At 41.0% G+C, this 72,089-nt stretch overlaps 2 protein-coding genes across 2 annotated transcripts; one reads left to right on the plus strand and one right to left on the minus strand.

Annotated features, from left to right (window-relative positions):
- Window positions 1-2,602: 2,602 nt before the first annotated feature.
- Window positions 2,603-57,705, minus strand: LOC136857414 (cytochrome P450 9e2). Its single transcript, XM_067136064.2, has 9 exons — window positions 57,573-57,705; window positions 40,400-40,792; window positions 37,736-37,876; window positions 37,359-37,561; window positions 27,462-27,666; window positions 25,433-25,651; window positions 6,976-7,239; window positions 5,205-5,452; window positions 2,603-3,126 (listed from the first exon to the last, which is right to left on the minus strand). The coding sequence occupies exons 2-8, from the start codon at window positions 40,782-40,784 to the stop codon at window positions 5,274-5,276; spliced, it is 1,596 nt and encodes a 531-aa protein (XP_066992165.2). The 5' UTR covers window positions 40,785-40,792; window positions 57,573-57,705; the 3' UTR covers window positions 2,603-3,126; window positions 5,205-5,273.
- Window positions 27,673-32,810, plus strand: LOC136857417 (uncharacterized). Its single transcript, XM_067136067.2, has 2 exons — window positions 27,673-32,534; window positions 32,565-32,810. Exon 1 carries the CDS (start codon window positions 30,493-30,495, stop codon window positions 31,393-31,395), a length of 903 nt encoding a protein of 300 aa, XP_066992168.2. The 5' UTR covers window positions 27,673-30,492; the 3' UTR covers window positions 31,396-32,534; window positions 32,565-32,810.
- Window positions 57,706-72,089: the final 14,384 nt, after the last annotated feature.

Raw genomic sequence — 72,089 nt, forward strand, 5'->3', positions numbered from 1 at the left:
ATAGCCTGCACGGTTGTTAGGTAACATTATCTGACCATCCATCTCTACCTTACATCATAGCCTGCACGGTTGCTAGATAACATTATCTGACCATCCATCTGTACCTTACATCATAGCCTGCACGGTTGCTAGCTAACAGTGTCTGACCATCCATCTCTACCTTACATCATAGCCTGCACGGTTGCTAGGTAACATTATCTGACCATCCATCTCTACCTTACATCATAGCCTGCACGGTTGTTAGGTAACATTATCTGACCATCCATCTCTACCTTACATCATAGCCTGCACGGTTGCTAGGTAACATTATCTGACCATCCATCTCTACCTTACATCATAGCCTGCACGGTTGTTAGGTAACATTATCTGACCATCCATCTCTACCTTACATCATAGCCTGCACGGTTGCTAGCTAACAGTGTCTGACCATCCATCTCTACCTTACATCATAGCCTGCACGGTTGCTTGGTAACATTATCTGACCATCCATCTCTACCTTACATCATAGCCTGCACGGTTGCTAGGTAACATTATCTGACCATCCATCTCTACCTTACATCATAGCCTGCACGGTTGCTAGGTAACATTATCTGACCATCCATCTTTACCTTACATCATAGCCTGCACGGTTGCTAGGTAACATTATCTGACCATCCATCTCTACCTTACATCACAGCCTGCACGGTTGCTAGGTAACGGATGGGCAGGTACGATTGAGATCTAATGAAGATAGAATCAATCACAGCATCCATTAAGAAGATAAGACTTCTACGGACATATTTTCAGAATGTCAGATGACCGACTGACAAAAGAGATATGAAATTTCATCAAACCGAAGTAAACAAGGTCGAGGTTGCTCCAGGAATGTGGAAAGAATCTGTGACAAATCAGTATCCCAGAAGGTAAAATTCATGAGAGGATCAAATGTAGACGTAAGGTGAAGAGGTACCAAGGCTTTAAGATGGAATGAAAACTTTTTTGTTACTTAAGCTGCAGTCGCTTTAGTGTGGCCAGTATCCAGTATTCGGTAGATAATGGGTTCGAGCCCCACTGTCGGCAGCCCTGAAGATGGCTTTCCGTGGTTTCCCATTTTCACACCAGGCAAATGCTGAGGCTGTACCTTAATTACTGCCACGGCCGCTGTCTTCCTACTCCTAGCCCTTTCCTGACCCATCGTCGCCGTAAGACCTATCTGTGTCGGTAGGGCGTAAAGCAAGTTGTAAAAAACATGTATTGTTACTTTCTTCATGCTTTCTTTGTAGTCCGCCTGTGGGTTGGGGGTGGATGGATAACACCCACAGCATCCGCTACCTGCCTTAAGAGGCTACTGAAAGGGGCATCAGGCGCTGTTAGTTTCGGAGTGTGGTTTGGTGACCACGGGGCCCTTACCTGAGTCCTGTCATTACTTCCGCTTACTTGTGACGGGCTTCTCACTTTCATCTCTCCAATAGACCGCCCTTGGTCAACTCTTATTCTTTTCCGACCCCGGTAGTATTAGGTTCTCGAGGCCTAGGAGTCTTTCATTTTCACGCCTCTCGTGGCCCTTGCCTTTCTTTGGCCGATACCTTCATTTTTCGGCCTGCCGGACCCCTTCCATTTTTTCCACTCTGATTCGTGTCAATATAGAATATACGCCCAGTTATACCTCCTCCCACCACCACCACCACTAGTTTAGCAAGTCGCTGTTACTCATACCATTGGTGGAATAGCACAATTAATTCATTTCCTTCCTTTTTCGTCATTTTCCTTCTTCATATTCATGTTCTGCCACTTCTCCCGCACTCTAGTGGGGTTGCAGAGAGAAACTGTGTCTCACATACAGATTTGTCCCTGTTTTACGGCCGGATGCCCTTCCTGGCATCAATTCTAGGTTGAAGGATATTCTGTGATATTTGGCAGTGTCCTGTGTTGTGTGTTGATAAACACAAAAATACCCAGTCCCCGAATTAGTGGCATTAAGCAGATGCGGCTCTTCTAATCTGTCCGGGAATCGAAAGTAGGTTCCTCTGAACAGAACTCTCTTTTTACTGTCCATTCAGCGAAGAAGTCGGTCAGAAACACATCATTTCTTTCAATTGATTTTATTAATAGGAACGTAAAATATTAATTAAATAATTAAAGTAAATAATAGTAACACATTTATGAGTGGAAGTCTCTCTACAATTGAATCAAGGAAATCAAAAATCTAGTAACTCCAGAAAGTCCGGCCTCACGGTGAAAGGGGCAACGCGTTCACCTGTCACCCGGCGGCATTTGGTTCGATTCCCGGCTGGGTCAGTGTTTTTCAAATGTAAGTGATTAATATCCCTGGCCTGGAGACTGGGTGTTTGTGTCGCGCTTAACGTTTCTTTCCTCACATTCAACACTTTACACTTCCGTAATTACAATTACACTCAGGTTCATAACATGTGGTGCAAGTAGAGGTAAAATAATTTTAGAGGTCGAAGCCACGAAAATAACATTTTTTAAAACTCTAGTAAACCAAATTTTACAGAAGAGGCAAAAAACTATTTTATGGCAGTGTTTCTCATTAAATCATCCTGATATTCTTTAAATTGAAGTGCTACCTTAATATAAACAAACTGTGCATATCAAAATAACAATAGTTGGATAGGTTTTTATTTAACAAAATAGTTTATGTGCCTGAAGTAAGGCGTTTCTTGATTAAACTGCAAACATCAGAATACCCTTTGTGGCCGTCTACTTCACCGTAAATATGAATCTCTTGTTTATGGCGTGACATACGTTCTACACCCACTTCTGCCTGAGGTGAAATTCATCACAAATGTTTGTGATGGGAGTTTTACTTTCATCTTCTGTCGACATACGGTAGTGTTGACAACTAAGGGTAGAATATTTATGGAAAATAGAAACTCGCTAACTCCATGGCATAAGTTTGTTTGTGATTACCACGAAATAATAAACAGCTTGTAGCTGACTACCTTCAAATTTGAGTGTTTTGTGCCAAACATGGATTGTAGGCTACGCTTGCAATGTATTTCCATCGTAACCGTGAAAATGACAAAAAATGGAGTTCGGCGGATTTTGATTCTCATGATTCAATTCTTTCTTTAAGATTTTTATCTTTGTTGACCTACGTAAATCAAAATTTTCTAAAATACATATCTACTAATCACCGCCGTCTCAATCTCTACATACTGCCTGCTCTGTGCCGCGAGAATTGCGTTTACAGCGATATTGCAGATGGCAGCACTTACCGCACCCAGAGCACATGTTGGTTAAATGAGAGTTGGTCCATAATGCCGATATAAAATAAAAAATAATCCTTAACATGTTATTAATTTAAAAGAAATGCATATACAGAAACTGAGATTTCACATTTGCGCTTGGCTTAAAGTATAGAAACGTAAAATATATACAATCTTACCAGTTGTAGTACATATATTAGGATCATCACACTGCTGCATGGTACACACAAATTTCAGAATTTTCTCGACACGAGTAACGGAGCGCCTTTTCAGTCCTTTTCTTACTGTCATTTACCAGCAGTGGACGCTAAATGATTTTATCACTATTTCACTGACCCTTTGTTCATGACCAGATTTTAGGATACGTTTTACAGCACATAATGCGTGCGTTCGTCATGTCATTAAATCCACCACCCAATCTCACTGAACTAAATAGAGCTTCTAATGCTTCTCCAGAAAATCATCTAGTGAGAACATAAAATAACCGTTTTTGTAACAGATAAGACACACATTCCACTACAGTTAGCGAGACAGAATCTGCCGTCTCATTAGTCAGACACTACAGTTTCTCACGTTTTGATTCCAACCGAATTATTTTAACGTACCGTACTCGATCAAATCATCATTCAACCATTGTACGTATTTTATCTGCTGGTGAATAGAAATGCACACAATCTTGATTGTTTTGTCGAAAGACATTACAGTAATTATTTCTAAAAGGGATGGATCGGAGACTTCTAAGCCTTAACGAGGAAGTAGGCAGGAAGACTAGAGAACTTCTCTGAAAGTCGGATTACAAGAAAACACAACAGTTTATTCGCGAGAGCAGGAGAGTTTACAATATCTGTGCCGCAAACACCTTCAACATTGACCACGCAAACGAACTTGTCACTGGTTCGGTGATCACAGTTACACTCCTCTCAGTTGGTCTGAGAGTTTTACATTAAGCTCTAAGTCTTTCTTTCACTGATTGGGAAATCCCGACAAACACTCTCAACATTTTTCCTTTAGAATACCTTTCCAGAGTACTTTGTGACGGAACTGACAATAGACCAGGAGTCCTGCCATATTCATAACCGTTTGGGATACTATTCTCCACGCCCCATAGCACCGCGTGATTTGTTATGACTGCCCGGATTTTGTCTTGCGAAAATTATAAATTTGATTTTAAAAAACGGTCGTTTTTCCTTTATATTTGGCTGCTTCGTTTACTTTATTCAGACAATCAATTTCTGGGTTGTCTTCGAATTGTCTCTGTAGTCTTTTAACTTCATTATGGTTACTCATCAGCTGTTATCGCAGTCTCAGAATTCTCGATCAGAGCCTTTAATGTCTGATTTTCTGATCACTGCTGTCATTCTTACTCGTTGGAATATTGACTTGGCTTGAAACATCGTTGTTCAAATGAGTTTCGCACTCATCCTATATATTTCCTGCAATTGAAGAGCTTGTTCTATCACAGATTTCTTCCGAAGAAATATCTTGTCGCAGTTTGGTCTTTCGTGGCGCTATTTTTCTGGTTTGTGGTTAATGGGGATAATTCAAAAACCGACTAGGCACGCTCTCTTGCTTCAATATAGTTTTCTTTTAGTTTTATCTTTTATCTCCATCTCTAAAATTCAGGCTACAAACACGAGAATAATCGGATGAAATCCATTGATTAATCTTGGTTGATCCTTGCCTTGATATAGCGTTAAGCCAATTTTCCCAAATATCTTTAGTTGGGGGGATAAGAGGAATCCTCACACCTGAAGAATTTGGATTTCTTGCTTTGATATACAGAGAGGAACACAACCATTAATCATTTTACAACCAGAGATACAGACATAAAGGCTCGATGCAAACGCACTAGAACACAACAACGTGGGTGCGGAGATTAGTTGGGTGCGGTAGCTGGCGCCCCTAGCGGAGTTTAGTGATCCTAAGAGCTCACGCTGAGAAGCATGTTAACCGCATAGCATAGAGCAGGCAGTATATAGGATTGAGACGGCGGTGCTACTAACAATTTCAGTGACAGGTAAATAATTGTTGCATATATTTCAAACGTGTCGGTGTGTATCGTAACTAGGTGGATATCTGTCGTCTGGGCTTCACCCCTACCCAGAAGCCACCTTCCACTGCCATTATGAAGCCCCGACGATCGAGCCTCAGAGGTAACGATGTCTTGTTCACCACCACAAGGTTAAACCGAGACAGGATATGTATCAGTGCTACCTTCGCTTCCAAGAGAGCAAAACGTTGACCTGGAACAGGCAGAAAATATTCAGTGAATAATAATAATTATAATGCTTTTTTTTGCTAGGGGCTTTACGTCGCACCGACACAGATAGGTCTTATGGCGACGATGGGATAGGAAAGGCTTAGGAGTTGGAAGGAAGCGGCCGTGGCCTTAATTAAGGTACAGCCCCAGCATTTGCCTGGTGTGAAAATGGGAAACCACGGAAAACCATTTTCAGGGCTGCCGATAGTGGGATTCGAACCTACTATCTCCCGGATGCAAGCTCACAGCCGCGCGCCTCTACGCGCACGGCCAACTCGCCCGGTAAATTATAATCCTAAGATATAAGAAAATTTGTAGCAAAAATTTAGTCTCCAAATCTGTTGATCGAAAGAACAAGGTCCAGACATCAAAACACTCGCAATCATAAAACAGACACTGACAGAACACTAAGACTAAATTCATGGGGGGATTTCAGATCCCTTTGAAATCAAAATGGGAGTCGGCCTAAGGCAAGGAAGTAGGTCCTCTCCTTCACTCCTCAACTGCGCCTTTGAAAATGTTATTCAAGAATGACGCAAACGTAAATTAGTCCTCAAAATTTATCAACCAATCACTTTGTGCAGAGGAAAATTAACGATAGATTGCCTAGCATTTGCAGACGACCTAGCAATCTTAACTCGGGACATTTCAACAGGCCAAAATCAGATTGAATTTCTGAAAGAAAGTGCGGAAAATGTCCGCCTCCAGATATATTTTGGAAACACAAAGAAGCACAAAAGTAAAATATTGAAAATTAAAAGAATATCACAACATAAATATATTGGTGAAAAAAATCGCTAAAATGGACTGGAAACAAAAGCCAAGGAAATTAGGTGCCAAAAGATGGAAAATGCAAAACTGGATAATGTTCAATTCTAAAATTCACAAATGACAAATGGCAAGTTGACGAAGACGAAAGACCAAAGGAGAAAACTGGAACAACCTTGTCTGAAGACAGAAAGGAAGCAGTAGTAAAAGAAATATGCGTACAAACGAAGGCAAATGCACATCCTAAGTGACCCAATCGCGAAAAATAATACTAATAATACCCATCTGAAACCCTATAGGCTCACCAGCAGAATCCCCATAATGACAAGTAGGGGACCAAGACCAAGTGAATCACCTCAGTAAAACCTGACCTAGAGGAACTGCAGATTCCATTAGAGATCACAAAGAACCGATCTCAGTACCGACAGGCCATCCTACAGAGAGTCCTCCCACTGTCCCTCACAAGCAAAAAGACTACAGGGACCACCAGACCGAAGTGGATGAATGGAAGGAAGCAGGCACACAGAAATAAAATGAAAGCGTACTGGGCAAAGAAAAAGCAGATCATAGCTAAGAGTTAAGACGAACCCCGTAGTCCCCAGTAGGCCGAAACGAACCAATAATAATAATAATATGAATAATACGGTATAATACGATACCCAAGCCATCAAAAATAAGACATTATAACACAATCATTACAGCAGAAACATGTCTGACTTCTTTCACCCTTGTACTTACCGATGCAGAGTCGAGGCCCTACGCCGAACGGCAGATAGGTATAAGGAACAATATTATTCTTGTTTTCATCACTGAACCGCTCAGGGTCGAATTTCTCCGGATTAGGGTAATATTTAGGATCGTGATGAATTCCGTACACTGGTATCATGGCGACCTCCCCTTTCTTGATGGTGTATTCTGGGTTCTTGTCGCCAGCTGGTATCGTGTAGTCCTTTACACACTGCCGATCAGTGGACACAGCAGGAGGGTAAAATCTCAGCGTCTCTGGAAGGTAAAGAGGAAGAAATATTGAGTGAAATTCGGCACAGATATCAACGAGTGTGAACCAGCTCATCTGGTATCTCAATGTAAGTGTAAGAGCGCGAACCGCCTGCGCCACTGACTTAGTCGCAGAACATATTGTGGGTGGCTCCAGGAACTCTGTTCATCATCCGTCCAAGCATTACGGTAATGAAATGCCGGGCTGAGTGGCTCAGACGGTTGACGCTCTAGCGTTCTATCCCCAAATTAGCAGGTTCGATCCTGGCTCAGAAAGGTGGTATTTGAAGGAGCTCAAATACGACAGCCTCGTGTTGGTAGATTCACTGGCACGTAAACGAACTCCTGCGGAACAAAATTCCGGCACCTCGGCGTCTCTGAAAACCGTAAAAGTAGTTAGTGGGACGTAAAGTAAATAGCATTATTAGCTATGGAATGTTTGGACTTGTTATGTAACTCAATTAGGCAAGGTGTTGCTTCTGTAATTTGTAATTTGCTTGACGTCGCACAGACACAGACAAGTCTTCTGGCGACTTGGGATAGGAAAGAGCTAAGAGTAAGAAGTAAGCGGTGGTGACGTTAATTAATGAAGGTGCAGCCCCAGCATTTGCCTGTTGTGAAAATGGGAAAGCACGGAGAAGCATATTCAGGGCTGCCGACAGTGGGGTTCGAACCCCCTATCTCCTGAATGCAAGCTGATAGGTACGTGACCCAGTCCACGCCGCCATTTTGGTATGATGCAGCTCTCCGTATCACCCTATCCTGTGTTAACATTTTCATTTATACATCTACACCAGTCCGTTTTCTTGGTCTATTCCTACCCTTCTCACCGCCTACACTTCCCTCAAAATACCAGGTGGCTCCCGAACGCCGTACCCTCCCGCATGCACAAATGGCGAATGGGTTGTCTACCAACTGATTTTCACAGGGGAACTACTACCAGCGGGCAGGTTACGTCAGAATATGAAGAGATAAGGACCGAAGTGTCGCTCGCAGCATGTTACTCAGCGACACCGGTTTAATGCACCCCTTGCATTGGTAAACATCGTTTAAGACCGCATAGTTCTAGGCTGGTGTATGCTACAGTCGCACTATATTTGCTGTCTGCATATCGGCAATGGCTAGTGTGTTCAGCAGCGACGAATACACAGACAATATTTTAATCTGGACAATCTGGTCGGAATGCAACAGAAGCTCCAAACAAACGTATGCCTTCTACACACGTACTTCACCGAACAGTATTAGTTTTGGTTACATTCATGTAACTTTTTTATCGAGTGGAATATCTACACGAGTATAAATTAATAAGTTATTAGATTTCCTTTTCTGCATCTTTGTCGTGTCCACAAACAGTAGCGGCGATTAGGGGGTGGGGTGAGGAGGGACATTTGCCCCCCCCCCCCACTTTGTGGAGTAAACATTACATTTATATTCCACTTTAGCCAGCTGGAACTAGCAATTATTTTTATAAAAGCTGTTTGTACAAACCTTGTTATCATATCTGCTAATTCCTTCGTTTATTTTCTTTAATTATTAACATAATTATTGACGGAAATACGCATACAATGCTGTTCGTCGCGGCTAACCAATTTGTATAGCACTACGGGAAGTAGTGGAGACTTTGCATGTGCTGAGGTAGGGTAGTAGGGGTACATTTTTTTTTTACCCAGGTCGTGGCCACTGAGTTATAGTTCACCCGCTTGCTACGCCCATTCGTCAGTCTGACAGTCTCTTGAGTGTCTGTTAGTTTCTTAGTGTTCATTTAATACTAAATTATTTTAAATGAATAATCATGCCGTACTTCTTTTTAATTGTACCGGGCGAAGTGGCCGTGGGGTTAAGGGCGCGCAGCTGTGAGCTTGCACTCGGGAGATAGTGGTTTCGAATCCCACTGTCGGCAGCCCTGAAGATGGTTTTCCTTGGTTTCCCATTTTCACACCAGGCAAGTGCTGGGGCTGTACCTTATTTAAGGCCACGGTCGCTTCCTTTCCACGCGTAGCCCTTTCCTGTCTCATCGTCGCCATAAATCCTATCTATGTCGGTGCGACATAAAGCCAATTATTGTAAACAAATATTCAGTTGTAATTGTATTTCAACGGGAGATAATACCAACGTTCCTTTCACTGGGCTAAATTAATTCTTTGTGTTGTGTTATGTTATTTATTAAGTAAATGTATTTAACCTGCCCCGTAGTATGTTTGCGAGACCTGGTGAAAATTTTATTATACAGCATTGAATCAAATTCTCAAAAGAAAACTAATATTACGAATAATCCACGGGGCAGGTTAATTACATTTACATATAAAATAACATAATAAAAACGAAAGAATTTAGTCCGGTGAAAGTAAAGTTGGTATTCTCTCGCGTTGAAATTACAATTACAATTAAATATATATTTTTTACAATTGACTTTGCGTCATACCGACACAGCAGGAAGGAAGCGGCCGTGGTCTTAATGAAGGTACATCCCCAGCATTTGCCAGGTATGAAAATGGGAAACCACGGAAATCCATCTTCAGGGCGGCCGACAGTGGGATTCGAAACCACCATCTCCCGAGTGCAAGTTCATAGCTGCGCAACCGTAACACCACGGCCAGCTCGCCCGGTACAATTACATAGAAGTACGACATGATAATTTAATTACAAATCATTTAGTATTTGAATACACACTAATAAACTAACAGACACTAAAGAGACTGCCAGACTGACGAATGCACGCGGTAAGCGGGTGAATTATAACACAGTGGCCACGACCGTGGCAAAAAAATATATGTACCCCTACCACCCTTCCTCACAGCACTTGCAAAGTCTCCACTACTTGACGTAGCGCTATACAAGTCGCTTAGCCGCGACAAACGGTGTTTTGTACGTATTTCCTCCAATTATTATGTTAATTAAAGAAAATAATGAAAAGATTTAGCATATAAGACATCTGGCTTGTACAAAGAGCTTTTTTAAAATAATTCCTAGTTCCAGTTGGCTAAAGTGGAATAAAAATGTAATGTTTACGACACAAAGTGAGTGGGGGGTGGTGACTGTCCCTCCTCGCCCCACCCCCTAATTGAATCGCCGCTACTGCTGGTAGACACGCCAAAGATGCAGTAAAGGATATCTAATAACTTATTAATGTATACACGTGTAGACATTCCACTCGATAATAGAGTTGATTGTATGAAACTAAAACTAATACTGTTAGGCGAAGCACGTGAGTAGAAGGCATACGTCTGTTTGGAGCTTCTGTTGCATACCGACCAGGTTGTCCAGTTTAAAATAATGTCTGTCTATTCATCGCTGCTGAACACGCTAGTCATTGTCGATATGCAGACAGCAAATATAGTGTGGCTGTACCACACACCAGCCTAGAACTATGCGGTGGAAAACGAGGTTTACTAATGCAAGGGGTGCATTAGACCGATGTCGCTGAGTAACATGTTGCGAGCGACACTCCGATTCTTATCTCTTCATATTCTGACGTAACCTACCCGCTGGCAGTAGTTCCCCTGTGAAAATCAGTTGGTAGACATCCCATTCATCACTTGTGCATGCGGGACATTTATATGTAGTAAGTACGGCGTTCGTGAGCCACCTGGTATAATTGAACAAAACAAGACCTGGGTGTCTTAAGACATGTCCTATCATTCTATCCTTTCTTCTCGTGAAATTACACCAAATAATTATCCTGCCATAAATTCCATTATCTCTTCCGGCATTCTCCTGTAACACATTTCAAAAGCTACTATTCTCCTTCTTCCTGAGTAAGTTATTTTCTATGTTTCACTTCCATACAGTGCAACGCTGCACATACAAGTCTTCAAAAACATCTTTCTAATTCCTATGAAGTGAGCAAATTTCTTTTCTTAGAGAAGGCCTTCCTTGCTTGTGCTAGTCTGCATTTGATGTCCCCCTTACTTCTGACATTTTTATGTGTTCTACTACCGAAGTAATAACATCCATCTACTTCCTTTAAGACTTCATTTCCTAATGTAATATTTCCTGCTTCAGCTGACTTCGTTCGACTGCACTCCATTACTTTTTATATCAACTTATTCATTTTTAATCCTGTACTCCGTCTCATCTCCCGTGTCACGACGTACACGGTGCAAATCAACGGGAGACTTACGCAATACTGAAATGTGAAAGATGAACCAGTAAACTGGCATTAAACCACAACAATTGAATAATTAACAGAAAAATAAATTATATTTAATTCAGGTACACGCATAGTGGAGAAAATGGACAAATTGCAGTAACTGTGTATCAATTTATTATTCCTTCTGTATCTCATCCTATTTTGATCGTAGTGCAGTAAATATTAAAAACAAGAAGGTCGAGAACTTCCACTCAGAGATCGTCCGTCTGCGTAGCATAATATTTTGCACTACCATAGCCCACACTGAAAAGATCAAGGCCACAACTGAAAAAAGCTAAATTTTACAGAAAAGAACGTTTTTAGTACATAAGCTCAGAATATTCATAAAACAATATAACCGTTTATTAAAATTCATTTAGTATGTACACTTTTTACTTTGGTACACGTGCGCTTTGATTTATGCAGGTTTATGTGAGATAATCCGATCCCTATTATTAACATTTTGCACGTGTGGCCTTATAATACCGGCAAACTTGAAGTACTAACATTATTTCGAAATTAAATGAATACCAGCTTGCACAAATGAACACAAGCACACGTTATACCACAACATTTACTGCATATTAACTTAACCAAAACCAATTGTATTGTATTCAGGGTACAATCATTTTATCAACTTAAATCTACAGCTCCTCAGATTTGTAATCAGCTTCATTAAGAGCTTTTAGCCTGTGAAAGAACCAGTGATGAACCCTAGGAATGACACCTATTGAACACAAGTCGAAGATATCCTAAAGCTTGCTCTTAGTTATTTTTGGTGGACATGTACGTATTCTAGAAGTGACAAACATCATCGTTGTTTTACTTACATGTACTGGTTTAAAGCCATGGTCAATGCTTTCTTGTCTCAAAGGAAATCCCAGTTCACTTTCTGGCCTTCTTCGTTGACCGTGAAATTCTTACCCATATTCTTCACCAGTTGTTAAAAACTGTTAATGTCTTATGCCGCAAGCTCTTTAAGAACATAGGGCTTTCCTACTTTCTTAGCTATCTGTATCACGGGCACCCACCGTGTTGGTATATACGGTAAATAGTCTCTAATTTCAAACTCCTTGCTTTCTGCTTCTCGATTGTAGAATGCATACTAACTCCTTCGTTCTGTGTATGTCCAGCTAACAAATATGTTTGGGTAATTTATGGAATACTAAGGGTCTGTACACCAAAGAGCTAAAAGGATGCTATGTATTTATTATCCTCTATCAACCAGCATTTAAAATGACAATTAGTAAATCGGATTTGCATTGCAGCAACAAGAGTCCTTCGCTCAGATATGTATATGTAATAAGACCACAACTTAAGATACGTAACTGCACAATAGTAAGTTGATATGGAATGTAAGTATCATACAGTACACTCATATTTCAAAACATGGCTGCATTGTTCTCACTAAAAAGACTAAGAAACCAAAATTTTATAAAGTATTATGTGCCCTCAGGTGGAAAAAATGAAAATACATTTATGGCCATGTTACACTAAATAGAGCAAGAGTAGGTGATGTTAATAAAACGATTGTTTTATGAGATGCGGCCTTATAATTCTCAGTACGCGATAGTTGGGGCACCTTCAGGTTCGTTTTGACAGTTCACCAACAGTTGGACCGGTGTCGCCAAGTTGATAACGAGAACAATCAGCTGATAAACAACACAACGCAAGAACAGAACCGCACTAAAGCGTCCTCGTGTTCAGAGTGAATTTCGTGTTGTGAAGTACAAAATAATATTATCGCGAATAATAAAGTACTTTTGATGAGAAGGATGTAAGATAAAACAAACAAAAAATAAGAACTGAAATACCCAGAGAATAAAATGCCTGTTATAAAACCGGAATAATACAACTATTCAGTATAATTAAGCACGTAGGAAAGAATAACAAGGTACAATATAAAAAAGAACTGTCAGTTCAGAGAAATGTCAATTCTAACGTGAGTAACAATGCACTTGGGGTAACAACGTGAGATACAGAATAAATAAACACTCAAGTAAATGAAATATCAGTGAAGTTCCCACTCACCATTAGTAGTTCTCGCGATTCTGATAGCCGTATCCTTGTAGTCCAGACACAGAATACACCCTTTATAAAGGGAACACACCACTTATAGAGTCACTCATATAAACTAAGACCGTCCAAGTGGCGTTTTTACTCTCCGATCCGTAAGCTACAGTATGGGAGGCGCTCGCATAGTTCCTAGCCTTGCAAGCAGCTTACACGTGTTCGACCTGGCAAGCATCAGTCGCCAGTCTGAATCTCAGCTGTTAACATGGTGAAACAGTCATCATTGCAAAACCTTATTTTCGTGTGTAAAAGTTCTGGTTTCATCTTAATAGTGGTGGTGTGAATAGTCACAACTCTCACTGTTGGTGTGCTTCAGTGCAAGACTAATAAATGAGCCTATTTTTTATAGCCGGCAGTAAATGCAGAGAGGTGCAAAGACGTCATTTTTACGCTATTCTTCCATCAGTTAATTAAAGAAAAAATTCGCGTGAGTGGTTTCAACAAGATTCAGCTCCTGCTCATACAGCAAAAGATTCTCTTCTTACAATCTCGGAAGTGTTTGCAGACAGAGTGATCAGTGCTGGTCTATTTCCCCCCTCGTTCTCCATAACTAACAGTGTGTGTCACTTTTACTTGTGGGGTAAACTGAAAGTAAAAGAGTATCGAACAAATGCTCACACATTGGAGGAACTGAAAGAAAACATTATGGATGAAATCATAAACATTACAGTGGCAGAACTCACTCTCGTCAGCCAGAATGTGATTACCAGGTACAACGTCTGTATAATCCAGGAAGGACGACACCTCCAGCATCTTTTGTAAGGTACGATTTCATATAAGATTGTATACACGCTAAAGCAGGACGACCGCTCACGACTTAGACTCAGGCAGCTTTCGTAGCACAGAGTACAAACACCGTATGTTCGGTCTTAGTTTATATGATTTATTTTGTATATTGGAGTCCCTAGTGCCCAAGTCATGGTTACTCTTCCTTTCGCTTGAGTGTAATTAATGGTACAATGTTTTATATATTCTTCCACAATACCCACTTTCTCCTAAGCGGTATTATTTTCCTTCCTTTTGCCGGGCTGTGTGGCTCAGACGGTTGAGGCACTGGCCTTCTGACTCCAGCTTGGCAGGTTCGATCCTGGCTCAGTCCGGTGGTATTTGAAGGTGCTGAAATACGTCACCTTCGTGTCGGAAGATTTACTGGCACGTAAAAGAACTCCTTAGGGCCAAAATTCCAGCACCTCGGCGTCTCCGAAAACCGGAAAAGTAGTTAACAAATATTCATTTGTACATATTAGAAGAAGATAAGTCTGTGTAATGGAGGAATGACTTTTAAACTGTACTTGTATAAAATATCTTTCATAAAGGCTTTCAACAACGTGCTATCGTTTGCAAAACGTTTGACTCATTACATCCAGAATGGCGGACAGTAAGTTCAGTTAGAATGCCGCTAAATCAAAACTGCTTATTTCCCAGTATGAAATATCACAGAACAGGAAGAATATTAAAATAGAAATGCAAGGCAGCAAGCGTATTTAAACATAGCAGAAGTGATGAATACTATACAGGAATGATACACAGTTCTGTACGTGAAATAGAAATTGAATGAATCACCGGACGAGTTAGCCGTGCGCTCAGGGACGAGCGGCTGTGAGCTTGCATCCGGGACATTGTTCGAATCCCGTGGTTTTCCGTGGTTTCACATTTTCACACCAGGCAAGTGCTGGGGCTGTACCTTAATTAAGGCCAAAGCCGCTTCTAGGCCTTTCCTTTACCATCGTCCTATCCTACTGTAGCGTTGTTGACATTTTTGCTTATTTCATTAATATTTTCAATTACACAAGCTGAAAATACAAATCTATTTCGTTAACAAGCAGTTGTCTAAAAGCCACATTCACTCATTAAACAATTATTGTGTTACACCTACGACTGACAATTAACTACTAGGTGGTAGGAGCCCTCGTCCTGTGCCTTAGCCACTGCCACGCACTACGTGATACAAGCTGCCATCTTCGGGAGCATTGGAAGCGGACCAGCCGACCGTGAGCACACAGAAATTGTGCTCATATTCGCCATACCCCCAACATTGCTCTTTCAAGCTCTAGCTATGCAATACGTCCAAATTTGTAGTTCACAACGGATTTATAATCAGCTGGCGTCGCGTGTGACTGAAATGGAAACGAAAAGTAAATCGGCTCTTACAACTTCGTAAACACGTGCTCAATGTACAAAATCTTGTTCTCATCGTACAGTGTCGTGTAAATTACAAGTATTTGGGATTAGCAAGCTATTCACTTGCTCGTGTGTTCTTTAACACTAGATGCCCCTTTATGAGAGTTTTCACAAATTTCTTTGATAGTGTAATACTAGCCTCGCAGAGAAGATTCCCTAGAGTTTTTCGGTTATTTCAGTTAACTCTGCAATTCCCAATGTCACCTACAGGTGACACTACTTCTATATCTTCCTCTCGCTCTAATACTGACAAATAGTGATGACCTCTGTGTTCAGTGGCATCAACTAACCTTCACTCACAAATCTGTTTAATATCAGCTGTCTATGTGATCTATCCTCGAGTCTGTGAACCACAGATCAAGATGGCGCATATTAACAGCCAAGAGCCTTTGTTCTCTGGAAAAGGATCTTTGTTTTCTGGCCCTAGAAGGTAAGTCATTTTTATTATAACTTCGAAAACAGCATTTGCAGGCGTGAACGTTGAATAGTATCAATAGTTTGAGCCAGTAACTTTAATTGTTAGTACAAATTCTTCATAATAATTATACACTGTTACCTACAGGTGACGTTGGGCATTTATTGACTGCTGCTTCTAATTGAAATATTTGTATTTTCAGCCTCCAAGTCCATGAAATATTGGAGGAAATTCTTTGACTAGAAGATAAAGATAATGAAAAGGCGTTGGATTCATCTCAGTTTATCATTATACCTCCAGAAGACAGTCGAGTCACAGACGTAGAAAGTGGAGATGAAGGTTTGGGTGACATAAACCATTTTCCACCACGGATGCTCAGTGCAGGTGGTTATGGTGTCCTTGAAGTTGAAAGCAGCCTTCCAAAATCTAAGGGACCCTACGACCTATATTTTGATAACTATTTTACCTCACTTCCACTACTGACCAAACTCTCTAAAAATGGAAGTGGTGGTACAGGAACTCTTAGGGAGAATCGTACTCAAGGCTGTCCTCTTGTAATCATCAAGAAACTGCACAGTTCAAGTTACTGATTCTGTAGCTGTCATCAAGTGGCATGATTACAATGTTTTAACCATTGCATCCCACTGCCAAGTTGAGAGAATAACTACAGTAAATGGAAAGCGTATGGAAGTGCCAGCTGATTGCCCATGTGCAATTGATAAATATAATACTTATACGGGCGGAGTAGATAGAGTGGACGAGAATGTCGATAACTTGAGAACAGTACAGCGGGGCAAAAATAGTGGTTCCCTCTGTTTGACTTTGGCTTAGATGCAACTTGCCAAAATGCATGGCAGATTTACAGTGAATCAGCACCAGGAAAGAACTCAACCTACTGTGATTTCAGAAGGAACATAGTGCAAGTGTATTGCGGTCTTTACGAGACAAAACCTCAACAAGGTGTCAGTCGAGATCAGTAGCGAAACGAGTGCCACTTGAAGTTCGCCTAACAATGATTCAGAAGAGCATGTGAAGGAAAACTGTTCACAGCGACGATGTGCCTTGTGCCATGAAGGAACGCGCCTTCTATGTAAGAAATATAAAGTTGTTCTACATATTCATTGCTGGTACAAATTCCACTCCAGCCATTGACTGAAAATGTGCTTCCAGTTCACATGGTGCTTTTCTGATTTTTAGCTTGAACTGTTCACTGGGTAATGTTATAGAGTTGTAGAGAAATAATGTATGTGCATTGCCCAACGTCACTTGTAGGAGACACCCCCTCCATTTGTTACCATGATGACTTAAAAAATGTTTTGCCTTGAAAATAAGTTTTTCTAAGTTCAAATAATGTGTTTTACAGAAAATCACTTGATTTTTCTTTTTAACCTAACTTTGGGAATTGACGGTCTAAATTCTTGCACCGCATGCACTCTGACATATGCCGTATGAGTAGCCTCAATCAGCGCTATGATTTATGATTTGGTTGATTCAGTAAGCATCCCCGAATATCATCAACACAGTGACTCATTCCAGGGTTGTGTTCTCCACTCATATTGAGGAGCGAGCTGTCAACTTTCTTATCATCGATAAATTTGTTGGCCTGGTTGGAACAACGCACACACCGAACTAATCGCAGTATTCGAATAAAGGATTTTGGTCTTCCAGTACGTTTTCACAATAAAAACACGGTGCCGAAGCGAGTACTAGGGACTGAGTACTAATTAATAACAGCCAACAATAACTAGAAATGGATGCCACGGGTAGCCATATAGGTCAGTGGCGTGTACTGAGGGCTACAAGGCTATCGGGGAAGCCCAAATCTCAAATGAGAACGATGGAAGTCTAAAGCACATTATAATGTAAGCATCTGACACATTGTTCCATTTACAAAACTTGAAGGCAATGAGAAAAACAAAACTTGAAGGCAATGAGAAAAAAAGTCGGACGTATTTCTGAGAGCAAGGCACCTGAAACTGCGTTCCTGTCCCCTGACTCACCTCGAGCGGCTTGCTGATGAATGGCGATAGGAGCGGGGACAGTGGGGATAAGTGTGCTAGGCTTCGCTCCGTCAGATCGCCACTGCTGACGAACAACCATACGTTACTCTTCGTATGTACTTCCTCATCTCATACTCATAGATAACAGAGTGATAGTTTTTCACTCCCGTTTACTTTTACATTCTTGTAGGAAGACACTGCAAGGCTGCTGTTAAAGAAGTAATATAGCTTTCCTTTTATAGGTAGATCTGCTAAAATGAAATGCAGTCTTTCAGCTTTAGTTTTCTCTTTCAATGATTGAAACAGAACCCGTGATCACGGAACAGAGACCACCAATGATCTCTTGAGGAAGCTAATAAACCAGTGAACGATGGGTACGACCGCTAGTAATGCTGTAAAGTTCAACATTTTAATTTTATTATAATAATAATAATAATAGTGTATGTTGTCTATATAGCCTTGGTGGTGTCCTAATGAGTGTGAAATGAATGGAGAAAACATCATAAACACCCAGTCCCAAAGTCAGGGCAATTTAGAGTAAGACGGTGTTGATTTTAAAAATTGAACCGGAGTCAGAAAGCCGGACTTTAATTTGCTAAACCTTATGCTACCATCTCCACTAATCAGGTGTTGAGTATTGACAGTAGCAGAGGCTAGGGCAGTAGCTTGTAAAGCAATATTGACAACACAGCAGGCTACTCCGTTGGCTATTGCCTGCAGCTCAAAACGCTTAAGGCTTGACGTTCACTAAACCAACCATCGAAAAGCGGTAACCTGAGTCAGTTAGTGGTATTAAATAGTCTATGTCTTGATTCCAGCATACATCACTGATAATAGACCGAGTCAGAACCACTGAGATCAAGTTTACTCTAGCAGCCCGACAGAAATTATAACTCATTCATGTTGTAAAGGTTTACATGGATCGACTTGTATTACGTTAGTATTATTGTCATAATTATACTGGTACACCTATCTTTAATTGCACCTAGACTTTACCCGTGCCACATTCCTTATTATTGGGTCCACCCTTCGCCTTTATGTCGGCTTTCACTCTTCTGGGGACACTTTCAATGAGGTGTCTGAATGTCTGCGGAGGAGTGGCGGCCCTTTATTCATCAAGATCCGAAACCAGGGAAGGTAGTGATGTTGGACGCTGGGATCTGGAGCGAAGTCGACGTTCTAACTTATCTCACAAGCGTTTATGAACCAAACTGATTTCTCTAATGATGTCAATTTATCTTGGCACGCGACATTTATTTATTTATTTATTTATTTATTTATTTATTTATTTATTTATTTATTTATTTATTTATTTATTTATTTATTTATTTATTTATTTATTTATTTATTTATTTATTTATTTATTGAGGAGCTTACATTTGTAAACAAAACACCGAGCGGGTTGGCCGTGCGGTTAGTGGCACACGACTCTGAGCTTGCATTTGGGAGGTAGTGGATTCGAGCCTACTGTTTCCCATTTTCACATCAGGCAAATGCTGGGGCTGTACTTTAATTAAGGCCACGGCCGCTTCCTATCTACTCTTAGCCCTTTCGTCGTCATTAGACCTGTCTTTGTCGGTGGAACATAAAGCCAATTGTAAAAACACACAATATAACAGAGAGCAAGCGCGTACATCGCGCTAAAGCAACGTGAATTTATAAAAAAGGGATGTATATGTCTACAAAACCAATGCTTGTCGGTTGGGGTGCCCTCAGTCTTTCAAGTTAACTATGCTCACTAATAATATCCATGTGATAGCCGCCCCGATTAGGGAATCAGAAGATCGGTTCTTATGAATAATATTTATTTTATATGATGTTCGGATTAAGCAGGGCTTAAGTCACAACTCAAGATTACTATTGCCACTATCAGGCAGATTTTCTTCTGGTTCTGTACAGTGTAGTGAGAATACATTACTACAAATAATAAAGATCGTGGTGTTTAAAATATTGTACAAACTTAGCCTAAGTTTTAGGTTATACATGACAAAATCACAAACCAAAGAGTAAAAATCACAACACCCCAAAGACGTTCCTGTATTGTGTGTCGAAAATGTCACCACGACGTTGTTCTCGTTTGATATGGCCAGCTTGTGAAAAACCAGATAAACGAAATCAGTGTTGTCAGGTCTAGAAATAAAAAATCGGTAGGCTAGGTTGTACGTAAAAGTTTCGTGAGTTTTAATGAAAATTTAGGTAGTTTCTTGAACACTGAAATGTTATAATTTAACTAAATTAAAGAATGCAACAGTCATTTGAAGTTATTATTAGAAAAGTACACAATTTAGCTCACCCGTAATCTTTGGCCACTCTGTGCTTCTTCTTCTTCTTCTTCTTCTTCTTCTTCTTCTTCTTCTTCTCATTCTTCTTATTATTCTCCTTCTTCTCTTTCTCCCCACTCTTCCTAGATGTAGAAATTGTGTACTAAATTTGAAGTCGTAGCAGGATGCAGATTTTGTATTCTACATACGGGTCGATGATTTCCCTTCGAATGATGCAGTGCAGCGTGAGTTTTGAGTTCAATAAGAGGGGAGAGGTTACGTAATTCGAATCTAAAATGAATGCGGGAAAGTACCTAACGAGTGATGTTATCGATAAAACGTCCGACTCGTTAGCTGAACGGTCAGCGTACTGGCCTTCGGTTCAGAGGGTGCCGGGTTCGATTCCCGGCCGGGTCGGGGATTTTAACCTTAATTGGTTAATTCCAGTGTCTCGGGGGCTGGGTGTGTGTGGCGTATTAGAAATCATCCTAGGCAGGGCCCTCATCTTCATAGACATGCAGGTCGCCTAATAGGCCGTCCACTAGAAAAAGACCTGCACCAGGCCTCTCCGGAAGCCATACACCATTATTAGTATCCATAAAACGTAACGCAATGAGGCGAGGAGAGTTTTTCGGTACAACTATATTATGCAACTTTAATCATTATTATTCATTTTCCCTAAATTTGGATTTGAAGAAATTTCGGGAGTTTCTTGTTTCTTTGGGTTTACTGGCGTGTCGAAAAAAATCGGGAGATCTCATGAAATTTCGGGAGACCTGGCAACACTGAACGAAGTAAAGGTATTTAATGTATAGTTTTCAGGAATAGTACTATGAGCTGAAGTCCGATTTGTTACTTTAGTAATGATGAAAATTTGTTGTAGTTTCTGTAGTTTCTAGAAATTAATTGCAAAAGTGGTTTATTATGAGAAAAATACACAACTTAGCTCACCCGTAATCTCTGGCCACTATGCTTCTTTTTTCGTATTATTATTATTATTATTAAATTATTATTATTATTATTATTATTATTATTATTATTATTATTATTATTATTATTATTATTATTATTATTATTATTATTATTATTATTGTGCCTTTGCTGGTGAGACCTAGTGTTTACAGTGCACTATGTCTTCTGGTATGGGCTAGAGCAATTTTGTTACTTTCATTGATCTGTCTCAGCTTTATCCTTGGCTTTCACAATATGAAAGTGACTGAGGTATGAGTGATGCTAGCAATGCCATTCCTTCTGCAGCCAGTCCCTGCTATGAATGGTGTGAAAATATTGCTCATAGGGTCAGTTGGTGCATGCATTTTAGTGGGCTTGGCAGACTGATATGTAATAGCAACTTCTGGCTCAGTGAGGAAAGCAACGGAAACTACCTCACTCCTCATTTCCCTAGTACGCCTCTTCAGTGATGCCTAGGCCATCTATGACAGCTGATGGCGGAACTGTTGAGGATCAAACCAGCCTACGGGCTGAGGACTAAACATACACACATACATACATTCTCCTTCTTCTCTTTCTCCCCACTCTTCCTAGATGTTCTTTGTTATCCTTATGCTATGAGTTACAGTGCATTGCGCGTAAAATGATAAAATATGCTAATTTGGTTTTGTTCCGTGGATTTCTGCAGCCACAAAAGAGTCGCTGTTTTTCCAGAGCGCTGCCTCCATCATGGAATCCACACGTGATAGGTTTTCTTACTGTGCCTTTCTTAACTTTGCTTTTGTCATTTTGAAGTTATTCGCGATCAAAAGTAATAAATATTCTGCTTTTAGTAACAGCTTACGCACAGTGGCTGGCAAACCTTCATGCAGTACTGGACGGTGACATCACAGCTCACTGCTTACGTCACAGGACGTTTTACTCGCCTTGCGGAAAGATAATTTTAAATATCTTTTAATAACAGAAAACAAAGCAAGTTATCACAATGCAGTACTTTTCCTTACTATTTCTTCCTTCTTCGATCGTTTCACCCTCCTTGGGTACGTTGAATCAATTAATTATCTGTATGTTGTTCATTTCTTAGTGCAAAGTATTTCTTCATTCCTTCTGATCTTTGTTTCCTCTTGTCTTTCGAGATAATAGGTTTGTTTTCTAATGAAGATTCGTCTTGGAACCTTATGTTTTCGTCCTTACTTGTTACTTTAGCTGTTCGATCTAATTGCGAATTTTCTGTATTTTTATAAATCTACGAGGTCTTTTTTTCAGTTTCTTTAAACCGGTTGGGTTTTGTTTTGTGGTTACGGAAGAATTGAAAGATTTGCTTGGTTAACCTATTAGAGTTCATTCTGAGAAGATGAACGTAAAAAGTTATCCTTCTTTTTCGCATAATATCTCTGAGTTTTCCAGTTTTCTTGTAGATAATTTCATTCTTGATATATATTACCTTATTATCCTAAAATTTTGGGCCTTTGATCTTTCTTAAAAATGTTCCTTACTTTTAGCTCGAGTTTCTCTATCTGGCCTTTGAAATTCATGTTTAGTGTTTTTCCTGCGTTAATCACCGTTTTATAAGGTTTTATTTTGGTCCCCTATAAAGGATTTCTTGTTGTATGTATCTTTTGTTAGTTGGAATGCCAGTTCAAATTTATTTTTCCTAGATTTCATTGCTTGGCATTCCACATCATTACAGATGATTGAGTCTCCAAGTTATTTGAATTCTATTACTATTTCAATCTTTTGTTCATGGACATTGTGGTATTTAAGTGGGTGTTTTTTGTTTGTCATGACATTGTTTTGTTTTTTTTTTTGTTTTTTTGCAGATGATATGAAGACCTATTTTAGCTGCTTGTTTCTCTAGTTCTAGGACTTGCTCCCTTGCTTCCTCCATTGTTTCATCAAGGAAGGACCTAGACAACCCCCAGCATTTTGCTTGGGTAGTACATAGCTGGCATTACAGCTGCGCGCCCCCTAACCACAGAGCCAATTCCCACAGTACCGAGCTCGATAGCTGCAGTCGCTTAAGTGCGGCCAGTATCCAGTATTCGGGAGATAGTAGGTTCGAACCCCACTGTCGGCAGCCCTGAAAATGGTTTTCCGTGGTTTCCCATTTTCACACCAGGCAAATGCTGGGGCTGTACCTTAATTAAGGCCACGGCCGCTTCCTACCCACTCCTAGCCCTTCCCTGTCCCATCGTCGCCATAAGACCTATCTGTGTCGGTGCGACGTAAAGCAACTAGCAAAAAAAAAAAAAAAATCCCACAGTCATAGGGGCCTAACTATACAATCACCATCTTGGGCGCAGTTTTGATGATAGATGTCCCTCCTGTCACCATATTTTTGGAAGAAGCCTACCGGGTCATCCTTATTACGTGGCGCAGGACGCCTACGGGCATCAAATCAAAAGACCTGCAGCAGATCTCTCCGGAGACTACAATCTATAATTATTTTGAAATTGCTCTACGTTTTACAGAGAGATAACTATCTTGGGCCCAGTTTTACGGTTAGATGTTCCTCCTGTCACCATTTTGGAAGGACCAAGACAAGCCCCTAGCACTTGCTTGGGCAGTACTTAGCTGGCAAGCCCCATCCAACCGGATCCTCTAAAAAGCGCTCAACACTGACTATTCAGTTAAGGGGACAGAAATCATTTACTAACTAGTTGATGCATTAATAATAATTGTTAAAACATTTTAAGCAGTAAACTGTTTATTATTATTATTATTATTATTATTATTATTATTATTATTATTATTATTATTTAATTAGGGCTCGTAATACTGCACTGTAAGATCGTAAGTCTATATTGTCAAGAAGCGACAATGTATGTACGTATCTTTTGTTGTTTGGAATGCCAGTTCAAGTTTATTTTTTCTAGATTCCATTGCTTTGCATTCCACAGCATTACAAATGATTGACTCTCCAAGTTATTTGAATTCTATTACTATTTCAATCTTTTGTTCTTGGATATTGAGGTATTTAGTGGGTGTTTTCTCTAGTTCAAGGTTTTTCTCCCTTGCTTTCTCCACTGATTCATCAAACAAGGCCAAATCACCTGCAAAAGCAATACAATCGATTTTAAGGTTCTTATTTTTGCAACCCGGTCTAATTCCACTCTTTACTATTTTGTTCCACTCTCCAGCTGCTTTCTCAAGCGCACAGTTGAACAATAACGGTGAGAGCCCATTCCCATGTCGTACGCCCGCTCTTATTTCGAAGGAATCTCCTAGTTCAGCCATGAATTTAACTTTCGGAAACGTATTTGTGATGTTCGCTTTTATGATTTTAGTCGTTTCCTTATTCAAACCGATTTCCACCAGGACTTATAAAAGCGATTCACCATCAATCGAACCACATGCCTTGTTTTTTGAAATCAATGAAGGAGATTTCATACGTCTTTGTCCTTGATTTTTGTTACGCCATAATGTTTTTGAGGTTTATTATTTGTTCAGAGCATGACTTAAAATTTTGCTTTTTTTGCTAGTGGCTTTACCTCGCACCGACACAGATAGGTCTTCTTTTGCTAGTTGCTTTACGTCGCACCGATACAGATAGGTCTTATGGCGACGATGGGACAGGAAAGGCCTGGAAATGGGAAGGAAGCGGTCGTGGCCTTAATTAAGGTACAGTCCGAGCATTTGCCTGGTGTGAAAATGGGAAACCACGGAAAACCATCTTCAGGGCTGCCGACAGTGGGGTTCGAACCCACTATCTCCTGGATGCGAGCTCACAGCTGCATGCTCGTAACCGCACGGCCAATTCGCCCGGTACGGATAGGTCTTATGGCGACGATGGTTTAGGAAAGGCCTAACAGGTGGAAGAAAGCGACCGTGGCCTTAATTAAGGTACATCCCCAGCATTTGCCTGGCGTGAACATGGGAAACCACAGAAAGTCATCTTCAGAGCTGCCGACAGTGGGATTCGGATCCACTATCTCCCGGATGCAAGCTCACAGCCGCGCGCCCCACACCACACGGCCAACTCGCCCGGTTACTTAAACTTTACAAAACCTCCCTGGTATTCCCCAAGTTGTTGGTCCAATTGAAGCTCTGCCCTGTTTAAAGGAACGTTAGAAATAATCTTGTATGTTACATCCAGCAATGACATTCCCCCCTTTAATGAAAATTACGCATACTCCCTATTGTTAGAGCATTATCGGGACTAAGTTGAAAACCAGGTACTAGTTCTTACCTGAAATTACCATGTCCAGATATTTCATTCTCTGCACCTTCTCGTAAGTGAGCTGGCAATCCCCTCCCAGAATCTCGTCTATCTCATCCTGTAACTTCCTCTGCACATCCTCGTGCACAGCCATCAGGATACCCGCGAAGGACAGCAGAGTAGAGGCGGTGTCGAACCCGGCGAAGAAGAATATGATAGCCTGGGCAGCGATATCCTTCTCGGTGAGGTCTGAAACAATATATAAACTGATAATTTACTGACTAACCAGTGGCTTCTTGATAGATGGGGCTATCTTGTGACATGGCATGGGAATATTGTGTGCTGAATCAGCTGCCACATTGTTGGACGCAGATCATGATGATATATATTCTTTTCGATATATCGGAACTCTTTCTTCCCTGCTGGTGGAGTTAATGTCGTAAAAGGCTACTAAGAGGGGAACAACCAAAGAATCTGAACTCTCGTCTTCTAAGCCCCTCCTCCGACCCACAAACCAAAAGAAAAAGTCATGATACTATACTTTTTAATGTAGCCAAGATATGTATATACCCTTTTATTTAAATGTATGTCTTACGGCTTGAGGGTCTTCTAAAATTGTATGTATGTTCAGTCCGTCAGCGATGCCGCTGGTGGGATCCTCAACAGCGCTGCCATCAGCTGTCATAGATGGCCTAGGCATCACTGAAGAGGCGTACTAGGGAAATGAGGAGTGAGGTAGTTTCCCGTTGCTTTCCTCACCGAGCCAGAAGTTGCTATTACATATCAGTCTGCCAAGCCCACTGAAATGCATGCCCCAACCGACCCTATGAAGAACATGTTCACAACATTCATAGCAGGGACTGGCTACACAAGAAATGACATTACTAGCATCGCTCATACCTCAGTCACTTTCATATTGTCAAAGCCAAGGATAAGACAGAGACAGATCTATGAAAGTAAAAAAACTGCTCTAGCTCATACCAGAAGACATAGGCCTAGTGCTCTGTAAACACTAGGTCCTACCAGCAAAGGCATCATCTGAAATTAGGGATGAAAAATGTGCGACTCGATGTTACTTAGCAACAGTGCAGGCTGTGATGTGAGATATTGATGGAGGGCCATGACTGAGGGACATATGATTAAAGAGAGGCATTAGAGTACAGATGCTACATGTGATCTTACAGTCTGTGAAGTGAAGTATTGATGGATAGCCATGACTGAGAAGCATATTATCAAAGAGGGCGCTAGTGTACACATGGTCGATGTGCTCTTGCAGGCTGTAATGTGAAGTATTGATGGATGGCCATGACTGAGAGACATAATATTAAATAGGAGTGTTAGAATACAGAGGACCAATGTGATCTTGCACACTGTGATGTGAAGTATTGTAAGATGACCATGACTGTGAGACATAATATCAAAGAGGAGCGTTTAGAGTACAGGTGATCGATGTGATCTTACAGGCTGTGATGTGAAGTATTGATGGATGGCCATGACTGAGAGACATATTATCAAAGAGGGGCCCTAGTGTACAGATGGTCGATGTGATCTTGCAGGCTGTGATGTGAAGTATTGATGGATGGCCATAACTGAGGGGCATATTATCAAAGAGGGGCGTTAGAATACAGATGGTCGATGTGATCTTGCAGGCTGTGATGTGAAGTATTGATTCATGGCCATGGCTGAGAGACATATTATAAAGAAGGGGCCGTGGAGTAAAGATTGTCGATGTGACCTTGTAGGCTGTGATGTGAAGTATTGATGGATGGCCATGACAGAGACCTATTATCAAAAAGGAGTATTAGAGTACAGTTTGAGATTCATTTACTGATTGTGGTCATTTGATTTTGCAAAAGGAAAATTTGACACCATTTTTATTAAATATTATTCAGATGAACACTTTACACTCAGTTCATGGCCAACCATTGAAATAGTCGACGCCTTGCGTGAATGAATCTACCTAATTCAAATTTCAGTCGATAGATGTACTTGGTCATCCATATGGCGCAACATACCCTATTATATCTAAGCACTGTAAAATCTAATATTAATTACTTACTTATCTTCCTAAGCTTGTGTCCTCCGTGACTAATCACTTCCTCTTCACCCACTTCAGCCTTCAGCTCGCCTGTTCTCGCCTGCATGAGCAAGTGGATCATGTCGGGCCGCACGATGCCCTCCTTCTCACGAGTGCTGATGGTCTCATGTATCAGGTCAAGGAAGAAATTCTTCTCCTGTTTGTTGAAGACCGAAATTCCCAGCAGCTGGAACAGAGGAAGAGCCTTCAAGGTCGGAAACACACATTCGAACCCACTGACTAGTCAGTCTGAGTGGAATCTGCCATTGCTTGTATCAAGCCTCATCACTTATTCTATTCGTATTGGCCGGTTTCTGTACTCTTTAATTCAGCACGTATTTAGATGTGCGAGATCTAGGGAGTTTCTGACGTACAAAATATCTACAGGGTAACCCAAATGTTCATTAACATTAGACGAGGCAATACTTCAAGGACAACTGGAGGTAGAGAGGCAATAATTGACACACACGACATGGGGTTTTACTGACACCAAAATAAAGTACCTACACAAAATGACCAACAGATGGCGCTGGACGGCAACACGTCAGGTACAACCGATCACACATGCTTGTCATGACATGGGTTTTATTGACACCAACAACGAGTGCACAAATAGGCCAACAGATGGCACTGGACAGCAACATGTCAATGATGTCAGATGAGACTCGTGTACGGTATAAAAGGACCTGTCGTGAGAGAAGGCGTCAGATGCGTGGGCAATTGCTGCATGCCATGTTTGGTTTCCCCGATCCCCCGACCTAAATCCGTGTGGGTATTGGTTGTAGGGTTATCTGAAATGAAAAGTCTACCGCGATCGTTCGACCTCATTAGGGATACTAGAAGACAACATCCGACGGACATTTCGGATGCAAAGTGGGTCTCGGCCCCGAAGTGGCCTCCGCTCTACCGTGGCTCTGCGTCTCTGTATTCGGAAGTCGGAAAAGTGCTGGACCTCAAGGCTGATCCCCACCGTCGGCTGTACTCAGAATGGTTTTCCGTTGTTTTCCATTCTCCTGCACTAAGGCGAATGCCGGGACAGCTCCTTATATAGCCCACGGCCGCAAACTCTCTCACCTTCACCGTCCTTCCGCCCTTCAGAAGAGGAATGAAAACATTTTAGTAGGTAGTAGTAGCAGTTTGGCCAGCCCCCGTGGTGTAGGGGTAGAGTGCCTGCCTCTCGCCCGGGTTCGATTCTCGGCCATGTCAGAGATTTTTCTCTCGACCAGAGTGCTGGTTCGAGGTCCACTCAGCCTACGTGATTAGAATTGAGGAGCTACCTGACTGTAAGATGGTGACCCTGGTCTCGAAAGCCCAGAATAACGGCAGAGAGGATGCGTCGTGCTGACCACACGACCCCTCGTAATCTGCAGGCCTTCTGGCTGAGGAGCGGTCGCTGGCCAAGGCCCTTTTACGGGCGTTAAGTGCCGTGGGGTTTGTAATTTTTTTTAGTAGCAGTATGGGAATACATTATGAAACTGTTAAAATTATATTTAAACCATCACTTTGAATATTTAAAAATATATTAAGATGCGAAATTCTTCAGTTTATTCACTCTCAAGAGAATTATAAAACTTAACTTGGGGTCAGTTTCGACATGGTGGACAATTTCTAATATGAAAGGGAAGTATACCCGAAATGATTTTGCTAACCCAATGAATGGCCCTGGTGATGCTAAGCTTTCCTTTCTGGAGGCTCTTAAAGTATATATTGTCATATAGTCGCTGCTATGCCGAAACCGCGAATGTGACAATGGCCGTCCTATCTATTATTTTTCCTTAAAACTGGTTGCAGTCCATCAGAACATTGTTCGTTGAGTTTATTTTCTTATGCGTGTATGTGAAGAAAACTTAACCTTACTGTATCGTACTATAGGATTGTCTTAATCTTTTTTTTTACAATTGTCTTTACGTCGCACTAACACAGTCATGTCTTATGGCGACGATGGAATAGGAAAGGCCTAAGAGTGGGAAAGAAGCGCCGTGGCCTTAATTAAGGTAGGTCCCGAGCATTTGCCTGGTGTGAACATGGAAAACCACGGTAAAATGTCTCCATGCCTAACGACAGTGGAATTCGAACCAACTATCCCCCAGATGCAAGCTCTCAGCTGCGCGCCCCTAACCGCACTGCCAACTCGCCAGGTACTGTACTGTTTGAATGACATACTTACCCACTTTCTAGAGCATGAAATACTTAATGTTACTTAACTTTACACACCGGCATAGGAAAATGAACTCAACGAAAATTGTTCTGATGGACTGAATATCAGTACGTGGCTAGGAGGCGTGACCAGTCCAAAGGGTAATAATGGATAGGAAGAGCATTGTCATATTCGCGGTTCTCGCACAACAGCGACGATATGGCATAGCAGCACCTCACACAATAATGGTACACTTAGTAATGAAAGGTTCAGGCACTAAAGATATAAGAGGGTTTTACCCATTAAAGAACATCAGTTCAAAAAATCTATTGACTCTCAATACTGATGTCTTTAACCTACATAGACGAGCTCCTATTTTCTGTAGTCTGCTTAATAACAGATAACCACAGCATGAATTGGACGGTGTTGGTACATTAAAACACTGTGTTACAAACCAGGTGATCCCTCCAACTCACTATTTCTTCTGTGCAATAGTGTACAGATTGCTCCATCTATCTCACATATATATTTTGTTATACTCGAAGATCCAGCCATCGTTTCCCCGGGCAAGCACAGATTCTTGTAAAATACACTTTCATCTACACTGACTGAGCAAATTTCATGGGATAGCAGAGCACTGATGCCCAGGTGTGTTGTCTGTGCACCACACGCCCCCTGTGCCAGCGGCAGTTGTATAGGAGACCTTGTGAGTAGTGGCTGTGCATGTGACAAGTGTAACATGGAACGTCGTCGTGAGCTGACACCGTTCGAACAGGGTACGGTGGTCGGTGCCCGACAGATGGGGAGTGCGATTTCGGAAGTGGTCGGGAATTCGGCTTCACACGATCAACCGTGTCCAGGTTGTATCGTGAATGGATGAATGCAGGTGTCACCGTCCACAACAGACGAACGACCAGCCGGCCAGCCACCCTCGATGACCGTGAACGGCGACATCTGAGGCGCATTGTTAATAGTGACAGACGGGCAACCGTGCAAGAAATCACGGCTCAGTTCAACTCAGGCCGTGCTAGACACGTCTCCCAGTGGACAATCTGTAGGAACGTGGGTTCTATGGGGTATGAGAGCCGGCGCCGCGCACGGGTGTTACTGTTAACCCAACGTCATCGGGCACAAAGACGTGCATTTGTCGCCAGTCACCAGGGATGGACACTGGAACAATGGCGTAACGTGATATGGTCGAACGAATCACGATTTCAACAGCACCATGCCGATGGGAGGCACCGTGTATGGCGCAGACCACATGAAGCGATGGATCCCGCCTGCCCCGAAGGTGTGATCCAGGGCACTGGTGTCTCTGTTATGGTAGGGGGTGCATTTTCCTGGTATGGAATGGTACGCGGTATGTTGAGCTGCTCGGAGACCATCTCAACCCATTTTTGGCCTTCCAGCGCCCAGACGATTCTGCGGTGTTTCAAGATGATAACGTGCCGCCACATCGCTCCAACGTCGCCCGGGAAAGGTTCCAGGAACATGCAGCGGAGGTCCAACGACTGCCATGGCCACCCAGGAGCCCCATATGAACCCTATCGAGCATATCTGGGATGTCCTGAAACGCAGGCTTCGTACCATGGATCCTGCACCCATGAACAGACCAGCATTGGCGGCCGCTCTGCATACGATTTGGTGTCAGCTGCGTCCAGAGGACTACCAGGGACTTGTCAACTCACTTCCACGGCGTCTCACTGCAGTTTGCAGGGCCAGAGGAGGCTCCACACGCTATTAGGTGACTATCCCATGACATTTGCTAAGTCAGTGTAAATCAATCGACAATCTAAAGCACATAGACACTGACAGAACATAACCACATCAGTTATCATCTCTCTAAATGAATTGTTATTTTTCGAGGAATACGAAATGGTTCACCATTTCTAATCTCAGACTTATTCTCAAAATGAGGTATGCACCCTACTGTTTTGTCATCGACTTCGAAATAGTCACGATGTATATTCCTAATCCACTTCTCTCTTACGGTAAATTTCTTTTCCTTAGAAAACTTAAGAATAGTTGTATGAGAGGCATTGCCGTAGTTCGATTTAAAATCGGTTGACAGCACGATCAAAACAAACACATTCCCGCATTACTCCGTTTAATTACGGACCCTAAGTGTCCTTCGACTAATATAAATACACTCACAAACATATATTATGCAAAGAAACTAATATTTATCGTCAACTTTCATGAAATTACACCGACTGCATACGAAAACAACAAACCCACGTTCCCATCATCGATATTAGCTAAGATGGCACCGCGTTCGGTTTGTTCAAATGTAAACATGAGCATGTACGAAGCCTCAGCTTAGTTCGTTCTGTTGGTTTGGTTTGGTTTGATTAGGAAACGTTGGTGTGGTGATGTATTTATTGAAATTTGGTTTTAAAACTAATGTGATACGTGTGGATCGTATTGTGTGCCTGGATGTAATTAATATTAAAGCAGTTGCACTGACATGCGGAACAAGTGTACTCGTCGTGATGATTCCGTAGTTTAATTAGGGTGCATTAAATATTCTAGGATAGATTTTTCATTAGAGCGGATGTTTCCCGTGTACTTGATGAACTATTTTTTCCGGAAAAGGCCGAAACTCTGTGTTGCTGCCTATCCTAGTACATTTCAAAATGACCGTAAGTTACCTTTCGATGTTTAATAAAAGTGAGGTTATAACAAGTGATAAAGCTATTTGTTTTATCTGTGAACGAAGATTATATTCTCTTTGTTAAATTAGAGGGCAAGGTATCAACTGTTTGACTGTCTCTTACAGTCCGTATTTACAAGACCAACTATTTGAGTGTCAATGTGCTTTATATGAAAATACATATGTCACAAGAGAAATTCAAGTAGATTCTCCTATTGAGAGGTAAAGATTATCTGAAGTGTAACTGATGGAGTATAACAGTTAGGTGAAACATTATTAGAATTACTATTATGAGAGAATTGAAATTCGTAACAGGGTTATGTTTCTAATCAATTTCTTGAACGAGCTAAGCTATTATTTGTATTTCTAAAACAAGTAAGAATACGGGCTGGAATAATTTAACAACGGTGCCTCCGAATATATCTACACTAATTCGATAAATATCTTTTAAATCATTTCAGAGAACTGAGTAAGCAACTGATTGGTAATCTGTCACTTGGACTACAGCCCAAAAATCAGATCATTGGTGTCTGATTCAATTGAAACTGTACCGGGTGGTACACCTCCTCGCCGCTAATTCAAACATTGCGCCAGTTGAAACTCCTCTACTGGAGGAAGCCTGAACTTTAACAACCATGTTAATTCTAAAGTTTCTCAGAAGATGTCTCTGCTGTAAATTTTGAAGTGTTCTGAACTATGTCAATTTCGATTCGTGTTTGTCTGCTCCATAGCAAGAACTTTGAACATTCTCTAACAGATGTCTCTACCAAAACTGATAACGCTCTCTGGTGTAAAGGAATGAACAGTCCGGAAGAAATTTAACATTCATAAGTTTTGTTTTTGCTAAATTTTGTTCTGTGGTTTGAGATTTGGCAATATAATCCTTTCTTTCCGCCTGTTTTGAATGTAGCCAATCAGGAATTTCTGTAATTAATTTTCCACCAATAAGGTGTTTCTTCTTCGTCTGGTGTATTAGTTTTTGCTGTTATCCAATAAAATTTTGTGGGCGGATTGTAATCATTCATGAAACGTCTCGAATTTTCCGCGAGGATATATAAACTGCTGATTTCCTGGTCGTCTCGCCACTTCAGTAACATCTTTCCTAGTGTGATTATATAGCAGGGGCGGGAAGCGTCTCTTTCTTCAGGCGGCAGTTCATCCATCAGGTAATGGCCTTTTAATAACTTCTTGGCTTGCTAGCTCAGCAGTTTAACCCTCGGGGCAGGTTCGAAACTTTTATCATGTAACTTTCCTTTAAAATGTAAAAGACACTTGGTATAAAATTCTATCTCTTTAACTACAAATTGGGATAGAGTGTGCCTAACCCTCTCGAACTCCCACTCATAGTGTTTTGAGGTGACTACGTTTTCATAACAGTTTCCCTTCTCTTGGTAATGTAATAAAGTTTTCCTATCGTGTCACCTCCGTAGTATGGGATTAGCCCTTGCATAAGCGGCCTAGTGCCAAATAGGTTTTAAAAAGGTGTATTAGGAGTGCAAGTTACGCCTCCACTCATGTTGGTATTTTGAGGCCATGTAATTATCCTGTTTCTTTACTGAATGGGCCTCAGTAGGTTGGGTATTTTTACCCCTGTTCTTGTGTGCCTCGAGGGCAGCTTGAAGGTAGAGTTTGGTGTGGCCTTTGAATAGGCTTGAACTTTGAGAGCGGGTTGATCTTTCTTAAACTTGGTTTCTGTGTGCCTCGAGCAGGCTTAACTGGGTAATTGGGAGCTAGTGTTCCTTGGCATGGTTGGGGTTTTCTGCCCCTTTGTTGAACGTTGTTCATAAGTAAAGTTGAGCTCATTGCTCAGGGATTGTGAATCTGGGGCTCGAAGCCCAAAATCCATTAATAAACTGCAATTGTACATCCTTAACTTGTTGATATGCTACTGAGTACCTGTTATTCTTGTTATTTCTTGATCTTGAAAAGAAAATATAACCTTTGTTAAAGTTTTAAATTAACTTTAATTTCGTAAGTTGAGACCTATTCATCCCAGCACCTTCTTTCACCTCTAACTACCATGGATAACTCCGTAACAGAAACTTCAACTCTTTAAAAAGCTTTAGATATTTTCCAGGACTGGAGCATACTAGTTCATAGAAAAGACTTATATTTTTAATTTTCCACATAATGCTTATCTAAATATATGTCTAGAAAGCATTGGTTCTATTACCCTAAGTAAAGCATTCGTGAATGAAAAATAGTAAACTGCTTTAAGAATTAGGAATGTAGTATGTGTACTGGCGTACAAAAGATGAAGATTATTGCATATCCATGAAATAAGACATTATTGACCTTCCCCGCTCTTTTTTTAACTGATACACCGTAATTGTCGTTTTACATGTACCGGTAATGAATGAGCGTGAGGGAATTCTAGTGATACAATTAGTTCTCAATATCCCTGACGTATCAATATCAGTGCACAAATATGTTCTTGCAAATAGACCTCTGCGTTACATGTGTCTTGTGTCGACATTTATTTTAAAATGGATCTCCATATTTTGTTATTTTATCTTAACACGGTATGTTTAAATGTGTACGTTATTATTGACAACTTAGCAATGCAATACGATAATCAGAATGTTATGTTTATGTATCACAGGTTTATTTACATTCAACCGATGAGTCGGCCATGTTGATTTTGTATCAAGGTCTGATCAAGACCGACTCCAATCCTCAGACCTTAATGCTACTCTAGATCGTTCAAAGATGGTGATTCGAGTAGCCGGATATGTTGGAAACGGGGGTTTGGTTTGGGCTGTTGTTATCGTATGTAATCGGTGTAATTTCATTAAAGTTGACACTAAATTTTAGTTTCTTTGTAGAATATAAGTGCTCGAGTGCATTCATATGAGACAGTGGACACTTACGATCTGTAATCATACGCAGGAATGTGAGAAAATGTTTGTTTTGATTGTGTTGTGAACCAATGCCTCTCATACAACTATTCTTAAATTTTCTACAGAATAAAACATTAAGAGAGAAATGGATTAGGAATACATATTGTAATTGTTTTGAAGTTCATGACATAACGGTAGTGTGCATACATCATTTTGAGAATAAGTCTGAGGTTAGGGAAGACTTCTCTCTAATTCCAAACGGTGAACCTATTCGTGTTCCTCAAAAAATATTAGTTTAGATAGAATATAATTGATATTGTGATATTATATATCAATATTCAGAGGCAATAGAGTTTTTGCACTGATGTTCCTTAATGTCTGTAGTGTCTGAAAGTTCCATTTCGTTTCAAATACGTTAGGCTCGTGTCGGTAGATTTACTGGCACGTAAAATAACTCCTGCGGGACTAAATTCCGGCAATGGGGCGTCTCCGAAAACCGTGAAAAAATAATCAGTGGGACATAAAAGAAAATAACATTATTATTTCGGGTGTACTTTCTTTCCATTGGGTGCTGAAAATAAGAAATTGTCCACCACTTCAAAACTAAGGCAACAAATTTGTGTTTCATACTTCTCATGAGAGCGAATAAATTGAGGAAATGTACACCTTTATTCCTTTTTAAAACATTCATATGTTATAAATATCATTTTAACAGTTTAATAATGTATTTTCATGTATCCAGCGAAGTGAAATCTAAGAGAAAACATTATTTGTCTAATTGAAATTTCAAAATAATCAGTTTGCTGTTCTTTTTTCTAGTTGATTCTAGTGATTCTAGTTGATTATATTGTGGTGCGTACTTGTTGGAGAAGCGTTTTCAAAAGTGAACAAGTGATTTTCCCTATGATGATACATGTATAATGTTAAATTACCGCGTTTCTACACCATTACAGATGAAGAGAGGGTGGCCAGGTAAAAAAAAAAAAAAAAAAAAAAAAGAAAATGAAGAAGTTCTGGGAAGAGAAGAGGAAGTTGAGAAAACATTACAACTAGTATTGTGAAGACTGTAGTGTATATGGATTGATTTAAGTGCTCCAATGTGGGCGTGAACTATGTAAATAAATAAATATGTACATGATCTTTTCGTGTTAGCCAATACCAGCAATCCGGCTACTTCGGGCGCTATGTTTTTTTAAATATTACGGACTGAGGATTGGAGTCGGTCTTGGTCTGATACAATTGTAGGTGGTCTTGGGTCTGAGGATTGGAGTCGGTCCTGATCAAAGAGAACTCCAACTCCACGACACCGCCGTCTCCATACGACGAAGGAACTTAACTTGTAGCCGTAGGATCTTCGGCTACCAAGGCCCGATAACGACTAATGTGACGTCACTTCCATCAGACAATTTGTCGCGGTGCACAAATTTTCGGATGACTCCTAGTCATAAGACATATCCATGACAAAATGAAGGATCAATTATTTTTTGACAACAAGGCATTGTGGAAAAATCTTAGACCAACAAACGAAGAGAGAGAATGAAGAATCGAGCATAACTGTGAGATCAGAGAACTTAGACAATGGAGCAGATGTTAAGAGAGCAGTCGGCAGTATGTAGTTATATGTGGGGCACTTATCACAGTGCCCACCTAGTGAAGATCTATTCCATATAAAGAGCAGTAGAAATGGTTGAAAGTAATCTTTTAATTTTAAATACATAATTCGCTTGCTGTACACTTTACGGTCAAAACAATGATTGCCTTAATGTGATGTATGGCGGTTCGTTTCATCACTCTGGTTCTTCACGGCCCGACGACAGCATGAACATGTCACTTGTTACTGTTCCCACTCAAGGCGTGCTAAATATTCTCGGGAGGTGGTGGTTAAAGTTCAATGGCTCATCGGTGTACGTTCCCTCATTCCCCGTCGCGAAAAATTCCCTACGTGTTGGTAACACTGTTTCTATTGACATGCTAGAGGAAAGATCTTGCCGGGAACGGCGGTCACTCTACATGCTTGTATCAGCGAGACTACGCGCATTTCGGAGGACACCGTGTTGGAGTGTGTTCAGAAGTACCGTGAGCTGCTTGTGAATACTCAGGGAATGTTTACCGTTTGAGTAGTGCCACGCTCTCGCTATTGCTTGCAGCCTGCTCGTCAACAGCGCGGCAACTAACAGTAAAAGAGTGAAGTACGTAAAGAATGCAAGAAAGAAATCAGAAGGAGGAACATAGAATAACTTAGTTCTTACCTTCATTATCTTAGGAATAAACATAAATGCAAGGAAGATTAAGCTTTTTATCCCTGTCAAGTCAGTGACCTGTTTCCCCATGAGATAAAACTCGTTGTCTTTCTCCTTCAGGGAGTCGATGTGGACACCAAACGCTGCTGTCGCGATTACGTCATTAGTGTACCTGGTGAATAAATCCTTCAACTCCAGGACGTAGGGTTCACCTGGAACATGAGACAAACAGTTGGTGATTAATTTGGAAATAAATTCCTTATACTACTCTTAATTTTACATATGGGTCCAAACACCATGTTTCTAAAGGTTACAATCAATCCGCGAGAAACCTCTGGTCATCTCATGGACCTTAGAGGCTGTAGTAACAGGTTTGTCCTCCTTACCTGCTTCTTGTTGATTGATCTCGTTCTGAAGATAATCGCCCAGCTGCTGTCCACACTCATCCATCAAGACAAACATGGCCTTCATTTTACTGGAAGTAAATGCAGGACTTAGAGTGTTGCGCATTTCTCGCCATTCCTCACCTAAACAGACACATTGAGCAGACCATGAAGACAGAGAGAAATTTTCGAGTGAGAACTCAATTATAAAAATAATAAACGGAATGGATGACACCAGATTAACCAAACAGATCTTCAATTATATTTGAAAAAATGTCAGCAACAACCTGGATTCATCAACTCAAGAAAGATATGGAAAGAAACAATACAGGAGAACAAGAAGAAGTAACAGAGAGAGAGAGAGAGTGAGGGAGGGAGGGAGAGAGATGTTTATAAAGTGTTAAAATGGAAGGATCCCAAAGTCGAAAGAGACAGAAAACAAGCTCAAAATTATCCGAAAAGAGGAAAAAGAGGCATAGTGGATAGATGAAGGAGTATTGGAAGGACAAGAAGAAACAACAAAGGATGAAGCATTGACATTCACGCGCGGTCCCTGGAAGACCCTAAAGGATAAAACTATTTAATACTACTACTACTACTACTACTAATAATAATAATAATAATAATAATAATAATATACAAATATGAAGAGCATGAGAACAAAATATGGTACAATTGACAGCGTTGCTTACTTAAAAATCCTCGGAGAATTTATCGACACGGACGCCTTGAAATGATCTCCAAAAAGTTAAAAAAGCATTAGGGTTAGTCCAAAACATCTACAACAAAAAATATATGTCATCATGACATACAAACATTCGGCATTACAGCACAGTCATAAAACCAACAATCCCTTACGCAAGTGAAACATTGGCACTCAACAGAAAGCGAGAACTTGAAGAAATCAAGTAGGAAGATTAGGAAAATCTTAGCAGCAAGATTCACACAAGACGTTTACAGGTTAGAATCAATCAAAACAACAGAAAAGTTCTCAAACATCGAAACTGACATCACGAAAAGACGAATGAAATTCTTCGGTCGGTAGTCAAATCCACTTTCTGTGGATAAAAGGACACAGTGGAATAAGATACAATGAAGTTGTCGATCATCTCGCGAAAGAAGTATACTCAGTGGTATGTTTCAAGGGATACAGCTTCCATATACTGACTTTATTCCGCTAGTCAAAGGAAGAGCCTATACCCAGCGGAAAGATGAATGGGAAAGAACTAGCCACCACCGAGGAACACATTACGCAACACTGCAAACAACAATACCACAAAACCCTGGTTCTGGAGATAAAATATTGCAAGGAGACATCTAACAACCATCATCCGGATGAGGCTTGGACACGGATGCTATCCTCACCACCTCCACCGCATCGGAGTGACTACCACGACAGTTTGCCCACATGACGATTACAATGATGCGGATCTGAATCACATAGTCTTTTCTTCTTCCAGGTACGAGCAACAACGAACAAAGTTATTCGCACAGCTTCGGTCATTACGTATCCCATTCCCCACAAATGTTAACATTCTTCTTCAAGACCACGATAGCAAAATCTACAGAGCACTGATCCCGTTTCTACAAGACGCCAATCTAACTCTATAAACCCTGATGCAGAAGCCACCAACTGAAATAATAATTAAAGGTAATATCCTAACTGTTTCGCCCCATTAACTACTACCTTTCTACCATGGCCTTCCCACCCTGTAGTAATGCCATGACCGGCCTCATGGCGAGAAGATATAGCACCATCCTTATCCTTATAACTAACAGCTGGCCAAATGGTGTCTAAACAAAGGATATTCTTGAAAATTAAAAAAATTAAAAATTCTTCGGTCATCTCACTAGATTACCGGAAAATCGATTGACAAAAAGGGTAATAGATTATTGTAACCTCACTCAACATCCTGGCTTAACGAAATTCGAAAGGACCTCAAAACTGCAAACGTAAGTTCAACAGACATTCTATAAAGAGGGATCTTTTAGACACAAAGTATACAATTGGGAAGGTACATGAGAGCAACAGTACAGACCAAACTGGTCGGAAGAACGTAAACAAGCCTTCTCAGAAAGAATTAAAGACTATTGGAACATCAAGAAGAACCCACAGAAAGGCTGAATGAGTTATCTTCCAATTTGGGAGAATTCACTAACAATAACCTTTCCTTCTTCCTTTCTCAATCCGTTTAATCTCCAGGGTTGGTTTTTCTCTCGGACTCAGCGAGGGATACCACCTCTACCGCCTCAAGGACAGTGTCCTGGGGCGTTAGACTTTGGGTCGGGGGATACAGCTGGGGAGGAGGACTAGTTACCTCGCCCAGGCGACCTCAACTGCTATGCTGAACAGGGGCCTTGTGGGGGGGGGGGATGATGGGAAGATTGGGAGGGATGGACGAGGAAGAAGGTACGATGCAGCCATGGCCTTAAGTTAGGTACCATCCCGGGACTTGCTTGGAAGAATGTGCGAAACCACGGAAAACCACTTCGAACCACCTCTACTCAGCTGACCTCCCGAGGCTGAGTGAACCCCGCTCCATCCGTCGAAGGCAGAGCCGGGAATCGAACCCGGGCTTCGAGCGTGGCAGCTAATAGAACTAACCACTACCCGACAGAGGCGGACTAATAATAACAATAAGAAGAAGAAGAGAAATATCAGCGTACCTGTCAATGTGAATAGATTTTTGGAAGTGAAGTCGTCAGGAGTTACTCCTACTTGTTGATGATCTGTGAAGTGATCGAAGTCCTTGACAGTGATACGTTTGATCAGTTCCAGATCCCTGACCATGATGATAGGCGTCTGGAACTGGAATAAACCAATAAAGGGCTCATCTGGAAACTTCTTGTAGGTATTTTCTATAAAATAGGCAAAGGACTGTTTGTTAAAGGCCACGCGTGTCATGGAGCCGAGGAACGGTAGAGGCTTCTGGTACTTGACTCCTCTGGACTTGAAGTGGCCGAACCGCCAGGTCCCCAGTGTGTACAGGCCTAGCATGAGGAGTAAGACTCCTAGTGTCCAATCTGTCCAGGCAAACCCTGAGAAGTCCATCGTTCAACCTGAAACACATTAGAAATTTACAACTGTATTTGTTATTTTTCATTTGTCCACACAGTCACTGGTCTTTTGCTAAATGCAGAAAGCGAATATGTTCATTTTGACAAACTGAACAATGCTGACCAGCACAAAGGTCCCTAGCAGAGTTTCTCAATGCTTCTCATTTTCAACTTTCCTACACGACCGCCGTTGATAAATTGCGTTCCGTTCTCTTCCAACCCGAATGGCGTTATGTTTGTGAGACTAGGTTTTCTCAGGTTGTTTCTGGTAAATCGTAAGATATACATCGTTACTACGATGGCGCTACGATTATGCAACCTCTCCCAGGGGGCCTTACACTTTGAGTGCTGTATTATGCGCACCCAGCACACTTAGTGAAGGCTTTGAACAATTTAAAAGGTCTGCTCAAATTTTGCTCGTAAAAGATAGATCGTTCAAAGCAAAAGTGAAAACAAGGAAACTGTGAATATGTGACTGTGAACACTATGATGTGCTGAAGTGTGGTTTTCAGAGAGCGCGCGTGTGTGTGTGTGTGTGTGTGTGTGTGTGTGTGTGTGTGTGTTAGGTGGTGAAGGCGGTGATAACGATAATAAGAAAGGGAGTGAAAACCGGTGTCAGCACGTAGCCTCCTCGTGCCGGAAAACACCAGGGGTGCCCAAGACTTAACGTTCCTCACTATCAGCATCGTGATATGTCCTCACTTCACATGAACACTACGGAGAGTTTTGGAATTGAATCCAGGCTTTTGGCACGCTGATTCCCATTCTTTTCCTTTCTGGTTTTTTCTCATTTAACTGGGGTTGGCACTTTCTGTGGATTCAGACCGGTTTTACGGGCATGTGCCCTTCCTGACGACTATCCTATGTGGAGTGATGTTACTCATTATCACGTGCCTCTGTGGTGGTTTGATGTGCGGATTTTTTTATGTAAATGATGATGTGTGCAGATACGAAGACAAACATCCCAGAGCCGTAGGAATCAACTGGAAGGAACTAAAATTACCGTACCGGTTGGGAATCGAACCCGGACCCCTCTGAACCGACAACCTATACTCTCAACATTCAGCAAAGGGGCTAGATTTTCGTCATGCCATCTAGAGTTTATAAATTGTATACAACCAACTCTACTACCCTGCCGGCTAACATTCTGATGGTGAAAGTTATTTCGACGAATGCACTGCAACCAACAAGCCATGGTTAGAGCCCTGCACGGATATCCGCGAAGTTACTGTCTTGGCAGATGCAAACTGTATGGCAGTGCGGACACTGTTGCTTATTTATAAATCATGAAGTTCATTTATTTTTCGCTCGGATATATTCTTACTTTCGCTTGTTGATAGGTGACCCTTAACATTGTTCTGGAAGAATCTTCTTCTTCTATATGCCTTGCCCAGTCTCCCGGATCATGGATCATCAGCAACACGATAGAGTTCTGCGATGGTTCGTATTCCAGTCCAGTTTTGAATGTTCTTGAGGCATAACGTTCTTTTCTTGCCTAATCCTCGCTGTTCTTCGATCTTTTCCTTCAAAATGAGGTGTAATACTGCATATCTTTCACCACGTAACACATGCCGCAAGTACGCAAATTTCCTGCATTTGATGTTGATCAGTAGTTCTCTTTTAGAGTTTGCTCTCTGTAATATTTGTTCGTTAGAGACGTGCTCTATCCAGCAGACTCTTAACATTCGTCTATGAAACTGCATTTCTAGAGCTTCCAGCCTTTTTATGGTGGCCGTTTTTAAGGTCCAAGGTTTAAATCCATAAAGCACAAGATTTAACCGGGCGCTGTCTCAGTTTAAAGTTTAAGGCATCATCACTTGAGCCCGGATTTCCATGCACTATTAAATCTCAAAATATGCATGCATTCATGCACTATCATATAGCAAATCATGCACAATAACGTGGAAAACATGCATTATCAAAATTCAGTTCCATATGGTTATATTTTCAGTACTTCTTGAAACATTGCACAACTAATTTTTCCAACTTGTCTGACTTAAGCTCATCCGTTTTTCTGTCAGTACATTCTTAAACAGGGGCCGCCTGGCAGAGGTGGTAAAGGCGTGCTCGGTTCGCCCGGAAGGACGTGGGTTCGAATCCCCGTCAGGAAGTCGTAAAATTTAAGAAACGAGATTTCCACTTCCGCAGGTGCATATGGTCCTGAGGTACACTCAGCCTACACCAAAACTGAGTACCAGGTTAATTCCTGGGGGCAAAGGCGGCCGGGCGTAGAGCTGACAACTCTACCCCATCACGTGCCGAGGTTAACAATGGTGGAAGCCTTTACCTTCCACTCCTCCAAGGGCCTTCATGGCCTGTACGGAGGTCACTTTGCTTTGCTTTTACATTCTTAAACACAGAAAATAGGATCTTTCTACGTCACAAGTGCCAGGTGCATACTTAAATGAAGACATGTGGGACAATGGGAGGTCAAATTGTACATCCTTTACATTTCCAGCACGCAAAATGTCTTTTATAAGCTTGACGAAATCAAAATCAGGATTTGACGGACGCTTTGTTCAGTTTATCTCTAACTGTCGCAGCTATTTCTCCGTGCGATGATTTCAGACACAATGTCGTCAATAACAGCTAAATATTCGACAAGGGGTAGACCTGTATCTTCCAACTTTGTTATCAGCGCAGGCAATTTCCAAAAATTTTATTTTCTATACATTAAGTCTTGTTGCTCATTCTTTTTGCTGAATTCCACTTGCGCATCTACTGGAAAACTGTCAACGACCTAAAACCGCAAAAAATTAATTCAACTAGCCCTAAGTGATATTAAGCCTAATCAGTGTCATTAAGTTCATTGATGGTAAATTGGATTATAGGATCTGTACGGTATGTACTAACTTTGGTTGTCAGGTAGGGTGTCATGGAATACATTCTACTTCCCTCCGTATCTCATTAATAGGCATGTAACGTGGAAAAACGGCCCCACGTTTTGCAAATCTACATTAATAAAAGACACGATCATGTAACTTAACATTATATATGCGCCAAAGTCAGAAGAAAAGCCATATAATGCGATATAAACGTCCAAATATTCGCTATTAAATCCAAAAGCTTCAAAATATGCATTATGCATGCATTTTCTCCTAAAAAGGGCAAAACATGCAAACATGCACGGAAAAAGAACGGATTTTTGGAATCGTTAAGTCATAAAACGAATATTTGCAAAGTTTGAGAAGTGTAACCAGCTTATCTTAAAACATGCATTTGCATGGAAATCCGGGCTCTAGTCATCACACATTTTCTTGAATGCTTACCTTTATTTATATGTTAAGGTAAGGTAAGGGTGTATTCTGCCCGAAGGCAGGTCCGAACCTCCACAGAGGTGTTACGTACGGTAGTGCGGCCAGTTCCTTTCCGCTCCTCCATTCTCTTACACCCCCCCCCCCCCAACAGCGCGTGACAACCCATCCAAATCTTGACCACGCCCAATGTTGCTTAACTTCAGAGATCTCACGGGATCCGGTGTTTCAACACGGCTACGGCCGTTGGCGCCATTTATATACGGGTCTTAATTTAGAGATCTGGGTTTAAATCATCTGATATCCAACCACCGAGGTATTTAAATTTGTCAAATTGTTGGATTTGTTGACCTTTCAGTTTCAGAAAAGATTTAAGTCTTTCTCGACTGAAAACCATTAGTTTAGTTTTCTTAGTGTTGATTGTGGGACCTATTTCTTCTCCAACTGTATTAAGCTTCTCTAAGTACAGTTTTAAGCTTTCAGTACTACTGGCAATATATTATATTACTAACGGAAGAGTGAGCATTAGATGTGTAGCGCAGAGGAATATTCACCTTGTAATCTGACGCAATCTACCTGCAGGCAGTAAAACACCTGTTAAAATTCAGCTAGACATTCATCACTAGTGCATGTGGGATACTTACAAGTAGATAGTCGTCCGCTGGCGGGGCAGCTGGTACAACTGGCCAACCATCCTCTATTAACACTAATGAAGATATATAAAGAGCCTTGATGACATAAAGCCGTAAGTATGACCTAAGCCTAACTGACTCCTGCCTGATGTTTGTGGGAGGATGGAGTGAAGGTCAATACGTTGGTAGTTGTCGTAAGAGAAAATCCCTCGTAAACCTGTGACTGGAGGGGATCTGGTGCCAGGTGTCAGGCCTTTCGTATTACGTTAACAGATCTATCCGTTTCAATACTTTGGGTGTAATATACTGTAGGTAAATATTTATAACATCCGCACCGAGTTCGATAGCTGCAGTCACTTAAGTGCGCCCAGTATCCAGTATTCGGGAGACAGTGGGTTCGAACCCCACTGTCGGCAGCCCTGAAGATGGTTTTCCGTGATTTTCCAATTCCCAATTTTCACACCAGGGAACGGCTGCTTCCTTCCCACTATTAGTCCTTTCCAGCCGTCGACATAAGATCTATCTGTGTCGGTGTGACGTAAAGCAAGTTGCGCACAAGTTTTACTTACAAGTTGCGTCAAATAAAAACAAAATGCATTCGGAAGCCGACTGCTAAGGATGTTATTATTATTGTTATTATTATTATTATTTTATTATTATATTGTTATTATATTATTTGTAAGTTTTCTCAAATTATCATTCAAATTAATTTGGACGTATGGAGCATTAACGTACACTATAACGGACCCGTGAAAGGAAATGGATTCCCGTGAATAACCTGATCACTCTTCAGGACTCTCCAATATTGATTCCGTACAAAGAGATTACACTCCTTTGTTAATATTTCATTATAATTCCTATCGTCACTCTAACAAATATACGCGAAGTATGGCTTTTAATTAAAACACAAAATTAAATGTATAATTAATAATAAAGATATCTGAACAAACATTAATAGTTGCGGGCTGCAGAAAGTACAATAAAGAAGATCCCTCCATACGCATTTTAAGGATGTGCTCCGAAAGGGAATACAAGAATTCGTACACAGAGCTCAGTTGGCATGATCGAGCGATGGTTTTGTGAATACATTCAATTTGAAAACTCTTCAGTCCAAGCAAATAATGTTTTAGAAAGCCTAATTCATTGAGTTGTTCACTGTAATGGAGCGTATACGCAGCGTCAAACGGCACTGCAGGCGAAAAGCTCATCAGTAGTGCCGCTGACCCACCGTGTGCGTCATGGCTCCCATGCACAGAAATACTATAGAAATAATACAAATGATAATCCAAAACGGATAAGGACACAGAAATAAACTCCGTTAAGCAAAAAAAAGTATTACGGTACCGCGGTAACGGTTAACCATACCGGAGCGGCCGCGAACGGGTAAAAACAGTAAACACCACCACCATCACCACATCAGTGCATCTAACTCCACGAGAGTAAGGCATAACGGCAGTAGCCTGTCAGAGCGAGGAGGGTGAAGAATGTTGATGAAAGCCGACTTCCTTACATGCGCTTGGTTTCCAGTCATATTGGTCTAAGTAGAGTAATTTACCAAAGGAGATGTTCATAACATGAACAGGCTGTCAAAAGTACAACGCGCAGTTACCGGGATCATGAACCTTAGCACACCTGCAGAACAACATAACCCAGCTAAAGGTGAGTATTAACATTGTATTCTATGCTTAATTTAACTAAATTGTAAATGATTAGATTTATAGGCTAAGGAATAAATCGAAGTCTTAACTAAAAAAATAGGCATCTGCAGTTCATTGCACCAATCGATATCAAATTTTCCCTTTTGCTATTGAATATATAATACGGTCCGTAAATACAAAACCTGGTGATATTACGTCATGTAAAATAAAAGTATTCCCTGTTAATAATGTCGTTGTAAACAAAATGTCGGCACATTAAGCTGAAAGAAACGTATTTACATAAACCATACTTTTTGCATGTCATTTATACACCAGATGAGAAAGACGATTTGTGTAGTAATACCAGAAAATAAAATGATTAAGAACAAGTTCTATTTCTTTGTAAGGATGAACAAAACATCTGTCTTCAAATGTTTTTCTTCCTTCAGCTTGTTTGGTGACATAAAGGCGTACCTCAATATTTATTAACATAAGCTAGAGTTTGTTCCCCCACATTTTCAAAGTTTACATAGAACAGACGCTAAAGGAAATCATAGAGGAATTTGGAAAGGGAATCACAATCCAAGGAGGTAAATATAAAACCCTGAGATTCGCCGATGATATTGTTATTTTATCTGAGACTACAGAAGATCTGGAGAAATTGCTGATTGATATGGACAGAGTGTTCGGCAATGGCTACAAGATGAAAATAAATAAGTCCAAAACAAAAATAAAGGAATGCAATCCAACGAAGTCAGATAATGCAGGAAATATTAGATTAGGAACTTAAATGTTAAATGAAGTAGATTAATATTGTTACTGGGTACTAGAATACTATAACTAATGATGGCACAAGTAAGGAGGATATCAAATGCAGACTGGCACAAGCAAGAAAATAAGAAAAGAAAGAAAATTGAGCAAATAAATTTGCTTTCTAAGAACATTCGTATAAATATTGGGAGACATCTTAATACACCAAGAACTTGTTCATCTGGTTTTTGATCGAAGTGTAGGTGGTAAGAACGGTAGAGGTAGCTAGTTAGAGCCGATGTAGGATGCAGTAATTACGTAGAAATGAAGAGATTAGCACAGGATAGTGTGGCATGGAGGCCTGCGTCAAACCAGTGTATGTAGTAGTCAATTTCTTATGTTTAAGGAACATTTTAGAATGCTTTATGACAGGAATACTTTCTTTATTGTAATCGGCAGATAGTGGGTTCTAGCCCCACTGTCGGCAGCCCTGAAGATGGTTTTCCATGGTTTCCCATTTTCACACCAGGCAAATGCCGGGACTGTACCTTAATTAAGGCCACGGCCGCTTCCTTCCAATTCCTAGGCCTTTCCTATCCCATCGTCGCCATAAGACATATCTGTGTCGGTGCGACGTAAAGCAAATAGCATTAAAAAATATTTCTTTATTTGCGAATTTTTGGTTCTGAAGTATGATGCATTTGCTTTCGTTAATACGTTACGTGAAATGCCAACAATGCTGTACTCAGAAAGTATTATTTTGTCTCTGCTGAAAAGATTTAGATTTGTAATTACTACTCTAAGAATTACTCACCAGGAAGCCAGCCAACAAGTGGTTTCTGTACGAGCTCAGCGAAGTCTTCCGTTCTGCTATTGATGCTCCTCGACATATAAAACCATACACATATTTGAAGGTCACTTATCTCGGGTGATAAGACTGCCATCGTGCATTTACTTGGCAAGATAAATACTTGAAAAAGATAATAGTTACTTGCAATTGAGTTAACTAATCTGTAAATTAACATTCCAATTATAAGCAGGTGTTTCCAACTTCATGTACACCAAGAAAAATACATCTACATGATTATAAATAAATATATTGTATGTTGTGAACTTCTTTTATCAGCTACTTGCACGCAGTACTAGGACACACTATCACCGAGGTTAACTCGGGTTGCAAACACAGTGCTAATGTGGGCGGATACAGAATGGGTCTCGGCCCACAAGTGGTCACGGCTGGTCCGTGGTCCGGCAGCTCTGCACTCCGACCGGCAGCATTGCCAACATCCGAAAATTGAAAATCCGTACAAAAATCCAAAAGAAACCGTATTCTTTATCGTAAAAACCGTACAGTAGTAATATTCACCCAAATACACTAAATTCAATAGAATGTGTGCAATAATAGCAAGTAGCAATAATATCAAACGTATTACTAGAAGCAAGAACATGAATATATACACTTTGCCCTTTCATCACATGTTGGATCAGGATGCAGCCACTTGCTATACTGCCTACACTATCCCACGACTGCCTGTACTTTGGTTTGATAACAATAATGTTATTGGCTTTACGTCCCATTAATTACTCTTTCGGTTTTCGGTGATCCCGAAGTGCCGGAGTTTTGTCCCGCAAGAGTTCTTTTACGTGCCGGTAAATCTTTCGACACGAGTCTGACGTATTTGAGCACCTTCAAATACCACCGAACTGAGCCAGGATCAAACCTGCCAAGTTGGGGTGAGAACGCTAGTGCCTCAACCGCCTGAGCTACTCAGCCCGGCCACAACCTTGATGGTAAATACATTGCCTCGTTCGATCACATTTACCCGATCCTCAACCTTGAAGGAGAAATTACTTGGGATGAGGCTCTCTCAACCGGCATCTACTTTCACGAGAACTGGGAATTACGATGGCCAATGTAGCTGAACTTCGCGGATCTTGTAGGATCAGGTATGATTAATGGTTGGTAAATACGATCAGAGTACCTACAATACATTGTAATCTATGGATGGGAAGACAAGTTGGGAATGTTAGAAAAGGAACATCTATATAGCATTAGATTAGATTAGATTAGAGAAGAAGAAGAAGCATTTCATTCCCAACCAGTATTGATAATTTTACATTGGAAATAACTAAAATATCTCAGATCGTCAATATCATTTCACCATATATCCACATACAGTGCCACTTATATATACAGTACATATAGATAGATTACGTAGACTCGCCTTTGCTCGTTGAGAACCCCCGTTGCTCTTCGTTAGGTTTGGGTGATAACTCGTATCATTCCATTGTTGATATTCTACATTTTTCGCAGTTTCTTAAATATTTTATTCATCTAATACACACGCAGCTACGTCAACCTCATTTTTCGCACTACTCTGATATTATTTGTGATCCTAAATCTCCAACCAAACTTCACACTGCTTATGTACAGGAAAACACAAATTAGTGATATGACGAACATCAGTGGAAACAAATCAGAAACAGTATTTGCTGTAGTATGGCGAATATACCAGTTGTTCTCCCAAATCCTCAGGCGGTATTTCATTCCCAATTGTACATTTCTTTTTAGGCTGACCTTTACATTTACACGTACTAATAATAATCACGGAACTTCACTCTTAATATTTCCTCTCCTACATTAGACGTCACGAATTTGTAACTGATGAGCGGGATCACTCGAGCAATCGAAGCGATACGTATCATGAAATACAACGTGTTTTTTTTGGCTTGTTACTTTACGTCGCACCGACACAGAGAGGTCTTATGGCGACAATGGGACAGGAAAGGCCTAGGAATGGGAAGGTTGCTGCCGTGGCCCCAGGATTTGCGTGGTGTGAAAATGGGAAACCAAGGAAAACCATCTTCAGGGCTGCTTATATTGGGATTCGAACCCACCATCTCCCAGATGCGAGCTCCCAGCTTTGCGCTCCTAACCGCACAGCCAACTCGCCCGGTAATACGCAACGTTACTGAAAGATCGCGTTATTCTTTCTTCGTTTTATATTCCGTTTACCCACAGGGTTGGTCTTTCCCTCGGACTCGGCGAGGGATTCCATACCTACCGCCTCAAGTGCAGTGTCCTGGAGTGTGAGACTTGGAATTGGGGATACAACTGGGAAGGAGGACCAGGACCTCGCCCATCATCCTCACCTGCTATGCTAAACAGGGACCTTGTGGAGGAGGATGAGAAAATTGGAAGGGATTGGCAAGGAAGAGGAAAGGGAGCAGCCTTAACCTTAGGTTAGGTACCATCGCAGTATTTCTCGGGAGGAGAAGTGAGAAACCACGGAACAATACTTCGAGTATGGCTGAGGTGGCAATCGAGCACCCCTCTACCGAGTGGACACCTCAACGCTGAGTGGACCCCGTTTTAGTCCTCGTACCACTTTTCAAATTTTATGGCAGAACCGGGAGTCCAATCCGGGCCCCTGGGGGTGGCAGCTAATCACAATAACCACTACCCCACAGAAGATCGCGTTATTAAAATTTAAAATATCAAATATTTTCGTTTTGAAGATTTATTATCACTTACTTTTAACACATATTTTCATATTATGGAAACGAATTCGATATTCTTTTAAAAAATTAATAAGTGCTGCAATTATTGTATTTAAGCATTTTTATTACAACAGCTGGTGAGCGACTGGGTTTGAGCCAAAATATACCGGTACCATTCAATACGAAACAAAAATATTGCTCTCATTTTACTCATAAAAGGCGAGTTTGTTTGGCTAAACATAAAAATAAAATAATATTTTATGTAACTAGAGGACGTTGATATATTCTCACCTGTTTTCAGATATTCTTTTTTTTTCCATTTTTCCCACAGTTCGTCAACCACGTTCATTACCTTCTCCTCCGTGGAAAAGCAGTGGATTTAACACTAATATCGGTCATGTTAGACTATTTATTATTAAACCCCATTCTACCTCCCGTCTCAATGGAGGCTGAACGGTATTTAGAGCGTTATAATTCGTCTCAGCGACACATAAATAATGCATCCAACATCAATATACAGTGACTCACATAATTATTCGGACACCTTAACTGTAGCCTTTGCTACACACTCTGGCCCTATGGTTCAGAGAAAATATTATACACGCAAACTAGTTTCTGACAGAACCCAATTTGACAGTTTCAACACGGCATTGAAATGTGTACTTTTAGTTAACAGGAGATAACCAGTGACCCTGGAACCTCAGAACTCAGTTCACGTGCTTCAACAAAATTATTCGGACACAAGTCAGTTGCCATACAGAGGTCGTGTTTACAAGAGCCACGGACAGTATGCACGAAAACATTCAGTGAGTTAGTGTACTGTGTACAACTTAGAGAAAATCGCCCGGAGAGGAAGAGAGAGTACAATCGAACAGCGGCAGTTAGTAATTTTTCCACCACGCCAAAGGTAAAAGTTGTCGTCAAATTGCTGAAATGTTACAAATGAAGAAAATACAGTCTCTGATATTATCACAAGATTCCGGGAGGAAGATAGGATTGAACATCTACGGCAATACGAGACGCCCAAGAACTTATTCTGTGAGAGAAGAGAGTTATATCACCAGAAAGACAAAAAATGAACCCAACTTAAGTGTTTCAAAACTCGTTATGGCGACTGCCGCAGACACTGGAAAGAAAGTGCATCCCAAAACGATACGGAGAGTGTTCAGAAGAGGTAACTTTCATGGCCGTATTGCAAGAAGGAAGCCCTTCATAAATCAAATAAATCGAAGAAAGAAAATGCTGTTTGCCAAAGAGCATGTTAGAGAGGACAATGAGTGGTGGAATGACGTTATATTTGCTGATGAGAGTAAATTTAACATATTTCAGTCTGATGAGAGGATAACAGTTTGTCGGCGTCCTGATACTGAGCTTCAAGAGAAAAATCTGAAAGCAACTGTGAAGGATGGCGGTGGACATGTAATAGTGTGGGGGTGCATATCGACGAACGGAGTTTGGTGAATTGGTTTTTATTGATGGCAAAATTGACCACTTTCAAAACCTTAGAATACTGAGGTAGAATATGAAAAAAAAAAAGAGTGCCGAAAATATGTGGATTGGCGAACATTTTAAGTTTTATCAAGATAACGACCCAAAGCATATGGCCTGGTATGTATGGATGTGGTTATTGTTTAATTGCCCAATGGTGCTTTATCCTCCCCCTTAATCACTAGACTTGAATGTGACTGAGAACCTTTGGGAAAAAGTTGATAAAGAAATAAGGAAAACAACAATCTCATCTAGAGAACAGCTGAAAAACCCACTTCAAGAAGAGTGGCAGAAGATATCTCCCGATTACATCAGGAAATCAGTGGAGAGCATGCCAAATCGACTCAGGGAAGTAATTAAAATGAAAAGAAAGACAACCAGACGCTGAACCTTTAGGATCATAAGTAAAAAGGAAAGTGTCCGAATAATTTTGTGCAATATTGGTTTTGGTTTTATTTTGTTTTTTAATTATTATATTTTCATTGACAGTGTTCGTTAGAAGAATAATGGACGTTTAGTTTTTATATTCCTTACAGAAACTTGTAGCTAATTTATATCAGTGATTTATTATTACTGAAATCACTAATACAAAGGAAAATGTAATAGATCATGTCTGTCCGAATAATTATGCGAGTCACTGTAGGTTATTTTTCCATTTTTAAATGTCATCCCCTCCCATTCCCCACCGACAGTGGGAGTTTATATGGTTCATTCTTTTCCAGATGGTAAGTCATATGTATACCAAGTTTCGTTGAGAGCAATTCTGGAACATACCCACATACACCAATACGTATGATTTAATCATCCAGAGTGTGACAGTTCAACTCAGGGACCTCGTAAACGATGGTATAAGATAGTAAGTCATACGTGTACCAATTTTGTATGAGGGCTATGTTGGAACAAACACTCATACATCCATAATTTCGGTCATTTTGGACAATTTCTTTTCCACCAGTGTCATCTAGCCTTTATTCTATTAACCCGTTCGGTGGACGATGCGGCAAGATCCGCGACTACAAGACGCTTGCTCGACAGGAACGCGGATGTATCTACCGATTCTAATTATATGTTTTCGCAGTTGCCTGCGTGTAGAGGTTTATTTCTTTTTCAGCAGCGCATTCTCGATGAGTTTGATGTGAATTTTTTCAACTATTTTCTCCCAATACCAATGCGTCATCCACGACTTGCATCATAGAGAACGTTCGGGCAAGAACGACCTAAGGTCTAATAGCCTCACGCTGTTGTGGGCTGAAGATGGACTTCAACGACATCCATTCTTTTCGCGAACACGAAAATTATGGATTTGACACCATTTTCCATTATTTTTACATCTCAGCCCCTCCCACCCCACCCCTAGGGGTGCTAAGTTTACCATATCTCATCGCAGTTTGTCTCCTGATAGTAAGTCATAAGTGTACCATGTTTGGTAGAAGTCTCTCCCGTCGTCCAGGGGTATACGGATTCAACACTAATACAGGTATTTTTAGTTTTTTCAAGAAAGTAGGTAATATTTTTAGCAAGTTTAGTTGACACCTATGCTGGAGCATACAAACAAACATCCATGATTTCGTTCATTTCGACATTTTCATTTCTTCACCATTTCTCACACCCCTGCCGGTTGAGGCTCAGCTTGGACTTAAACGACATCCGGAGTGTCACAATTCATTTCAGTGACCTCGAAAAATATGGATTCGACATAGGTTCGATTATTTTTATATTCCACACCCTTCAGCCCCACCCCTAAGTGTGCTAAGGGTATCATGCCCCCGCGCGGTCCGTCTCCTGATAGTCATAAGTGTACCAAGTTTGGTTCAAATCGCCCCAGTGGTCCTAAAAACTATGGATTCGACACTATTATTTCTTGTTTTCATTTATATTTGTATTTCACCACATCCCCTAAAGTTCGGTAATACAGGCAAAATTCATGATTTATTTCCAAGCTGCAGAAACCAAGGTTCTATTCGATTCTTTTCCTTACACCCTTTTCCGCTAACATGTCTGAAAGCAACTACCGGCCCCCACCGTTAGAGGAATATGATTTACGGGTCATGTTAAACGAAATGTTGGATTTTTTTTTTTTTGCTATGGGCTTTACGTCGCACCGACACAGATAGGTCTTATGGCGACGATGGGATAGGAAAGGCTTAGGAGTTGGAAGGAAGCGGCCGTGGCCTTAATTAAGGTACAGCCCCAGCATTTGCCTGGTGTGAAAATGGGAAACCACGGAAAACCATTTTCAGGGCTGCCGATAGTGGGATTCGAACCTACTATCTCCCGGATGCAAGCTCACAGCCGCGCGCCTCTACACGCACGGCCAACTCGCCCGGTAAATGTTGGAATTTTGTGGGGAGGATAGTGATCGTAGTGAAGTAAGTTCTGCCTAAGGGGAATTCGTGACAGGAATTTACCGGGAACAAGTACTGCAGGCTCGAATGTACAGGGTTCTGACCCAGCTGATGCGAATGTTCAGCAGTCGCGAAAGAGACAACACATGTCCGATTCCAGTTCAAGTAGCGATCATCACAGTGACAGTGGTACGGTGTAACTTCCTCGTCAACTTAGACTGAAAATGGACAAAGAAATTCGCGTTTTCATCCAAAATTCCATCATGAAGTAAAGGGAGAGCTTTCAGGGAAAACAAAACAGAGCGAAATATTTTAATTATATTTTGATAACGAGCAATGCCGGAACATAGCTGAACAGACAAAAGATGCCCAGAATTAAATCGCACATGAAACCCAGTTTAGTAAGACGAAATGAAGGAGTCGAGATCAAGACCAGGTTGGGACAAATAAGGACGAAATGAAGCTTTTTATGGCCATAGCGTTGCCGCAGGTGCTTGTACAGAAACCTGAATTGGGACATATTTGTCGCAATCGCTTGTTCACTGCGCCCATTTGCTATGAGCCGATGACAGAGAAGAGATTTTTCCTCGCCTGACTGAGTGGCTCAGTCGGTTGAAGCGCTGGCCGGCCTTCTGACACAAACTTGGCAGGTTCAATTCTGGTTCAGTCCGGTGGTATTTGAAGGTGCTAAAATACGTCAGTCTCGTGTCGGTAGATTTACTGGCATGAAAAAGATCTCATGCGGGACTAAATTCCGGCACCTCGGCGTTTCCAAAACCGTAAAAAAGTCAATAGGAAGTAAAGCCAATGACACTATTATTATTGTTATTATTAGATTTTCCTCCACAGCTTTTTATATTTCTTGGACAATGAGGCGTTTAATGGAAAAATTCCTCCCAAAATATACAAGATAAATCCAGTATTTGACCACCTTGTAGCAAAACATTCGGAAGTTTGTACCCCTGATTGCAAAATGTCAATTGATGAGAATCTCTTGTTTATGGAAAGAATGGTTAGGGTGAAAAGTTTACATACCAAAACGACCGCGTTTCGGAATGGAATCATACCAATTATGCGAAGCCGGGCTAGGTTATGTAACATGATCTGCTTCCATGTGTATCATAATGGACAGCTGTAAAATATATAACACTGGAAGGCTGTATATACTGTAAATATTACCTGTACTGTAGTGTAATATAGTCCGTGTGTGTCACTTATAAATTGTAGGTATATAAACTGGATCCAACATAACGGAAAATTTCGTGAGTGTTATTATTTATTCCATTATAAAACTTTAAGCACGTGCATCCTTTTTAAATCCACAGTTTACACGTACAGAATGTTATTTTCGACGCAAAGGTTGTTAGCAAACTGCCTAAAATATTTAGGTATAAGTTACTGTATAAACGAAAACTAGAGCTTTGCTGTTAACAGGAAACGATCTCGGTATCACAGTGCGAAAGCACTTAGTATGTTCTTGCATAAAGTATTGAACAATTAATAAGATTTTTCAACAATTAAATACACTATGTTCAAGTATTTCCCTTAGGACCCTTCCATAGTTCATTTTCGTCTAAGATAGTTTTTAAGCAATTAACAAATATTTTCTTGAATCGGGGAAATCGCTCCACACTTGGGAGTGAGCCGATGTGTACCGAGCTCCCCGTTAAGGCCGCAGGTCCGTGAGGTGACGCAGGGTGACTCACGGTGAGTTTCTGCGAACCACAGAAGTGACTGGACCCGCGCATGTTACGGCGCAGGGTGACGTGACGCAGTTGCTGCGCGTGGTGACCCTGCAGACCGCAGTCTCTCTTCCGCAGTTTCCTGGAAGACTCGCGGTGATTTTGGTTGTTCATATTGTTGATAAACCATTTTACTGACTCAGGATTTCTTTTTGAAATATCATATTAAACGTATTTTTGTCTAAACCACCATAAATTATATACTGTGTTTTGAGGAACAATTAATATATAATATAAAGCAACAGAATTCCAATTTATTGCAGTTAAATGTTTTATCTATTGATGAATACAAAAATAATTGTTTTGAAATGAGAAATTCCAAAAATAAACTCATGTGACAAATACAAATTATCTGTAATGGCTAAACTGAGATATACAAATTGAAAACAACTTATTTCCATACACAAAAAGTGCGTTTTAGTGAGAAAAACAAGTAACAAATAATGTGACGAAGTCATGACGAGGGGATATGAGAGAAGGTAGTAATTATGAGTATTATTATTTTTTCTTTTTTGCAAGTTGCTTTACGTCGCCCCGACACAGATAGGTCACAAACTGTGTACTGAAACTGCGATCCAACTTGCGACGATTGTCGCCATGACTCACTCTGCCGTGAAGAATTCGACGTGAGTCACCCTACGTTACCTCACGGACCTGCGTCTCATTTTGCGGCCGGCCTAACTGTTCGTGAGCGCGCATGTTGTTATTGAGCACTAAGCCAGTAGTGTCAAATGTATTTACAATGACGTGATTTTGTGCTCGTGGAGGTGGCACTGCAGCAGGAAATTATTGAGTAAATGTATCGCGTACACGTCGAGTCGACTCGTACTTAAAATAACTTTTACATACGAAAAGACGGTGTGGCAATGATAACTGTCTCATCATGGTAACACCTGAGATTCAGACTGGCGACTCAAGCTTGCCAGATCGAACACGTGCACGCTGCTTGCAAGGTCAAGAACTATGTGCGCGCCTCCCGTACTCCAGCTACCGTAGCGCAGAGTAAAAGCACCGCGCGTTCAGTCTGGATTTATATGCGAGACCTTGTATGTATTCCGGTGATGGTCATCCATCAACGGTTGGTAATTTCGTATGACAACCAGCTGTAATATATAGCCTACACGGTTGCTAGACAACATTGTCTAACCTTGCATCACAGCCTACACGGTTGCTATGGTTGCACTTCCGTCATACATTTTATCGTGTCATGTTACACAAATTTTCGGATGACCACCAGACATGAAACACATTTAAGTGAATAGAAAATGCACTAAACAGGAATGCGCAAAACTTTCTTTGAGGACGGCGCTTCACAATTCCTGTCGGACAACTCTCAGAGATTCTACTACATAAAGTTTGCCAAATCTAACATTGGTGAGACAGGGCCATATGGACCTCACTCCTAGGCTGTGTTTACAATACTTTTGAGCCTACCTTGATGCTGTCTTCTTGATCTCTGCGATGTGTTTGCCGACAAGCCGCTAAACTTCACTTATATACAGGCAGCCAATTTCACCAACGATATCTTAATGGAGCCCCTAAGTTTTCTTATCTGTGAGAGGGATTTAGATTAGAAGTGAATGGTCCTGGAATGGCAACAAACAAATGTGATGCAATGCTGGCATTCTTGATATCATGGCCGGCGTGTAGGAACAATACTTACTGCAATATATCTCATTGTGTTTGATGCAAGACATATGCATGAAACGAAGATGCACTTATCACTTCAAAGGAAAATATGATTTAAACACCTACAGATAGACAAAAATCTGAAACGGTCCCCCCGCAAACAATTTGGACTAGAAATCTTACAACCTGAAATGGCGAATGGACTCCTTTACCCCCTTCAAAGACTAGACCTGGAGGCCGATATTCTACCAGTGGTAGACCAATGTTGTTCTATAATTCTCCGCAATGTACCTCCCAATAAGGTGATGACCTTCAAGTACCCAGTTCATTTCCTGTGAATCTATCAAATTAAGTGAGTGAATGAAAATAGAAAGTAGGTATATCGAAATTCGAATTCAGGCTGCCTACGTGGCCCAATTTCTGAAGCTCTGTAACCCTATAGCTGAAGCTAGATATTTTTATTAGTGAATAAGCCCATTAGGACGACGCAAAGCACTTAGAGGCGTGAATTTGCCTTCGTTTGTGCCCTTCTTTGTGGACTTCTTTTCTATCTTCAGACCAGATTGTTCAAGTCTTCTTCTTTGGTCTTTCCTCTCGGTCAAGTTGCCATTTGTGAATTTTATATCTGAAGTTTACTTTGTTTTTTATATTTGCTGGTGTAATTCCTGCCTGTTTCAGGTCGGTTTTGATTCCGCCAATCCATTTCATTTTGTCTGTTCTGACTTTACTGCTGCTTTCATAGTATTCGACTATTTGTTTCGTAAATATGTCTGGATGCATTATTGTGATGCGTCTATAGAATCTCAACCTCCTTTCTCTAAGGTAACTGTGGATATTTGTATATTGTTTAATAACTATACTGTTGTCTTACTTTGTGTGCTTCGAGATACATTTCTTTCAGAGATTATTATTCTTACTGAAATAAAATGGAACAGATAGGTGTAAGAAGGTGCTGGGTGAAAAGGCGGACAATGAAATGTCCAGAGCATAAGTTAAAGCAAATTTTTATTTCTTTCCTTCTTTTCTCTATTCTTATCGATTTTAAAATTTGATTGAAGAAGATTTGGAATAAACAAAACCAAATGAGCTCGTCAACTCTGATAACAACAGCAGACTAAAAATCTGCTGCAATAACAAAATAATATATAAAATATGAGCATTACAGCTCTGAACAGGTACACTATTCTAAGAGCATATTTACTCCATTAATTTACATCCTAGAAGACTTACCTCCAAAAATTACTACAGTCCAGCCTCTCAGAGGCTTCTAACAAAATTATGCCTGATAAACTTCAAATACTGAGTTTACAGTCACTTTTTCTGAACAGTCTTTTACACACTGGTAAATCAATAAGTATAATTTAAACAGGGGCAATGAGTGCCCATACTAAATGGCTGTAATGTAAAAATGAAATGTTTAACAAAATCGGCCATGAACAAAGACTAGGAGGCGAAACACTTGCACTCCCTTTAGAAAAACTCTTAAAACCCTAAATGGGCTTATGGCCCGAAGTTGCAGAGACTATATTACAGAGGGGTGACTAAACGAGAAATATTAAATGCCGAAGGATTGTGAAAAAATTGAGAGGTTTAGAAAACTTTAGTCACCCCATACCAAGTTCAATGGGAATCAACAGAGGGTGAACACTCCTTGTTCCCTTAATTTACATGTTTCCCAGCAGTCCTCAGACTTGCCGAAAATCTACATTTAAAACCTAAAATTAGGACTTTGCATTAAATTAAAGAAGTTTGGAACTTTTCCTCAAGATATCAGAAGTTAAGAAATTTCTGTCATCACCGTGAGTAGTTAGGCCTTCCGAACGCTGCCCTGCAGCCCCTGCCTGCTGATTACGCCGCACTCACAAGAGCGGAGAGATTTAATTTAATTTCGTGTGGCTATGTCTAGCCGAGTGCAGCCCTTGTAAGGCAGACCCTCCGCTGAGGGTGGGCGGCATCTGCCATGTGTAGGTAACTGCGTGTTATTGTGGTGGAGGATAGTATTATGTGTGGTGTGTGAGTTGCAGGGATGCTGGGGACAGCACAAACATCCAGCCCCCGGGCCATTGGAATTAACCAATGAAGGTTAAAATCCCCGACCCGGCCGGGAATCGAACCCGGGACCCTCTGAACCGAAGGCCAGTACGCTGATCATTCAGCCAACGAGTCTGACACCGGAGAGAAGAAAATGACAATACGGCCCTAAGGAGTCCATCTTTTACAGCATTTCGGAGGGAAAGTTTCCGGAATTCTTTTCAGATAGGCTGGATGCCTATACACACCCCCAATTTTAATTGGCTAGGGAAATATACACGAAATTCCTGATTGGTTAATAACTCGGGAAGAAGGAAGCCATAGGAGTGTTGACAAATTTGACACATGAATAAAACAATCTTCACAAACTTAAGGTTTGATACCTTCGAAGAATTGAAATTCCCTTAAGAATTAATTGTCCTTAATCCCGCCAGAGGGGGCACATAGGCCGATGGTAGAGACAAGTATGGGTTGAATGTCCAACTACCTTTTATTCATAGCACGGATGGCTATGATTCGTAATGCCCAACTAAGGAGCGCGTTTTAACTTATTAGCACGTTTTTGGTTTTTGGTTTTCTTCTTCTCTTCCCAATATCTCTTTATCCTCTCTCTGTGTTCCTTCTAACGTTGTTCAGTCCATCATGTATGTAGTCGGGAGAGCTTTACAGAAAATTTGCGTTTGTGAATTAAGGTTCAGAATTTTATTTTATCTTGAATGCTATCTTCATTAATGCCAGTTTCATTTAGGTCTTCACTGATTTCTTGAAGCCAGTTATTGTTACTTGTTACTTGTTACTTTTTATTTATATGTGAGCCTGTTGACTATAAAATTGTAATCGCCGTTTCCCGATTGTATCTCTGAATTTTTTCAATACAGTAAGTTGATGGCTTTCACGGGATTTCTCTTTCAAACAAAGTCAATTTTTGCATTTTGGTCCTAAGATTTTCCTGAGAATTTGTCTTTCTTGTTTTTCGAACATCATTATTCAAGATTTTTCCACCAATGATAGTAGTTTCAGAAGCATAAAGTGCTTCTGTTTTAACTATGTTGTGATGTTGCCGTTTTTACGAGTTTTTTATTGCATTTGTTCGAAGTAACTGTGTATGCTTTTTTGAAGTATTGCAGTTATTTCTTTGTTAGCTTCCTGATTTAACCCCGCTAGTTCAATAATTTCACCCAGATACTTCAATTAGTCTACTTGAGCGATATTTCTATATTTTATGATTATTGGTTGACTTTTTGAAACCTGATCTAGTCCTTTCCATATACTTTCTATTCTCATAAGAAATTTGGAATCCTATTTTGGCTGCTATTTCGTAGAGTTTTTCTACAGACTGGACTGATTATCTGGCCGTCCATCCATATCTTACATCACAGCCTGCATAGTTTCTATGGTTACACTATCGTCACACAAATTTTCGGACAACCCCAGCCATAAAACATTGATGTCACTAGCTATATGGTTTACTTCCTGTTTGTTAGATATGATGGCAATGCCATCAGCAAGTGCTAGGCAATTAAGGTGATATTTTGTCGATACATCTACCAATATCTGTACCTTTAGTTTCATTTTACTATATCCTGATTACTTTTTCCAGAACGAAGTTTAATAGTAAGGGAGATAATCCATCTTGCCTGACTCCTGTTTTGATTTCAAACGTTTCAGAAATTTCTCCTAAAAGTTTTACTTTCAATGTTGTGCCGGTCAATGTTTGTTTGATCAATCCTCTTGTTCTCTTGCCAACTTGAAATTTCTCTAGCACGTTAAAAACTGTCTGTCGATCTACGGAGTCTTATGCTTTTTGAAGTCAATATATGTGACTACTGTTTGTGTGATTTCTCGAATTTGAAGAATGGTTTTAAGTTTCAAAATTTGCTCTACATACGATCTCGCTTTTCGAAATCGTGCCTGATATTCACCAATTAAGTGCTCAGTTTGTTCTTCCAACCTATTAACCATGGCTTTAGAGAGGATTTTATAGATGATCGAGAGTTGAGAAATTCCTCTGTAGTTGTCCATGACTGATCTGTTCCCGTTCTTATGAAGTGGGTGAATTAATGTGAATTAAAGATGTCCTGTAATATTTCGTGGAGGATCAGGGACAATTTGTCGCCACCTTTCAACATTTCTGCATTTATTCCATCTTCGCCTGGTGTTTTGTTGTCTTTTATGTTCCGAATTATCGGTTTAACCTGTTCCAATTTGGGGCTGCTGAGTCCGGATTTAGTGCGAGTTTGTTATTGGGACTTTCACAATTGTTACTATTATGATTATTTATAATATTATTATTGATTCAATTAATCCAGCCCAAGTCTCCCTCATCCTTTCTCGGTGTTGTTGTTTTCTTTCTTCCGACCATTTAGCGCCTGATTTCTTCCTGGCTTTCACCGGAAATTTACCATCAGATACTTGCACAATGTTCAAACATTTGTTTAGGTAGTCTGTCTTTATCCATTCTGTACAAATGACCAAAGAATCTTAATTTTCTTTTTCTGAAAATTTGATCTATTTTTTTCTTATGCTTCGTGCAAAATTTTGTTCTAGTCTCAATTTGTACAGCGCCACCAAAGATACAGTTCCTCGTATCTCCCAATGCTCTTCCTATGCTTTATGTTCCTCAAGACAGGTCAAGCCTCCCACCCATTTGTGGATACGAAGTCCATCGGAACAGTTCTCGTTGTGTTCATTTTCCTATGGGGAAGTGTAAAGGAAAATTAACCTTACATATACCGTATTGTAGGGATGTATGTTTGTATGACGTATGTACTCAATCCTACAGTATATTTTATAAAGGTTCGTTTTCCATTATACACAGTCATACCAAAATAAACACAACGTAATTTGTTATGCCATTATCCCAAATATCTCCTATAATTTTCCTTTGGATTTTCTTTTCTGTTTTGCTTATTCTTCTACCTCAGAAGGTATTCAAACTCTCTGTTGCATATATTCTTCTTGTTTCGTAAAGGCCAGCTAAGGACCACGATATTCACTATTGTGTTTGAGTTGGTTTTTAATGTTTTTCCCAGTAATTGCGCATCCTCTGACAGTGTTGTTTCTTTCTCCCCTTTGTTCAAAGGGTACCTCTGTTCCTTCTTGGGGGTTTGTCCCGTTTACGCATCCTCCCGAGAGATGTCCGGTCTCTTAAGTCTCTTCCCGTTCCTCCCAGTCCTTGCAGATCTCTGTTTACTTCCATCAACCATGATAATCTGGTCTTCCACTTTCGCCAATAAACGAGAAGCTGGTTGGTCAACCTGGCAAGATTCATCCTGTAGACGTGTCCATAAAATGCTAGGCGTCTCTTCTGTGATATTTTCAGAGTATTTATAGGGATCTTGGTTGGGTCGTCTTCCTCAACTGGTCCTAATACCTTCCTCACTGTTTTTCTCTCCTGGATTTCGAGTTTTGTCCGTGAGTCCTTTCCTGTTGACTGTTAGACATTCGGAAGCATATAAGGCTTCAGGGCATATGACGGTCTGCTAGTGCTTCATTTTAGTGTTACAGGAGAGACACTTTTTATTTTAGGTGTTCCTGGTAAGTTGGTATGCCAGTTATAGCTTATTAACTCGAGTTGATAATGGTAATCCTTCGGAGAGATTAGGTTCCAGCCATTCTCCCAGGTACTTAAACCTGTTGCATATATCATTATTATCGCATTGTAAGCATGAGCGTTGTGTATAGCCCTTCAGCTGTTCATATGCTCTTTTCGGTCAAGGATTTCTCCTTCTACCATCCTTGATCTCAGACTCGCAACGCTTATCATCAGCTATTTTCCTTTGTCACGAACAGTTACAGACCGCCCACTTCGAATTTTCCAGGACATTTTGACAGACCCTCATGTCATATCCATGAAGCCGTTCGGTGGCTTTCCAACCTGGATTTGGATTTCTAACCGATATTCTGATATTGAGAATTCTCAGTATCTATTATTTACTATGTGTAAGGGCGATCAAAAAATTCCCGTTCGACGTCTGTAGAGTCCTGAATCAGGAAAAATCGCCGTGACGATTGAGGCACTCATTGCACCGACGCACCAGGTTGAAGAACCCCATGTGGTAAAACACCGTATCCTGCTGCACAACCTCGTCCGACGGGAAGCGTCGAATCATCAAGGCCTTTCTGAGGGCGTCCTGTGTCGAAGCGCGACCCGCATGGAACTTGGTACGTCATTCCAGAACGGTGGTTTTCGACAGACATGTTGCCGCATACACAGTCTTCATTCTCCGATGGATGTCACCGGTGTTTCTCCTTCGGCAGCCAAGAACAGAATAACAACACGTTGGACCTGTTTGGACGCATTTGGTAATAACGTCGCCATAGTTCACGTGGCCGCGACACGACTGCCTACATGTCAGTGCCCATATAACCCGATCGGAGTCGCACTACGCTGTATGTCCGCTACAGCAACGCCCTCAAACTGAAACTTTCTTATCATGCCTTATACGCATTTTTGTAACCTTTGCATTATCATACGCAAAAATAAAAATCTCCTCCTGCAGCCAGAAGCAGTTGCGCTGTCCATCCAAAAGGCGACCTCTTCCAATGTTGCTTAACTTCAGAGATTTGTGCAGGATTCGGTGTTCCAACATGGCTACGCCGTTGGCGCAAAATATTTCATGGGGCGTAAAATAAATTATTTCATTATCTTTTCGGTCCACGCAAGAAGCAGACATAAAAATTAAATGAAGAGTTTCCAGAATAATTCGCTTTCATTCCTAAATTTTTTCAACTTACACAGATCTGACTTCAATTCCACATCCATTTCCGTTGAATGAGGTCTGCGGATAATGACGATTTATTACCACAAATCATAATCATCAGCTTACTGAATGTACGAGTAGGCAACAACAGAGAAAGCATACAAATCAAGATATTTATTTTGTAAACAACTCAAATTTATTCTATAAATGAAGAATTTATTAAGAGATTTAGTAACAAGTATACTCATGTTCTCATCCTGAGGTGGTGCAGCCCTTTTCAGGCGCACGCCCAGTGGGGGTTAGCTGCATGTACAATATCCACACAGAAGGCCTCCTGCAATTCTTAAATTTCTGACAATACCGGGAATTGAAACCCGGTCCCTCGATGACGGGAGCTAATTGTGTTAAGCGTTACGCCACGGAGGCGGACAATATATTTAATCAACTGACCTGCCAAAAATAATTAGGACAGCAGTATTCAAAGGTAATAGTCGGTAGCTCCACCGTATTGCGACGTGTTGGTAATCTGTACATGTGTGAATTCAATTGGGAGTGAGGGAGGTCACAGAATGTTCTGATTTCCACAAGAGCTTCACTGTTGTTCTACCCGCCGAGGCATCAGTGAAAGAAGAAGGCTGTAGAAAACAAAGAAACCCGATACGAAAATCAAATGATCATAAATTTGTCTCTCGGTCATGGCCATCCACCAACGGCTGCTAATTTCAGATGGTAACCAGCTATAAGACGTAGCCTGCACGTTTGCTAAGTAAAATTATCTGACTATCCATCTCTACCTTACATCACAGCCTGCACGGTGGTTACGTAACTTTGTCTCACCTTCCATCTATACCTTACATCACAGTCTGCACGGTTGCTAGGTAAAATTGTGTGACCATCCATCTCTACATTAGATCACAGCTTGCACGGTTGTTACGTAACATTGTCTGACGATCCATCCATACCTTACATCAAAGTCTGCACGGTTGCTAGGTAACATTTTGTGACCATCCACCTCTACCTTAGATCACAGCATGCACGGTTGTTACGTAACATTGTCTGAGGATCCATCCATACCTTACGTCACAGCTTGCACGGTTGCTAGGTAACATTGTGTGACCATCCACCACTACCTTACATCACAGCTTGCACGGTTGTTACGTAACATTGTCTGACCATCCATCCATACCTTACATCAAAGTCTGCACGGTTGCTAGGTAACATTGTGTGACCATCCACCTCTACCTTACATCACAGCTTGCACGGTTGTTACGTAACATTGTCTGACCATCCATCCACACCTTACATCAAAGTCTGCACGGTTGCTAGGTAAGATTGTGTGACCATCCACCTCTACCTTAGATCACAGCTTGCACGGATGTTACGTAACATTGTCTGAGGATCAATCCATACCTTACGTCACAGCTTGCACGGTTGCTAGGTAACATTGTGTGACCATCCATCCATACCTTACATCGAAGTCTGCACGGTTGCTAGGTAACATTGTGTGACCATCCGCCTCTACCTTAGATCACAGCTTGCACGGTTGTTACGTAACATTGTCTGACCATTCATCCATACCTTACATCAAAGTCTGCACGGTTGCTTGGTAACATTGTGTGACCATCCACCTCTACCTTACATCACAGCTTGCACGGTTGTTACGTAACATTGTCTGACCATCCATCCATACCTTACATCGAAGTCTGCACAGTTGCTAGGTAACATTGTGTGACCATCCACCTCTACCTTAGATCACAGCTTGCACGGTTGTTACGTAACATTGTCTGACCATTCATCCATACCTTACATCAAAGTCTGCACGGTTGCTTGGTAACATTGTCTGACCATCCATCCATACCTTACATCACAGTCTGCACGATTGCTGGGTAACATTGTCTGCCATCCATCTCTACCTTACATCACAGCTTGCGCGGTTGTTACGTAACATTGTCTGCCCATCCATCCATACCTTACATCAAAGTCTGAACGGTTGCTAGGTAACATTGTGTGACCATCCTTCTCTACCTTACATCACAGCTTGCACGGTTGTTACGTAACATGGTCTGACCATCCATCCATACCTACATCACAACCTGCACGGTTGTTAAGTAACTTTGTCTGCTGCGCGGTTTCTAGAGAGCTTAGTCCGACCATCCATACCTTACATCACTGAGTACACGGTTGCTTGGTAACATTGTTCCATCATATACACCTTACATCACACCCTGAACGGTTGCTAGGTAACATTCTCTGACCATCCATCCATACCTTATATCACACCCTACACGCTTGCTAGGTAACACTGTCTGGCCATCCATCTCTACCATACATCACACCCTGAACGGTTGCTAGGTAACATTCTCTGACCATCCATCCATACCTTATATCACACCCTACACGCTTGCTAGGTAACACTGTCTGGCCATCCATCTCTACCATACATCACACCCTGCACGGTTGGTAGGTAACATTCTCCGATCATTCCTCTCTACCTTACATCACACCCTGCACGGTTGTTAGGTAACTTTGTCTGGCCATCCCTCCATACCTTACATCACAGCCTGCACGATTCCTAGGTAACATTGTCTGCCATCCATCTCTACCTTACATCACACCCTGCATTGTTGTTAGGTAACATTCTCCGACCATCCCTCTCTACCTTACATCACACCCTGCACGGTTGTTAGGTAACTTTGTCTGGCCATCCCTCCATACCTTACATCACAGCCTGCACGATTGCTAGGGAACATTATCTGAGCAGCCAACCATCCAGCACGGTTGCTAAGGTTATACTGCCTCACATAGCTTGTTAAGATAAGTTCCATAACTGAAATTTCCAGATGACCCCCTCCATAATGCATATTTACGTCAAAAGTGACAGTTCTTTTATATCGTTGCATATATCAGCGGAGTATTGGGGTATTGTGAGATTTACTTCATAATTCTGTAAATGTGCACAGGATTATGTTCGGGTGTGTAAACTCGCTGCCAAATGGGTATACTCTACAGCCACGTACTCGAGAGTCTCGAATACACTGGTCTCCCCCGTGTGGGTGGGGCGGTAGAATAACACCCACGGTATCCCCTACCTGTCGTGAGAGGCGACTGAAAGGGGCCCCAGGGGCTCTGAACTTTGGAGCGTGGATTGGCGACCACGGGGTCCTCAGCTGAGTTCTGGCTTTGCTTCCACTTACTTGTGCCAGGCTCCTCACTTTCATCTATCCTATCCGACCTACCTTGATCAACTCTTGTTCTTTTCCGACCCCGGCGCTATTAGGTTTGCGAGAGCTAGGGAGTCTTTCATTTTCACGCCCTTCGTGGCCCTTGTCTTCCTTTGGCCGATATCTTAATTTTTCGAAGTGTCGGACCCCTTCCATATTTTCCCTCTGATTAGTGTTATACAGAGGATGGTTGCCTAGTTGTACTTCCTCTTAAAACAATAATCACCACCACCACCATTGTTCTCCTCCTATGTTAGATTTGTCCACTGACGCAGCGCAGTCTCACTTTTGTCTGATTCAACTGCTCAAAGATTAACCCAAGCAAACCGTATGAATTCATGGCGCTGTAAATTGTGTTTTCAGAAGTGAATATGGCTCGATATCATTTGTGACCAGACGTTGTTAGAACCGAACATGTCGGTAATAATTCAAGCATAATTTGTATCCAATCCGCAAATGGAATCACATTAGCATCCTGGTGCCCGATCAGAATATCCCACTGGTCATTAAAGGGACTTCTCGCGAATATTCATATCCCCGTATATCTGAATCTTGTCCAGCTGGAACATGGAGATATTTACATTTGTGTTTGGTATCTATTGTATATTTACTGAAACAAAATTAAGTGACCTTCATAAGTATCGTTTTACTTACAGCATTTTTGAGGTGAACACGTATTATAGAAAAGAGCTTAATTCTCGTAATGTATATTTTGATAGTGTACGTATTTTTATTCAGTACCTTACCGTAATTGGCCTTTGAGAGCTGGTAAATGTTCTGATACTAAGCACTGGGTAGATTGCACAGTTTAAACTCGTATTATTTACAGAAGAATAGGAAGGCCACTCGAAGCCGTGTTCAGTATGTCTTTCGAGGAAGTACGATGTAGGAACGCACAAAGCAATACCGACTCTATAAACATCTGATGTTAGAGAATTGAATTCAGAAAATCAAGTGTACAAAACTGCCATTTGTAGATCATAAAATATCATTCGAATACGTTGATTGGACCAACGTATTTGATATTCTGAGGGTGATTATGATGAAGTACCGAGAAAGGAGGATTAGTTACAATATTTGTAGAAATCGGTTTACAATGGTGGTAATCGAACTCTATGGAAAGAAAACAGGAAGCTCTGCAGGAAGGCGTGAGGGGAAGGATCAAGTTCATCAGCTTTGTTTTCAGTGTTTATCCATAACAGGCGAAATTAAACTATAATTTGAAAAAGGAACTACAATTTAAGAAGAAATCAAAAGTCTGCAATTTGATGATGTAGAAAATATGAAGGAACTGCTGAATGGCACAAACACCGCCTTCGGAAAGGAGCAAATGTAATGATATGCAGTCAGGTGGTACAAAATTTTAGATTATAAAATGAATTGAGAGTCGATGAATATTGTTACATGGATATTAGATTATGCAAAGGCAAGAAGGGTGTAAAATTCAGAATAACACAAGCAAGGAAAGTCTTAAAAAGAAAAAATTGACCACACCAAGTATAGTTATGCATATTAGAAATATTTCTTGAAGATTTTACGTCTGGAGTGTGGCACCGTATGGAAGTGAAACATGGGGAATAACTTACACAGAAAGAAAGAGAACGGAAGTTTTAGAAATTTTGTGTTACGGGGAATGCTGAAATGGGTAGATCGAATCATGAATGAAGTGATAGTGAATCTAATTAATGAGGGGGGAACGATTTGGCGACCTTAGTATAGAGGAAGGTATAAAACACATCTTAAGACTTGCTCAGTTACTTTTGAGCGACGTGTAGGTGGTAAGAACTGTAGGGGTAGACCAAGACATAAACAGATTGAAGTAGATATAGGATGTAGCAGCACCTAGCCTGCCAATGGTTTGAAGAAGCAAACTAAAGCAGGCAGTTTCTGAGATACAGCTGCAAGTTTAGCTGAAAATGTGGAAAGCTAGGAAGTTTAATCTAAGTAATTCGTTAGGAATCCAAGGCCAGGGTCTGTCGTGTATAGCAAAGTGTGTGGTATAGAGTATATTGTGAGTTTCAGGAATACTGGATAAAGCACAAACACCGAGTCCCTGAACCGAGGATGTTATCCTTAACGATTCAAATTTTGGAAATTTTCATGGTATGACTTATAATTACAGTATTTATCCACTAGAATGTACCTGCGTCTCCCCCCGCGTTTATTAATTCAACTGTCAGATGTTTTAAAACCATTTGTTTAAATGTAAACTAAAAACCTTATATTTATCAACAGATCGTTTTTACATAATTATATTGCATTTTATATTGTACTACCTCTAGTACCTACCGGTAGATAGTGGGTTCGAGTCCCATTTTCACACCAGGCAAATGCTGGAGCTGTACCTTAATTAAGGCCATGGCAGCTTCCTTCCCATTCCTAGACATTTCCTTCCCGTCGTCGCCATATTTGATTGTTCAATTTTAGAATTTGTATTCGTTGTTTGAAGTGTTTTTTATGGATTTCTTTATTGTGAAGTTCGCTGGTTGTTTACGAATCCTTTTGTAATTTCTTGTTTTTTTAAAAATTTGTTTTAAACCGCATCGATACAGATAGGTCTTACGCGACGATGGGATAGGAAAGGCCTAGGCGTGGGAAGGAAGCGTCCACAGCCCCATCATGGGAAACCATCTTCAGGGGTGCCGACAGTGGGATTGGAACCCACTATCTCACGGATGCAAGCTCACAGCTGCTCTCCCCTAAACGCACAGCCAACTCACCAGGTTTTTGTAAATTTAGAGTTATTGTTATGTGTTTTTAAGTGTAGTTTTAGATTATACTTTCGCCTTAAACTATTTCCTTGTGGCAGCCCAGATTGTCAGGGAAGTACCTGATCCTTTTAAACAAATAATAAAAGTATGTTATGACTGTACGTATATATTATATACACGATTCTGTCACTGAGACTGTCACCAATGAGGCTAGGAACCCCGAAAACTGTGGACTCATCACAAATATCGCTCATTTTGGACATATTATTCCTGTTCACCCCTTCTCAACCCCCATGCCGATGGAGGCCGAACTTGGACTTAAAGGGCATCCAGACTGTCACATTTCATCTTAGCGACACCGAAAACTATGGATTCGCCGCTGATATCGGTCGATTTCGATTATTGTTACATTTCACACCCTCCCGTACGGGTGCTAGGGGTGTCTTGCCCTCACAGTATATTTTTCCAGATAGTAAGTCATATTTGTACCAAGTTTGATTGAGAACTATGCTGGAACATACACACACATACATCCATAATCTCGGTAATTTTTGGACATTTTCTTCTCATCCCTATGTCGATAGGGACTGAACTCTGACTTAAACGGCATCAAGAGAGTCAATTTTCATCTCAGCGACCACGACAACTATGGATTCGAAACAATTTTCGATTATTTTTTATATGCCACCCCGTCCCACTCCCCTAGGGCCGTTTGTCTCTAGATAGAAAGTCATAAGTGAACCACGTTTGGTTGAAATTTCTCTAGTGGTTTAGGCGAAGATGTGGAAAGTTACTTCATAAAACATGGCGGCGTGTTCCCATTCTCTTATACACATCATTTCTTACCGGACTATCGTGATACAGAGTAAGCCGCTGTCATCTAGAAGCAACCTGGCTTTTGTAATGAAATTAATCACATAAAAGTACTCATCGTAGAAATCTAGCCATCGGATTTGGTTCAAACCACCCCCTTTTAATTAAAAAAAGTTTACATTCCCCAGCCTGAGGGGTGGGGCGGGCCACCTAGAGGACAACACCCCTCTCTGATCAAGAGCTGCGGGCGGGTTTAGGAGATGTGATGGAAAGGGAAGTGGGTAAACGATGTGAAAAATGAAGTAGTTGGAGTGAGGGCTGACTAAGGTTTCTTTCTCTTAATAACAAAGCAGACCATTTGATTTTCCTGAGGGTGAATACAATATTTGTTAGTTCTGGAAGCTAACCTAATAAAACATCTAGTAACCTGCATTATGAATGTATTACCACTGGCAGGCGCACTGAGGTAAAAAGTAAACAGTGGTGGCGATAAGGACCGCGCTGACCCCGCGGGTCGGGAGGCCCATGGCTTGTCAGGGGCCCATGACTGTTTCTTACTTCAGTAGTTGAGGACTGATTTTAAATATTGATAAAGCTACAGCACACAACACAGTATTATTTGTATTACAGAGAGCTTCTTTCATGAATAAGAATAGGGTAGTTATTTCTGAAAGAATGTGGGTTTCCCAACCTGTTCCAATAATAACCATCCCTTGCTGCCACTCACAACAATCAACAAGGCTTTTGAAGTAATTCGCCAGTTCTGAAAACCCAGTAGTCAGCGAACATGCGATAACAAAGATATTCTCCTTATCTAAACTCTAAATACTGAAGTTTCGCGCC

This window comes from Anabrus simplex, chromosome 1 (genome assembly GCF_040414725.1).
Source record: "Anabrus simplex isolate iqAnaSimp1 chromosome 1, ASM4041472v1, whole genome shotgun sequence".
Lineage (NCBI taxonomy): Eukaryota > Metazoa > Arthropoda > Insecta > Orthoptera > Tettigoniidae > Anabrus > Anabrus simplex.

What these genes read in the sequence shown, in the direction of transcription:
- LOC136857414 (XM_067136064.2), bottom strand. Translation starts at nt 40,784, where the DNA reads ATGGACTTCTCAGGGTTTGCCTGGACAGATTGGACACTAGGAGTCTTA. An exon ending in GATCAATCAACAAGAAGCAG is followed by an intron (nt 37,562 to 37,735) that starts GTAAGGAGGACA and finishes CTCATGTTCCAG; the next exon opens with GTGAACCCTACGTCCTGGAG. An exon ending in AGGGCCTCGACTCTGCATCG is followed by an intron (nt 5,453 to 6,975) that starts GTAAGTACAAGG and finishes TGCCTGTTCCAG; the next exon opens with GTCAACGTTTTGCTCTCTTG.
- LOC136857417 (XM_067136067.2), top strand. Translation starts at nt 30,493, where the DNA reads ATGAATGCAGGTGTCACCGTCCACAACAGACGAACGACCAGCCGGCCA.